The 72,089-nt window shown below is 44.5% G+C and overlaps 2 protein-coding genes across 4 annotated transcripts; one reads left to right on the forward strand and one right to left on the reverse strand.

Moving 5' to 3' along the window:
* The first annotated feature begins 21,870 nt into the window (after positions 1-21,870).
* LOC109737134 (uncharacterized) lies at positions 21,871-25,485 on the forward strand. 3 transcript variants are annotated; one of them, XM_073498370.1, is made up of 6 exons: positions 21,916-22,164; positions 22,288-22,412; positions 22,502-22,619; positions 24,039-24,154; positions 24,753-24,853; positions 25,342-25,485. In XM_073498370.1, the coding sequence occupies exons 1-4, from the start codon at positions 22,017-22,019 to the stop codon at positions 24,050-24,052; spliced, it is 405 nt and encodes a 134-aa protein (XP_073354471.1). In that variant the 5' UTR covers positions 21,916-22,016; the 3' UTR covers positions 24,053-24,154; positions 24,753-24,853; positions 25,342-25,485. The 3 variants fall into 3 exon arrangements, with proteins under 3 accessions (XP_073354470.1, XP_073354471.1, XP_073354472.1); XM_073498371.1 differs by having other exon boundaries at positions 24,039-24,117; XM_073498369.1 differs by having other exon boundaries at positions 21,871-22,164; positions 24,039-24,853.
* Positions 25,486-38,090: 12,605 nt separating this feature from the next.
* Positions 38,091-41,266, reverse strand: LOC109737135 (indole-2-monooxygenase). The gene is made up of 3 exons (XM_020296350.4): positions 40,609-41,266; positions 38,968-39,396; positions 38,091-38,898 (listed from the first exon to the last, which is right to left on the reverse strand). The coding sequence occupies exons 1-3, from the start codon at positions 41,119-41,121 to the stop codon at positions 38,275-38,277; spliced, it is 1,566 nt and encodes a 521-aa protein (XP_020151939.1). The 5' UTR covers positions 41,122-41,266; the 3' UTR covers positions 38,091-38,274.
* Between the last annotated feature and the right edge of the window lie 30,823 nt (positions 41,267-72,089).

Below are 72,089 nucleotides of genomic sequence, written 5' to 3' on the forward strand. Positions count from 1 at the left end.
TCTGCGGGCCTGAATCCTGGCCCATGGATGGGTTTCTAATCATATTCAGGCCGTGGTGGCCCAGTAGGTGGCATAATTTTTAATTTTTGGCCTGTTATTTTTCATGCATTTACTAATTATTTTGAGCTATAAGACCCTAAAATTGAAAAGCATTTCAAATGAACTCTCAAAAGGTTGAAAGTTGGCATGGTATCATCATTTCATCCACATAGCATGTGCAAGAAAGTTGAGAGGGTTACGGCAAAAACTAGATGCACTTCGTGTACAAAACGGACAATGGTATCATACTCGTCTGTTACAAAGTTGGCATGGTATCATCATAATAGTTGCGGGAGAAAGTCTTCACTTTTTCTTCGCTTGTGTCATTTGCTTATTGCGCCGTAAGCATGGATAATCTTCATCGTTTATCAGGATGCTTGGGTCAGCCTTGACTTTGAAGGGAGGAATTTCATGAAACTTTTCATAATCTTCACACATGTCTATCTTGCCCTCCACTCCCACAATGTCCCTTTTTCCTGAAAGAACTATGTGGCGCTTTGGCTCATCGTATGATGTATTCGCTTCCTTATCTTTTCTTTTTCTCGATCTGGTAGACATGTCCTTCACATAGATAACCTGTGCCACATCATTGGCTAGGACGAACGATTCGTCAGTGTACCCAAGATTGTTCAGATCCACTGTTGTCATTCCGTACTGTGGGTCTACCTGTACCCCGCCTCCTGACAGATTGACCCATTTGCACTTAAACAAAGGGACCTTAAAATCATGTCCGTAGTCAAGTTCCCATATGTCCATTATGTAACCATAATATGTGTCCTTTCCCCTCTCGGTTGCTGCATCAAAGCGGACACCGCTGTTTTGGTTGGTGCTCTTTTGATCTTGGGCGATCGTGTAAAATGTATTCCCATTTATCTCGTATCCTTTGTAAGTCAATACAGTCGAAGATGGTCCCCTGGACAACGAGTACAACTCATCACAAACAGTGGTGTCACCTCTGAGACGTGTTTCCAACCAACTGCTGAAAGTCCTGATGTGTTCACATGTAATCCAGTCGTCACACTGCTCCGGGTGTTTGGAGCGCAGACTGTTCTTGTGTTCATCGACATACGGGGTCACCAAGGTAGAGTTCTGTAGAACTGTGTAGTGTGCTTGAGACCAAGAATATCCGTCCCTGCATATTATTGAGTCCCCTCCAAGCGTGCCTTTCCAGTCAGTCTCCCCTCATACCGCGATTTAGGGAGACCTATCTTCTTAAGGCCAGGAATGAAGTCAACACAAAACCCAATGACATCCTCTGTTTGATGGCCCATGGAGATGCTTCCTTCTGGCCTAGCGCGGTTACAGACATATTTCTTTAGGACTCCCATGAACCTCTCAAAGGGGAACATATTGTGTAGAAATACGGGCCCCAGAATGACAATCTCGTCGACTAGATGAACTAGGACGTGTGTCATGATATTGAAGAAGGATGGTGGGAACACCAGCTCGAAACTGACAAGACATTGCGCCACATCACTCCTTAGCCTTGGTATGATTTCTGGATCGATCACCTTCTGAGAGATTGCATTGAGGAATGCACATAGCTTCACAATGGCTAATCGGACGTTTTCCGGTAGAAGCCCCCTCAATGCAACCGGAAGCAGTTGCGTCATAATCACGTGGCATTCATGAGACTTTAGGTTCTGGAACTTTTTCTCTGGCATATTTATTATTCCCTTTATATTCGACGAGAAGCCAATCGGGACATTCATACTGAGCAGGCATTCAAAGAAGATTTCTTTCTCTTCTTTCGTAAGAGCATAGCTGGCAGGACCTTCATACTGCTTCGGAGGCATGCCGTCTTTTTCGTGCAAACATTGCAGGTCCTCCCGTGCCTCAGGTGTATCTTTTGTCTTCCCATACACGCCCAAGAAGCCTAGCAGGTTCACACAAAGGTTCTTTGTCACGTGCATCACGTCGATTGAAGAGCGGACCTCTAGCTCTTTCCAGTAGGGCAGGTCCCAAAATATAGATTTCTTCTTCCACATGGGTGCGTGTCCCTCAGCGTCATTCGGAACAGCTAGTCCGCCGGGACCCTTTCCAAAGATTACGTGTAAATCATTGACCATAGCAAGTACGTGATCACCGGTACGCATGGCGGGCTTCTTCCGGTGATCTGCCTCGCCTTTGAAATGCTTGCCTTTCTTTCGACACTGATGGTTGGTCGGAAGAAATCGACGATGGCCCAGGTACACATTCTTCCTGCATTTGTCCAGGTATATACTTTCAGTGTCATCTAAACAGTGCGTGCATGCGTGGTATCCCTTGTTTGTCTGTCCTGAAAGGTTACTGAGAGCGGGCCAATCATTAATGGTTACAAACAGCAATGCGTGCAGGTTAAATTCCTCCTGTTTGTGCTCATCCCACGTACGTACACCGTTTCCATTCCAGAGCTGTAAAAGTTCTTCAACTAATGGCCTTAGGTACACATCAATGTCGTTTCCGGGTTGCTTAGGGCCTTGGATGAGAACTGGCATCATAATGAACTTCCGCTTCATGCACATCCAAGGAGGAAGGTTATACATACATAGAGTCACGGGCCAGGTGCTGTGATTGCTGCTCTGCTCCCCGAAAGGATTAATGCCATCCGCGCTTAAACCAAACCATACGTTCCTTGGGTCAGCTGCAAACTCAGCCCAGTACTTTCTCTCGATTTTTCTCCACTGCGACCAGTCAGCGGGTGCTCTCAACTTCCCGTCTTTCTTACGGTCCTCACTGTGCCATCGCATCAACTTGGCATGCTCTTCGTTTCTGAACAGACGTTTCAACCGTGGTATTATAGGAGCATACCACATCACCTTCGCAGGAACCCTCTTCCTGGGGGGCTGGCCGTCAACATCACCAGGGTCATCTCGTCTGATCTTATACCGCAATGCACCGCATACCGGGCATGCGTTCAGATCCTTGTACGCACCGCGGTAGAGGATGCAGTCATTAGGGCATGCATGTATCTTCTGCACCTCCAATCCGAGAGGGCATACGACCTTCTTTGCTGCGTATGTACTGTCGGGCAATTCGTTATCCTTTGGAAGCTTCTTCTTCAATATTTTCAATAGCTTCTCAAATCCTTTGTCAGGCACAGCATTCTCTGCCTTCCACTGCAGCAATTCCAGTACGGTACCGAGCTTTGTGTTGCCATCTTCGCAATTGGGGTACAACCCTTTTTTGTGATCCTCTAACATGCGATCGAACTTCAGCTTCTCCTTTTGACCTTCGCATTGCGTCCTTGCATCGACAATGACCCGGCGGAGATCATCATCATCGGGCACTGGTTCCTCTTGATCTTTAGCAGCTTCCCCCTTGCAGCATCATTGGGCACATCGTCTGGTTCCTCTTGATCTTCAGCAGCTTCCCCCGTTTGCAGCATCACCGTATTCAGGGGGCACATAGTTGTCATCGTCCTCTTCTTCTTCGCCGTCTTCCATCATAACCCCTATTTCTCCGTGCCTCGTCCAAACATTATAGTGTGGCATGAAACCCTTGTAAAGTAGGTGGGTGTGAAGGATTTTCTGGTCAGAGTAAGACTTCGTATTCCCACATATAGGGCATGGACAACACATAAAACCATTCTGCTTGTTTGCCTCAGCCACTTCGAGAAAATCATGCATGCCCTTAATGTACTCGGAGGTGTGTCTGTCACCGTACATCCATTGCCGGTTCATCTGCGTGCATTATATATAATTAAGTGTGTCAAAAACCATTACAGAACATCATGAGTAGATAATTAAGTGACCAAATTAATAGAAGTTCATCATCACATTAAAACCAAAGTACATACATAGTTCTCATCTAACAACATATATATAGCTCTCCAGAGCATCTAATTAATTAAACCATACATTGAAACTATGTAAAACATTTCAATGCGAAAACAAATGCGATCATAATCGCAACCAAGGTAACAATTGATCCAACGGCATAATGATACCAAGCCTCGGTATGAATGGCATATTTTCTAATCTTTCTAATCTTCAAGCGCATTGCATCCATCTTGATCTTGTGATCATCGACGACATCCTCAACATGCAACTCCAATATCATCTTCTCCTCCTCAATTTTTTTTATTTTTTCCTTCAAGTAATTGTTTTCTTCTTCAACTAAATTTAACCTCTCGACAATAGGGTCGGTTAGAATTTCCGGTTCAACCACCTCCTAGATAAATAAAATCTATGTCACGTTGGTCGGCATATTTTTCATAAACAATAAATGAACCAAATAGTTATAAAAAGATAATATATACCACATCCGAATCATAGACAGGACGAGGGCCGACGGGGGCGGATACCAAAACCATCGCACTATGTAATAAGAAGGAATAATAAAAGTAACAAAATTAGACTAGTATCTATCTAAAGTAAGAATTTTTTTCCTTTCAGAAAGAAGATAAGAACAAGAGGCTCACCACGGTGGTGTTGGCGACGAGATCGGCGCGGGCGATCGACGGCGGTGAGGACGGGGACGGGACGTGACGGACCGCTAAACCTAGACAAATCTCGGGGAAAATGGAGCTCGGAGGTCGAGTTTCGAGAGGAGAAAGATTAACTAGTGTGGCTCAGACATTTCATCGAACACCTCATGTGCATAGGAGGTGAGCTAGAGCACCCAAATGCCCTCCCCTCGCCGGCCAGAAAAACAGAGCACTGTGGAGTGCTCTGCTGTGGCCACGGGGTATATATAGGGAACTCATTGGTCCCGGTTCGTGGCACCAACCGGGACTAAAGGCCTTTGGTCCCGGTTTGTGGCACCAACCGGGACCAATGCCCCCCGTTTAGTCCCGGTTGGTGGCACCAACCGGGACCAAAGGCCTTGTGCTGCCCCGCGTCAAAAGTTTAGTCCCACCTCGCTAGTTGAGAGGGCTCGAGAGTGGTTTATAAGCGTTGTTGCGCCCACCCTCTCGAGCTCCTCTCAACTGCAGGCTTTCGGGCCTAACCGGTCTCTTTGCCTGTGGGGCCTACTGGGCCTTCTGCGGGCCTGAATCCTGGCCCATGGATGGGTTTCAAGTCGTATTCATGCCGTGGTGGCTAAGTATGTGGCATAATTTTTTTCTCTGTTTTTTGTTTTCTCTTTTGCTTTATTTGTTTTGTTTTGTTTCTACTTACAACAAAAAACTTATTTATTTTATTTCTAATTACTTATGTATTTTACTTTAATTATTTTATTTTTATTTATTTTACTGCTGCTATTTTTATCTATTTTACTGCTGCTATTTTTATTTAGTTTATTAAGGTTTATTTATTTTAGTTACTATAGTTTATTTTATTTTATTTTATTAAGGTTTATTTATTTTTATTTATTTTATTAAGGTTTATTTATTTTATTTACTATAAAAAATGAACATAGATGCGCCTATAGAGAAAATTCAACCTAAATTCATAATAAATTTCTACGAAATTCAAAGAAATTTACTATGAATTTAGGTCAAATTCCCTGTATAAGGGCATCTATTTTCACTGTGAGAGGAGCTCAACAAGGCAGAGAGGGACGGGCTTATAAACTGGTGTGAGCGCCCTTCGGTTGGCGAGGTGGGACTAAACACTGGCCGCAAGTAGGACCAGCCCTTTAGTCCCGGTTTGTGGTATGAACCGGGACTAAAGGGTGGTGGGCCAGGAGCGTGGCCCATTGTGTTGGGGAACGTAGTAATTTCAAAAAAATTCCTACGCACACGCAAGATCATGGTGATGCATAGCAACGAGAGGGGAGATTGTTGTCCACGTACCCTCGTAGACCGAAAGCGGAAGCGTTAACACAACGCGGTTGATGTAGTCGTACGTCTTCACAATCCGACCGATCAAGTACCGAACGCACGACACCTCCGAGTTCAGCACACGTTCAGCTTGATGACATCCCTCGAACTCCGATCCAGTCGAGTGTTGAGGGAGAGTTTCGTCAGCACGACGGCGTGGTGACGATGATGATGTTCTACCGACGCAGGGCTTCGCCTAAGCACCGCTACGATATTATCGAGGTGTAATATGGTGGAGGGGGGCACCGCACACGGCTAAAAGATCGTTGATCAATTGTGTGTCGAGAGGTGCCCCCCTGCCCCCGTATATAAAGGAGCAAGGGGGAGGCCGCCGGCCAAGGGAGGAGAGGCGCGCCAGGAGGAGTCCTACTCCTACCGGGAGTAGGACTCCCCCCCTTTTTCCATGTTGGACTAGGAGAGGAAGGGGGAAAAGGTGGAGGGGAGGAAGGAAGGGAGGCACCGCCCCCCTCTCCTTGTCCTATTCGGACTGGGGGGGAGGGGGGCGCGGCCCTGCCCTGGCCTCCTCTCCTCTCTTCCACCTAGGCCCACTAAGGCCCATTAAGTTACCAGGGGGTTCCGGTAACCTCCCGGTACTTCGGAAAAATCCCGATTTCACCCGGAACACTTCCGATGTCCAAACATAGGGTTCCCATATATCAATCTATATGTCTCGACCATTTCGAGACTCCTCGTCTTGTCCGTGATCACATCCGGGACTCCGAACAACCTTCAGTACATCAAAACATATAAACTCATAATATAACTGTCACCGTAACGTTAAGCGTGCGGACCCTACGGGTTTGAGAACTATGTAGACATGACCGAGACACCTCTGTCAATAACCAATAGTGGAACCTGGATGCTCATATTGGTTCCCACATATTCTACGAAGATCTTTATCGGTCAGACCGCATAACAACATGCGTTGTTCCCTTTGTCATCGGTATGTTACTTGCCCAAGATTCGATCGTCGGTATCTCGATACCTAGTTCAATCTCGTTACCGGCAAGTCTCTTTACTCGTTCCGTAATACATCATCCCGCAACTAACTCATTAGTCACAATGCTTGCAAGGCTTATAGTGATGTGTATTACTGAGTGGGCCCAGGGATACCTCTCCGACAATCGGAGTGACAAATCCTAATCTCGAAATACGCCAACCCAAGAAGTACGTTTGGAGACACCTGTAGAGCACCTTTATAATCACCTAGTTACGTTGTGACGTTTGATAGCACACAAGGTGTTCCTCCGGTAAACGGGAGTTGCATAATCTCATAGTCATAGGAACATGTATAAGTCATGAAGAAAGCAATAGCAACATACTAAACGATCGAGTGCTAAGCTAACGGAATGGGTCAAGTCAATCACATCATTCTCCTAATGATGTGATCCCGTTAATCAAATGACAACTCATGTTTATGGCTAGGAAACATAACCATCTTTGATCAACGAGCTAGTCAAGTAGAGGCATACTAGTGACACTCTGTTTGTCTATGTATTCACACATGTATTATGTTTCCGGTTAATACAATTCTAGCATGAATAATAAACATTTATCATGATATAAGGAAATAAATAATAACTTTATTATTGCCTCTAGGGCATATTTCCTTCAGTCTCCCACTTGCACTAGAGTCAATAATCTAGATTACACAGTAATGATTCTTACACCCATGGAGTCTTGGTGCTGATCTTGTTTTGCTCGTGGAAGAGGCTTAGTCAATGGGTCTGCAACATTCAGATCCGTATGTATCTTGCAAATTTCTATGTCTCCCACATGGACTAAATCCCGGATGGAATTGAAGCGTCTTTTGATGTGCTTGGTTCTCTTGTGAAATCTGGATTCCTTTGCTAAGGCAATTGCACCAGTATTGTCACAAAATATTTTCATTGGTCCCGATGCACTAGGTATGACACCTAGATCGGATATGAACTCCTTCATCCAGACTCCTTCATTTGCTGCTTCTGAAGCAGCTATGTACTCCGCTTCACACGTAGATCCCGCCACGACACTTTGCTTAGAACTGCACCAACTGACAGCTCCACCGTTCAATGTAAACACGTATCTGGTTTGCGATTTAGAATCGTCCGGATCAGTGTCAAAGCTTGCATCAACGTAACCATTTACGATGAGCTCTTTGTCACCTCCATAAACGAGAAACATATCCTTAGTCCTTTTCAGGTATTTTAGGATGTTCTTGACCGCTGTCTAGTGATCCACTCCTGGATTACTTTGGTACCTCTCTGCTAAACTTATAGCAAGGCACACATCAGGTCTGGTACACAGCATTGCATACATGATAGAGCCTATGGCTGAATCATAGGGAACATATTTCATCTTCTCTCTATCTTCTGTAGTGGTTGGGCATTGAGTCTTACTCAATCTCACACCTTGTAGTACAGGCAAGAACCCTTTCTTTGCTTGATCCATTTTGAACTTCTTCAAAACTTTGTCAAGGTATGTGTTTTGTGAAAGTCCAATTAAGCGTCTTGATCTATCTCTATAGATCTTGATGCCCAATATATATGCAGCTTCACCGAGGTCTTTCATTGAAAAACTCTTATTCAAGTATCCCTTTATGCTATCCAGAAATTCTATATCATTTCCAATTAGCAATATGTCCTCCACATATAATATCAGAAATGCTACTGAGCTCCCACTCACTTTCTTGTAAATACAGGCTTCTCCAAAAGTCTGTATAAAACCAAATGCTTTGATCACACTATCAAAGCGTTTATTCCAACTCCGAGATGCTTGCACCAGTCCATAAATGGATCGCTGGAGCATGCACACTTTGTTAGCTCCCTTTGGATCGACAAAACCTTCCGGTTGCATCATATACAACTGTTCTTCCAGAAATCCATTCAGGAATGCAGTTTTGACATCCATTTGCCAAATTTCATAATCATAAAATGCGGCAATTGCTAACATGATTCGGACAGACTTAAGCATCGCTACGGGTGAGAAGGTCTCATCGTAGTCAATCCCTTGAACTTGTCGAAAACCTTTCGCAACAAGTCGAGCTTTATAGACAGTAATATTACCATCAGCGTCAGTCTTCTTCTTGAAGATCCATTTATTTTCAATGGCTTGCCGATCATCGGGCAAGTCAACCAAAGTCCATACTTTGTTCTCATACATGGATCCCATCTCGGATTTCATGGCCTCAAGCCATTTTGTGGAATCTGGGCTCACCATCGCTTCTTCATAGTTCGTAGGTTCATCATGGTCTAGCAACATAACCTCCAGAACAGGATTACCGTACCACTCTGGTGCGGATCTTAATCTGGTTGACCTACGAGGTTCAGTAATAACTTGATCTGAAGTTTCATGATCATTATCATTAACTTCCTCACTAATTGGTGTAGGTTTCGCAGAAACTGGTTTCTGTGATGATCTACTTTCCAATAAGGGAGCAGGTACAGTTACCTCATCAAGTTCTACTTTCCTCCCACTCACTTCTTTCGAGAGAAACTCCTTCTCTAGAAAGGATCCATTCTTAGCAACGAATGTCTTGCCTTCGGATCTGTGATAGAAGGTGTACCCAACAGTCTCCTTTGGGTATCCTATGAAGACACATTTCTCTGATTTAGGTTCGAGCTTATCAGGTTGAAGTTTCTTCACATAAGCATCGCAACCCCAAATTTTAAGAAACGACAACTTTGGTTTCTTGCCAAACCATAGTTCATAAGGCGTCGTCTCAACGGATTTCGATGGTGCCCTATTTAGAGTGAATGCAGCCGTCTCTAAAGCATAACCCCAAAACTATAGCGGTAAATCAGTAAGAGACATCATAGATCGCACCATATCTAGTAAAGTACGATTATGATGTTCGGACACACCATTACGCTGTGGTGCTCCGGGTGGCGTGAGTTGCGAAACTATTCCGCATTGTTTCAAATGTAGGCCAAACTCGTAACTCAAATATTCTCCTCCACGATGATCGTAGAAACTTTATTTTCTTGTTACGATGATTTTCAACTTCGCTCTGAAATTCTTTGAACTTTTCAAATGTTTCAGACTTATGTTTCATTAAGTAGATATACCCATATCTGCTCAAATCATCTGTGAAGGTGAGAAAATAACGATATCCGCCACGAGCCTCAATATTCATCGGACCACATACATCTGTATGTATGATTTCCAACAAATCAGTTGCTCTCTCCATAGTTCCGGAGAACGGTGTTTTAGTCATCTTGCCCATGAGACACGGTTCGCAAGTACCAAGTGATTCATAATCAAGTGATTCCAAAAGTCCATCATTATGGAGTTTCTTCATGCGCTTTACACCGATATGACCTAAACGGCAGTGCCACAAATAAGTTGCACTATCATTATCAACTCTGCATCTTTTGGCTTTAATATTATGAATATGTGTATCACTACTATCGAGATTTAATAAAAATAGACCACTCTTCAAGGGTGCATGACCATAAAAGATATTATTCATATAAATAGAACAACCATTATTCTCTGATTTAAATGAATAACCGTCTCGCATCAAACAAGATCCAGATATAATGTTCATGCTTAACGCTGGCACCAAATAACAATTATTTAGGTCTAAAACTAATCCCGAAGGTAGATGTAGAGGTAGCGTGCCGACCGCGATCACATCGACTTTGGAACCATTTCCCACGCGCATCGTCACCTCGTCCTTAGCCAATCTTCGCTTAATCCGTAGCCCCTGTTTCGAGTTGCAAATATTAGCAACAGAACCAGTATCAAATACCCAGGTGCTACTGCGAGCATTAGTAAGGTACACATCAATAACATGTATATCACATATACCTTTGTTAACCGTGCCATCCTTCTTATCCGCCAAATACTTGGGGCAGTTCCGCTTCCAGTGACCAGTCTGCTTGCAGTAGAAGCACTCAGTTTTAGGCTTAGGTCCAGACTTGGGTTTCTTCTCCTGAACAGCAACTTGCTTGCTGTTCTTCTTGAAGTTCCCCTTCTTCTTCCCTTTGCCCTTTTCTTGAAACTAGTGGTCTTATTGACCATCAACACTTGATGCTCCTTTTTGATTTCTACCTCCGCTGCCTTTAGCATTGCGAAGAGCTCGGGAATTGTCTTATTCATCCCTTGCATGTTATAGTTCATCACGAAGCTCTTGTAGCTTGGTGGCAGTGATTGAAGAATTCTATCAATGACGCTATCATCTGGAAGATTAACTCCCAGTTGAATCAAGTGATTATTATACCTAGACATTTTGAGTATATGCTCACTGACAGAACTATTCTCTTCCATCTTGCGGCTGTAGAACTTATTGGAGACTTCATATCTCTCAATCCGGGCATTTGCTTGAAATATTAACTTCAACTCCTGGAACATCTCATATGCTCCATGACATTCAAAACGTCGTTGAAGACCCGGTTCTAAGCCGTAAAGCATGGCACACTGAACTATCGAGTAGTCATCAGCTTTGCTCTGCCAGACGTTCATAACTTCTGGTGTTGCCCTTGCAGGAGGCCTGGCACCCAGCGGTGCTTCCAGGACGTAATTCTTCTGTGCAGCAATGAGGATAATCCTCAAGTTACGGACCCAGTCCATGTAATTGTACCATCATCTTTCAACTTTGCTTTCTCAAGGAACGCATTAAAATTCAACGGAACAACAGCACGGGCCATCTATCTACAATTAACATAGACAAGCAAGATACTATCAGGTACTAAGTTCATGATAAATTTAAGTTCTATTAATCAAATTACTTAAGAACTCCCACTTAGATAGACATCCGTCTAATCATCTAAGTGATTACGTGATCCAAATCAACTAAACCATGTCCGATCATCACGTGAGATGGAGTAGTTTCAATGGCGAACATCACTATGTTGATCATATCTACTATATGATTCACGCTCGACCTTTCGGTCTTCGTGTTCCGAGGCCATATCTGCATATGCTAGGCTCGTCAAGTTTAACCTGAGTATTCCGCGTGTGCAACTGTTTTGCACCCGTTGTATTTGAACGTAGAGCCTATCACACCCGATCATCACGTGGTGTCTTAGCACGAAGAACTTTCGCAAAGGTGCATACTCAGGGAGAACACTTTTATCTTGAAATTTTAGTGAGAGATCATCTTATAATGCTACCGTCAATCAAAGCAAGATAAGATGCATAAAAGATAAACATCACATGCAATCAATATAAGTGATATGATATGGCCATCATCATCTTGTGCTTGTGATCTCCATCTCCGAAGCACCGTCATGATCACCATCGTCACCGGCGCGACACCTTGATCTCCATCGTAGCATCGTTGTCGTCTCGCCAACTATTGCTTTTACGACTATTGCTACCGCTTAGTGATAAAGTAAAACAATTACATGGCGATTGCATTTCATACAATAAAGCGACAACCATATGGCTCCTGCCAGTTGCCGATAACTCGGTTACAAAACATGATCATCTCATACAATAAAATATAGCATCATGTCTTGATCATATCACATCACAACATGCCCTGCAAAAATAAGTTAGACGTCCTCTACTTTGTTGTTGCAAGTTTTACGTGGCTGCTACGAGCTTAGCAAGAACCGTTCTTACCTACGCATCAAAACTACAACGATAGTTTGTCAAGTTTGTGCTGTTTTAACCTTCGCAAGGACCAGGCGTAGCCACACTCGGTTCAACTAAAGTGAGAGAGACAGACACCCGCCAGTCACCTTTAAGCAACGAGTGCTCGCAACGGTGAAACCAGTCTCGCGTAAGCGTACGCGTAATGTCGGTCCGGGCCGCTTCATCTCACAATACCGCTGAACTAAAGTATGACATGCTGGTAAGCAGTATGACTTATATCGCCCACAACTCACTTGTGTTCTACTCGTGCATAACATCAACGCATAAAACCAGGCTCGGATGCCACTGTTGGGGAACGTAGTAATTTCAAAAAAATTCCTACGCACACGCAAGATCATGGTGATGCATAGCAACGAGAGGGGAGAGTGTTGTCCACGTACCCTCGTAGACCGAAAGCGGAAGCGTTAACACAACGCGGTTGATGTAGTCGTACGTCTTCATGATCCGACCGATCAAGTACCGAACGCACGGCACCTCCGAGTTCAGCACACGTTCAGCTCGATGACGTCCCTTGAACTCCGATCCAGCCAAGTGTTGAGGGAGAGTTTCGTCAGCACGACGGCGTGGTGACGATGATGATGTTCTACCGACGCAGGGCTTCGCCTAAGCACCGCTACGATATTATCGAGGTGTAATATGGTGGAGGGGGCACCGCACACGGCTAAAAGATCGTTGATCAATTGTGTGTCGAGAGGTGCCCCTGCCCCCGTATATAAAGGAGCAAGGGGGAGGCCGCCGGCCAAGGGAGGAGAGGCGCGCCAGGAGGAGTCCTACTCCTACCGGGAGTAGGACTCCCCCCCTTTTTCCATGTTGGACTAGGAGAGGAAGGGGGAAAAGGTGGAGGGGAGGAAGGAAGGGGGGCGCCGCCCCCCTCTCCTTGTCCTATTCGGACTGGGGGGAGGGGCGCGCGGCCCTGCCCTGGCCTCCTCTCCTCTCTTCCACCTAGGCCCACTAAGGCCCATTAAGTTACCAGGGGGGTTCCGGTAACCTCCCGGTACTCCGGAAAAATCCCGATTTCACCCGGAACACTTCCGATGTCCAAACATAGGCTTCCAATATATCAATCTTTATGTCTCGACCATTTCGAGACTCCTCGTCATGTCCGTGATCACATCCGGGACTCCGAACAACCTTCGGTACATCAAAACATATAAACTCATAATATAACTGTCATCGTAACGTTAAGCGTGCGGACCCTACGGGTTCGAGAACTATGTAGACATGACCGAGACACCTCTCCGGTCAATAACCAATAGCGGAACCTGGATGCTCATATTGGTTCCCACATATTCTACGAAGATCTTTATCGGTCAGACCGCATAACAACATACGTTGTTCCCTTTGTCATCGGTATGTTACTTGCCCGAGATTCGATCGTCGGTATCTCGATACCTAGTTCAATCTCGTTACCGGCAAGTCTCTTTACTCGTTCCGTAATACATCATCCCGCAACTAACTCATTAGTCACAATGCTTGCAAGGCTTATAGTGATGTGTATTACTGAGTGGGCCCAGAGATACCTCTCCGACAATCGGAGTGACAAATCCTAATCTCGAAATACGCCAACCCAACAAGTACCTTTGGAGACACCTGTAGAGCACCTTTATAATCACCCAGTTACGTTGTGACGTTTGGTAGCACACAAGGTGTTCCTCCGGTAAATGGGAGTTGCATAATCTCATAGTCATAGGAACATGTATAAGTCATGAAGAAAGCAATAGCAACATACTAAACGATCGAGTGCTAAGCTAACGGAATGGGTCAAGTCAATCACATCATTCTCCTAATGATGTGATCCCGTTAATCAAATGACTACTCATGTCTATGGCTAGGAAACATAACCATCTTTGATCAACGAGCTAGTCAAGTAGAGGCATACTAGTGACACTCTGTTTGTCTATGTATTCACACATGTATTATGTTTCCGGTTAATACAACTCTAGCATGAATAATAAACATTTATCATGATATAAGGAAATAAATAATAACTTTATTATTGCCTCTAGGGCATATTTCCTTCACATTGGTCCCGGTTTGTCCCACCAACCGGGACCAAAGGGGCCGGACGAACCGGGACCAATGCCCCCACGAGGCCCGGCAGGCCCCTGGCCGCACGAACCCGGACCAATGCTCGCATTAGTCCCGGTTCGTGACTGAACCGGGACTAATGTGGATATTGCCCTGTGACCAAAGCCCAGTTTTCTACTAGTGGTAACATCAATATCTTCTATCTTAGCGGGTGCAATATCATGCATAATTTCTTTGTATAAGTCATGAGGTATAGCACTAGCACTGGCACCCATATCACATAAGCCATGATACAAATGATCTCCTATTTTAACAGAAATAACAGGCATGCCTACCACAGGTCTATGTTTATCTTTAGCACAAGGTTTAGCAATTCTAGCAGTTTCATTATAGAAATGAATAACATGCCCATCAATATTATCAGCCAAGAGATCTTTAACAATAGCAATATTAGGTTCAACTTTAACTTGCTCAGGAGGTGTATAATTTCTAATATTGCTTTTACGAACCATAGTTGAAGCTTTAGCATGATCTTTTATTCTAAGAGGGAAAGGTGGTTTCTCAACATAAGTAGTAGGAACAATAGGATCATTATAAGTGATAGTTTTTTCTTCAACTTTAATATGTGTAGCTACTTTTACTTCTATGGGAGGATGATATTTAAACCACTTCTCCTTAGGGAGATCAACATGAGTAGCAAAAGATTCACAGAAAGAAGCTACTATCTCAGAGTCAAGTCCATATTTAGTGCTAAATTTACGGAAAAGATCAGTATCCATAAAAGATTTAACACAATCAAACTTAAGTGTCATACCTGACTCCTTACCTTCGTCGAGGTCCCAATCTTCAGAGTTGCGTTTAATTCTTTCCAATAAATCCCATTTGAATTCAATAGTCTTCATCATAAAAGAACCAACACAAGAAGTATCGAGCATGGTGCGATTGTTATCAGAAAGCCGAGCATAAAAATATTGAATAATTATTTCTCTTGGGAGCTCATGATTGGGGCATGAATATAACATTGATTTAAGCCTCCCCAAGCTTGAGCGATGCTCTCTCCTTCGTGAGGCCAGAAATTATATATATAATTGCGATCACGATGAACAAGATGCATAGGATAAAACTTCTGATGAAATTCCAATTTCAATCGTTTGTAGTTCCATGATCCCATATCATCACATAGCCTATACCATGTCAATGCATCTCCCTTCAAAGATAAAGGGAAGACCTTCTTCTTAATAACATCATTGGGCACACCTGCAAGCTTAAATAATCCACAAACTTCATCGACATATATTAGGTGCTCATCAGGATGCATTGTTCCGTCTCCTGCAAAAGGATTAGCTAGCAGTTTTTCTATCATACCCGAAGGAATCTCAACGTAGACATTTTCATTTTCAGTAGGTTCAGTAGATTGAGGAGCAACTCTTTGCTCTACTGGTCGGGGTGAAGATACCCCGAACAAGCCCCTCAGAGGATTACTTTCCATAGTAACAAGTGACAGTAAATTTCAGCACACTATATAAATTTTTTCCTTACCAAATTCCACCTACCAAAGGTGTTTCACTCCCCGGCAACGGCGCCAGAAAAGATTCTTGATGACCCACAAGTATAGGGGATCTATCGTAGTCCTTTCGATAAGTAAGAGTGTCAAACCCAACGAGGAGCAGAAGGAAATGATAAGCGGTTTTCAGCAAGGTATTCTCTGCAAGCACTGAAATTATAGGTAACAGATAGTTTTGTGATAAGATAATTTGTAGTGAGCAACAAGTAACAAAAGTAAATAAAGTGCAGCAAGGTGGCCCAATCCTTTTTGTAGCAAAGGTCAAGCCTAGACAAACTCTTATATAGAGAAAAGCGCTCCCGAGGACACATGGGAATTATCGTCGAGCTAGTTTTCATCACGTTCATATGATTCGCGTTCGGTACTTTGATAATTTTATATGTGGGTGGACCGGTGCTTGGGTGTTGTTCTTACTTGAACAAGCATCCCACTTATGATTAACCCCTATTGCAAGCATCCGCAACTACAAAAGAAGTATTAAGGTAAACCTAACCATAGCATGAAACATGTGGATCCAAATCAGCCCCTTACAAAGCAAGGCATAAACTAGGGTTTAAGCTTCTCTCACTCTAGCAACCCATCATCTACTTATTACTTGCCAATGCCTTCCTCTAGGCCCAAATAATGGTGAAGTGTCATGTAGTCGATGTTCACATAACACCACTAGAGGAAAGACAACATACATCTCATCAAAATATCGAACGAATACCAAATTCACATGACTACTAATAGCAAGACTTCTCCCATGTCCTCAGGAACAAATGTAACTACTCACAAAGCATATTCATGTTCATAATCAGAGGAGTATTAATATGCATATAGGATCTGAACATATGATCTTCCACCAAATAAACCAACTAGCATCAACTACAAGGAGTAATCAACACTACTAGCAACCTACAGGTACCAATCCCAGACTTAGAGACAAGAATTGGATACAAGAGATGAACTAGGGTTTGAGAGGAGATGGTGCTGGTGAAGATGTTGATGGAGATTGCCCTCTCCCGATGAGAGGAGCGTTGGTGATGACGATGGCGATGATTTCCCCCTCCAGGAGGGAAGTGTCCCCGGCAGAACAGCTCTGCCGGAGCCCTAGATTGGTTCCGCCAAGGTTCCACCTCATGGCGGCGGAGTCTCGTCCCGAAAGCTTGCTTCTGATTTTTTCTCGGACGAAAGACTTCATATAGCAGAAGATGGGCACCGGAGGGCCAACAGGGGGCCCACGAGGCAGGGGGGCGCGCCCCCCACCCTCGTGGCCAGGATGTGGGCCCCCTCTGGTATTTCTTCCGCTCAATATTTTTTATTATTTCCAAAAATAACTTTCGTGGAGTTTCAGGACTTTTGGAGTTGTGCAGAATAGGTCTCTAATATTTGCTCCTTTTCCAGCCTAGAATTCCAGCTGCCGGCATTCTCCCTCCTTACGTAAACCTTGTAAAATAAGAGAGAATAGGCATAAGTATTGTGACATAATGTGTAATAACAACCCATAATGCAATAAAAGTCGATATAAAAGCATGATGCAAAATGGACGTATCACTTTGCTGTATCAGTTTTGGATGAGCACTGGTGATCAACAGGGAGCTGATTGGGTCAAATGGAGTTGTCTGTGGTGTTTAGATAAGGAAAGACTACGATCCTGGAAAGTTTGGAGGGATTTGGACCACTAATTAATATAGTTGCTTTACAACTAAGTAATCTAGTCCATAATTAAGATCATGATGGTGCACTCACATGGAGTAGCCAATTGATCTCAAATTTGGCAAGGCATTATGATTTGGACATATAGAGATTCTGTGAAAATTTCATACCAATTGGATTCACCAAAATGGTACTTCCTTCACAACTATTCTCTCTGTCCAGAAACCTGCAAAACTTCTAGAGGAAAATTGGCTAGATGGAATATGCCCAAATTGGGTGGAGATAGGTTATATTGATAAGAGAAGGCCTAGGAAAATTTTCAGACATAATGGAGCAAGATAAAATATACTTGCTTCACTAATTGAAAATTTGGGCAGCAACAAAGATTTGAAGCTGTGCTCACATGGATGATTGGATAGGTCTGAAACTTGGAGTAGGGCAATTATATGAGCACATGAAGGAGTGTGCAAAATTTCAACTTATTTGGATAACCCTAGCTAGCACTTCCTTCACAAAGGCTTCCCTCAGACAGGAACTTTGAAAAATCACTGAGGAAGCTTGGCTATGCAAATAAATTTGAATTTTGGCACAGGCCAATTATTTGGACATTAAAAGGTGTCCAAGAAGTTTGAGGTCAATTGGGTAAAGGAAAATAGCACTTGCTTCACAATGTGCCATTTAGGGCAGAATAGGAAATGAATTATTTGAGCATGATGATAAACATGGAAAATGAAATAATTTGCCATATTTGAGGAAGATATGACCCAAACAATTTATGGGAATTATTTGGGAATTTTAGGAGTGATGGAAATATAGGTTGCTTCACAACCTAGGGCAATTAGGGTTATTCCTTTAATAGAAAAGGAATATCCCCAATAAAAATAATATTGGGATTTGGGCTAGGATGAAAATGGGAAGGTCTAGGGAAGGATTTGAGGTTGACAAGCCACTCTGGAAGCAAAGAAGAGGTCATCTTCTTCAGTTTCCAAACCACAAAGCCACGGAGAACGAAAACTCAAGCAAAAATCTCCAAAAAATAAATGAAAAAGAAAGGGCCAAAAATCAGGCTGTGACACCTCGCAACCGCCGTGAGCTCCTCCCCCTAACACCCCTCTCCATTCCTTTTGTTGCATGCCGTAGCCGCCGCAACACCTGCGTCCGAACCTGCCGTCGCATGCGCTCGCCACCGACGACGCTTCGGTCACCATTTGGTCCCGGGCGCGTGTCCACCGAGCTTGCCGCCCCGCACTGAGCCTCTCTAGCGCCTCCCCTTGCCCGCTTGCACCCTGCAGCGCCTCCCACGCACATCACCGAGCCCCACCGCCGCCTAAGCTCGTTGCCGCCGTCGCTACCGACCAACCCAGCACCGCCTGAGGCCACCAAACGATGCGCCTTGTTGCGCCGGTTCTAACGCGCCTAGCCGCGCATCCATCCATGGCCGGAAACGGCTGGCCGGCGATCGCCGCCGCGCCGGATTAGTGCCGCCGATAATTCGCCGGTTAACCCAACTATTAACACTAGCTAACCCCCTCACACACGCTGACAGCAGGCCCCATGATGGGTCAAAGCGGAGTCAACGCGGGGTTAAACTGGATTTGTCACTATCTCAATGACATGTGGGTCCCACGCGTCAGGTTTTGACCGTGGCTGACCGTCCTGACTTGCTTATGTCATAGTGACACATTGCTGACGCAGCTCACAATTTTATGGATTTTAAAATAATCCAGGAAATTTCAGAAAACAGTTAAAACTTCTAAAAAATCATAGAAATTCAATCGTAACACAGATTGAAATAATTTATATATGAAAAATTATTAAAAAATCCAATCTATCCATTGGTCCTGGTTTCATGCATGTTCAAGCAACTTATACCTATTGTATAAGTGAAATCAAATAAATGACATTTAACTAACCACTTATGGAGTTTGATTTTGAACCTTGAGTTCAAACCAACTTCATTTAACTCGTTGCTAGTTGCATTAGGTCAATCAACAGCATATTGCCATGTCATGATCATGCATCATATTGTTGCGTTGCATTGATTGTGTTTCCTCTCTGTTGTCAGTGCTTGTCCCCTCTCAGTAGATGTGGTTTCGACGATGAGTTCGATGACACCGATGAAGAGCTATACTATCTTCAGAAGTGCCAAGCAAGCAAAAACCCCTTGTTCATTCCGATACAATCCCACTCTCGCTTCTGCTCTCTTTTACTGCATTAGGACTACAACGATTCAACTGTTACATGCTGCGGTAGTTGAACCCCTTTCCTCTGCATGACCAGTCATTTCCATAGTAAATAGATGAAACCCACTAGCATGAGTAGGAGTTGTTTGAGTCCTGATGTGCCTACTCATTCATGCTTGCTGTCATGCCTGCTACTGCTTAGAGTTGAGTCAGGTCTGATTCATCGAGGATGAATTGGAATGTGTGAACAGGTCCTACTATTGAGAGCGAAGTGTGTGAACACGATTTGGTAAAGGTAGCAGTGAGAGGCCATGTACGAGTACATGGTGGGTTGTCTCATTGAAACCGTCCTCAGGAACTGAGTTCTGTTCTGTGATCCAAGATAGTTACTACCACACATTGGGTTCCGGTAACTCGACCCCTCTCGGCTTATTAATCGCCTCGATCTCTGTCCAGGAGTTGCAACTAGTTTCTGGTGTTTGTAAGATATGTGTTGGGGGCGTGCGTAGCGCTGACCCTAGGGCTCGGCTATGATGAGGTAGAGACATGAGGCACGGTGTACCGAGACGCCCGTTTGGTGCCTCGGGAACCCTGCTCTCATCGTTTGGGGCAGTGAGCGAAACCTCGGTCGGATCTCCTTGCGGATGGAACCCGAATAGGCGATAAACCTGGACTAGAGACTTGTATGGTTAGTCAAGTCGTCGCCGACACCCTCGCCAGGCTTCCGCTTGAAGGTTGCCGAGATACATGACGTGTACATGGCGGTAAGTGGCGAGAGCATGTGTGAAGAAGTACACCCCTGCAGGGTTAACATGATCTATTCGAATAGCCGCGTCCGCGGTAAAGGACTACTGGGTTGCTTGTGCAGTTCATAGACAAGTGAAAGTGGATACTCTAAAATAAGCAAGATAAGCGTGAGTGCTATGGATGGCCTTCTCGTAGGGAGACAGGAGCGGATCCATAGTGGTGTATTGATATGGTGAATATGTGGAGTCGTGTGCGCCACCTCAAAGAGTTACCAACAGTCGTAGTACATGATAACCACTGAGTCAAAGCTGGCTTACTGCAGTTAAACTCCACCACCCCTTTGTTGATACTGATGCATATGTAGATAGTTCTGATATAAGTCTTGCTAGGTACATTTGTACTCACGTTTGCTTAATTTATGTTTTTGCAGAGAGACTTCAGTCTCACTAGTAGTTCCGCGTGGACTTCGACGTTTAGTTTGTTACCTCAGCTACGATCTTGTACCCTTGGGAGGGTCTTGTAGATAGTCAGGCTTCTCAGCCTTTTTCATTTGTAGTTGTCTGTACTCAGACATGTTATGCTTCTGTTGCTTGTATGCTCTGTATCTTGGGTCATGTGACCCCTGTTTGTAATAAATGCTATGTGGCTCTTCAGGGACTTTATCTATTTGAGTTGTTGAGTTATGTTGTGATGCCATGTTGTACAGCACATACTTGCATGTTATGCATATGTGTAACGTGTATTGCTATGTGTGGGATCCGACAAACTTGTTGTTCATTCTTGGTAGCCTCTCTTATGGGGGAAATGTCTCCTAGTGCTTCCACTGAGCCATGGTAGCTTGCTACTGCTCCGGAACACTTAGGCTGGCCGACATGTGTCCTTCTTCGTTCCTGTGTCTCTCCCTTCGTGGAAATGTCATGCGTTATTCCTTTAAGTCCTTGTAGCTTGCTACGACTTGGGTTCATACGTTGATGATCGACACGTTCGTTGCTGGGTCATGTATGCCTGTTCATATAAGTTAGTGCCACTTTGGCTCTACGACTAGTCATGTCGGCCCGGTTTCTCTGTCATATGGATGCTAGCGACACTATCATATACGTGAGCCAAAAAGCGCGTGAGGCCGCAAAGCACTACTAAAAAACGACTATAGCTAATATGAACATTAATGGCGCACCATGTATGTGGTGCGTCATTAGTGGCCATATTACTAATAGCGCACCTGGTGTGTGGTGCGCCATTACTAGTTTTGTCCTAGCCCCACATCCCTCCCCAGACTTAGCAGTGGCGCACCAGGGAAAGTGCGCCATTACTAGTTTTTAACTAGTAATGGCGCACCAGTAATAGATGCGCCATTGCTATCTGTACGTATGGCGCACCCCCTACCAGTGCGATTGCTATCACCCCTTATCCCCTTCCTCCTGACACACCCCACCCACCTCCCTCGACTTGGATCTAGATCGGGAAGCCCCGGCCGCATATTCCCCCGCCGCCGATGCCTCAACCCCCTCTCGTCGCCGCCGCCAGCCTCCGCTGCCGCCTACTCCTCTCCTCGCCGCTCGCCTCCTCCCGCACCCGCCGCTTCCTCCCCCGCGCCATGGAGTCGTCCTCCTCCACCGCCGCCGCCGCTGCGGAGCACGCAGGTGAGCGACGCGACCCGATCGGGGCTTGCTAGCTTCGTGGAGTGACACTAGTGGTGCGTGTTGGGCTGGGTACTGTACTGATGGCTGCCGCGTTCGTGCGGCGGGGTGGGGATTGATGTGCAGGTGGCGCGGCGGTGGGGGAGTACGAGGAGGTGCTGGCCCGGCTCTCCTCGCTCATCACGCAGAAGGTGCGCGCGGACACCGGCAACCGCGGCAACCAGTGGGACCTCATGGGCCGCTACCTCCAGGTACTCCGTCCCCTCCTTCATCCTCCTCCTCAACCGCGATGTGGGTGGGGATGTGTTGTCTGATCTAGAGGGCGGATTTGGTTCTTCAGATTCTGGAGCTGGAGGAGCCCATGGCGCGGATGAAGGTCATCCATGTCGCCGGCACCAAAGGTCATCCATGTCGCGCGGCCCGATCGGGAAGCTCCGATTCGTCTGCCCACCAGTCAGGTACGCCCTCTCCGCTCCGCCCCGATTCACCCCTTGCATCAGTACGACGATGCCCTAGGAGCAAGGTAGCTCAAGGCAGAACCAGGGCTCTTGCCCGTGGATCCTTCCGCACCCTAGTCCCGATCCTGTGTGGCGTAGAAATCCCTCTGCCCGTCTGCCGTAGCCGAGCTCCACGGTTGGTCGCTTGGTATTTTTGAAGGGGGGGATGAAGGTTTCAGTTGATAGATGATTTATTTCTGGTCTTATGATCCAATTGCAACAAGTGCCGTAGACAGTTAATTGATGATCCTCATCCTGTGTAGCTTGCACTCCATAGCAGGGAAGGGGGAAGTAAATTCAACTGAGTCCAGCACCTGAAATCGTGTATCTACCACTACCAGGTTTCATTTTGGCAGATGTGAATAATATAAAATCCATGAAATTCAGTCCAAGAATCTGGTCCTGTTCTGCACAGAGTGCAGACACTAAGCAGCCACGGAAGAATTCCATGTGCTATTATGACTATATATACACCAAATCTTGTAACCTCTGGATAGTGCAGCTTAGTTTTAGTACGTCGGCTGCATCAGACTTCCAGTAAGCACTGCCACGATAAATGAATTGCGTTGTGTGTCTTTGAAGTACTTGTGCAGAGCGATGCATATAGGTTTTTCCGTTTCAAGCTACATGTGTTGCATTGAAAGGGAGCTCTCTTTCCTGCACGCAGCTCAGGCAAAACAAATAAACAACGGAGTTAAGCAGGGTCTACACTGTTGCGTTTGTTTCTTAAAAAAATTACCTGAGATATCTCACACATATCTGTAGAGAATAGTTTTGCAACAGCAGTCTTCTTGTTTCCAACGGTTTTAGCTTGAATGGATCTCCCTCTGTCTCTGTTTCTGGGATCAGTACATCATTGTCACTCCCTGGCAAGTCCCAGCACCAGGTAGACATGCCTTCTGAGAGAGACAGAAGTGATTGTTCAGGCCGATGTTCTAGTGCTTGCTAGAGTGCTTTGTATGGCCAAAGGATGCCTCAGTAGGCCGTCTTGTGATGTACAGGCAGTATCTGGTTCAGATGGGGAAGCTACTCCCGGTAACCCCTATTTTTCCTTCTTGCTGTGGCAGAAATCATCAATAGCCGCAAAGCTACTGAATGCCAGACTGTATAAGCACCAGAGGGGACTCAGATTGTGGTATAACACAAATCTCTACATCTTCAAACTGTCCCCGTAATGCCCAGTTCGAAATCGTACACACTGTATTTTCAAGTGGTGCCCACATGTAGTAACATTATTTTCACATCTGTGCCCTGCGTTGAATTTGATACCGGCAATGAACCAGTCACTTGTCTCTCGAGTTGTCAGAGGACCGTTTTTCATGTTCCGCATCTTGGATTGGTAACTACATGTATAACATTTTCCACATTTTTTTCCTGCAGCAGCAGCAACCTAGTCGTCGTCGTCGATGGCAGGGTTGTAACCTCACTGTCACGCTAATGGACGCAAAAAAGAAGAGTGGTAGTACTATCAATGGTTCAGTCAGCGCCTCAACAGCGTCTGCACTACTTCTGATATTGTTTTTCAGTAGCTTTTTTCTGCACCTTTTTCTTTCAGTTCTTAGTGCTGCTGCCCCATGAACACATTTTTTTAATTTGACTGTACAGTCAAATGAAGCCTTTGTTAAGTATACACTCCAAAATTCAGTTAACAGTAGCCTAACTGAATTTTTTGTTTCTGAATTTATAAACTCACTTTATATTCAGTTTATAAATTAACAGTAGCTTCAAAATTAAGTATCATTCGCATGGATCAACTGTTATTTTATTTTGTGGAGGATAAAGTTCAGATCATGAATAATGGCATTACAAGTCAACTTGGCACAATTACACATGTCCTGAATCTCATAGAATCTGACACTAGCAAGTCTTCATTGGCATGCAAGTACTATTACATTGTCATGACAGGAACAATTAATTATTTGACATGTATCATTGGTACTGCTAAAACATTTCGTTCATGTTTCAACAAATTTGGTGAAGACCACTTCATATGTATTTTGCATATATGAATTATCTCCTGTTGCTTTCTAAGATGCTATTTCTTTCAGTTCTAGCCCTCCTATCTTTAATTCCTGGCTGCTGGACTACCTGCAGGACAACGAGTTCATCTGCGGCAGCTATCGCTGTGAGCAGTCCGTCCGCGACGCGCTCCGCAGCGTCTTCGTCGGGCACAACGAGATCCTCAACGTCTGGAAGTAAGTCGCCGGCCATCTGTTTCCTGATGAATTTTCTTTCTAGCTCAATGTGATCGGATATGACTAGTACGTTCAGATTTGCTCTTGTTTTCTTTTCAAATAGTACTAGTAGTCTATATTCCAGCTGTGCGACTACCTGTAGCCACTTGAACCGATGAGAATTCTTCAAGCCTACCTATAGCCACTTGAACAGATGTCTATCTCAGATCTGCTCATCTAAAAAATCTAAGTGGAGTAGTATACTGATAGTATGGTATAATAATATTATCAAAAGGTAAATGCCCTGATTATTTAGCTCTGTCAGATAAATACTCGTCGAAAGTGGGCTCCTATCAAAATTCATTTCCATTATAATCTTACTCATACAATATTCACACCATGTAATTCTGGAAATATATGCTCATATCTAGTTATGCATAAAAAATGACAGTATTGACATGTTATAAATAGTTTGTTTGTCTTTCTGTTTATTTTGTTACATTTTGCAGGGATAAAGTGAAGAAAAAGAAGAAAAGATTATTAGAAGATTAGTTTTAGGATTTTCTTTTATTTCCTTGCAATTTTCCTTTTATTGGATACTTGTAAAGACATTGTAATATTCTTACTATAATAAAAATTATGATTCTATTTCATTTTTTGTTTTTAAATTATTTTTCCTTACAGGTTGTTTTCTGTAAATTTGGATTTTTTTTGTTTTCCAAATACATTACTAGTGGCACATTTAAGCCCTTATTAGTGGTGCACCTTCCTTTATTACTAGTGGCGCAGCTATAAGGCTATTAGTGGCGCACCTGGAGGGAATGCCAGTGGAGCATCTAAGGGTTAGTAGTGGCGCACCATGTGGTGCGCCACTGGTATTTGGATTACCAATGGCGCATCAAAGTTGCCATTACTAACAGTTACTAGTGGCGTGTTAATAGTGGCGCACCTATAGTGCGCCGTTAATAGCAAAAATTGGTGCGCCACTAACAGCCTTTTTTCTAGTAGTGAAGTGATATGACGCGTTACATGCTAGATCAGTGTGACTTAGATCGGGGTCCTGACAGGGATTGAAATCAAGTCTGCAATGCAAACGCTCTCCACCTACAGATTCATGCTCAGAATATGATCCTAACAATGATTCTGAGCTAGAGGGAGACCTAAGTCAATGTAGCTACCTAGTCGAGCAGTCAGAGGCAGATGCCCTATCTTATTCACCCATCAAGGTGCTTGCTCTAACTTTCCAATGTTATATTTGTCGCACATATGTTGCAACTGATGCTTTGCATTGCTTCTACTTTGTTGCACTGCCATTAGCTTAGTTTACACATCGAGTATGTGAATACGCCCTGCCTATCCATTTTTAGTACATATTCCATCTGTCATCATACCATCTTTATCCATTCAAATGATATTCTTGTGTATCAGACGTTCAAAAGGAAGAGGGCGATTCCTGATCACGGAGGGGGACGAACAAAGTATTTGGAAAAGGTAGTGACACCTGATAAATCAAATAGCCCATTAGGTATAGTTGCAATATCACCAGACCCAGAAAACACGACCACAACTCTAGTAGACTCTAGCCCTACTACACTGGCCATCTCTGATGCCCCAACTCAGCAGACCCCAACTGCAGCAAACAGTATAATGATGCCAGTTGACATAGCACCAGCTCTACGACACAAAACCCCCATTCAAGCAAAGAGTACACCAAATCCAGTTGCCAAATCCCTTTTCGAACGAAAGAGAGCCCCAATTGCAGCAAATAGGACTCCTGTATCACTTCTTCCCAGTTTAAAAGACGAAGCTTATATTGTTGTCAGGAACTTTGTGCGCATCTTTCCTTCATGGGAAGATTATACCATAAACAAAGAACAATTTTCAATCTTCCTCCGCAACTTACACATAAGTAATGTACTAATGTTATTCATGGTAATTACTGCATATGTTTCTGCTGATAAAAGACACAAGATTTCATTCTTTTAAATAGGCGAGGACCAAACTGGATAGTCAAGACGAGCAAGGGTTGGTTGCGCTTTTCAAGCACTCGTTGATGAAGTATCGTTTCTACCTGAGGCAAGTGCACGTCGATGGCAAGCCTCTAAACGGAATTGCTGTAAAGTCTCCCGTTCTACATTTATCAGACAGTGACTGGAATAATCTTCGTACACATTAGTCTCGTCTGCATCGTATGGTACTATCTATGATATCACATCACATTTGAACTGCATTTCTGCATGTGCCTTAACATCTCACTTATATGAAAACTGTTTGCAGAAGAACATTCATTCTCAAGGGACCACAAAATCTCGCAACAATACTACACACTGCATTGCTCTTGTGAGTACCTCTTGCCCTGTATGACCATAGTTACTTTCATAGATGGTTGATCATGTAGCATCATTGCACATGTTAGCCTCGTTATCCTCCATTTGGTGGACATTATAAGATCTGTATCCACTCTTACATAAATTAAGAATCCGCACAATGCTTTTGAAGAGATTTAACTCGGCAGTCTTCTTGTAAGGACTGAACGTCATCTATCACTGTACTTACATTAATAGCTACTCCCTCCGCCACATAATATAAGAGCATTTTGTATAGTACACCAGTGTTCAAAACACTCTTTATTATGGGAAGAGGGATTGGTTCATTGTGTAGCATTCTGCATCTTATCTACCCCGCCCACCATTTACTAAAAAATATCAGATCTATATTTAATCTTACCAAGAAGTTGAATACACACACAATGCCTTTGCAGAAGTGTAGCCCATTGCTCTTGTCAGTACATTTTGTCCTGTAACGCTTGTACTTCTAGGGATTGGTAGTTGATTATGTAGCATCAATCTGCATCTTATCTTCATTATCCTCTATCCCTTCTAGTATTATCATATCTATGAATACTCTCTATAAAATGTAGAGTACAGGTAATGCTTATGAAGAAGATTATGTGCTGAAATTCTTGAGTTATCCTTCCCTTGACGTGGAGAAGGGCATTATAAAGCCGGTGTTAACTGTTAATGTAATTCAGTCCTTCTAAAGCCTTTATCCTCAATAGTTGTTTAATTTGCTCATACTGCCTATCGTCAACTGCTGTTTAGTTTGCTGTTTCAATCAAAATGCATGTTCGCAACAACTGTAAGTTCCAAGTTTTACTTGTAAAACGAAATTCATTATTAGTACCATGCACATTACTCAACACTCCCTATATGCATGCTTGTTTTTGTGGATCTATAATCTAGTGTGCGGTGAAGCAGCCCACGTTTGCACCTTGTCATCTCCTGTTTTATCTTACTGATGTGGCTGATGATATAAACAACATGCCATGTACATTAACCAAAATAGATACAATGATTGTCTTTGCCCTTCATCTATGCTTATTTTGTTGACATGGTAATCCAGTAGTGTTGTGAAGCTCCCTGCGTTATGAACAATGCCAAATTATGCTATTGATGTTTTGAACTTACTCGTTATTTTCTAATATGAAATTGGATGGATTTGACAGCACAGTTACCATCTTTGTTTATACATGTGCAAAACCTGTCATATCTCTGCTTGTTTTAGGGTGATATGCCTGATGGAATGCACAAGTCTACTGAAGGCTGTGAGACAAACCCAACATATATTGCAGCAAAGAAGGCAAAACATCTTGAATATAGCGAGACAACCCCAAAGTCTTCTCTTGATGCAGTGTTCAAGTTACTTGAGACTAGCAGTCAGACAAGCTCAAAGAATTCGCTGTCTGAATCAATTCGACTTCTTCAGTCCCAAGTTCTAGCAGAAAGGAATTCTCCAACTCAACTTCGACTTGAAATCCTATCTCTAAGAAAGATTGTGGAGAACGCCAATGAGAACCCCATTGGTAAACAGCTACACCTGGAAGCTATGACCGACATGCTAGGCCGGTCTCACAGCCTTGCTTAGCACCTTGCGCAGTAGTTCCCGCACAAGGCTAACCTTTCTTGAACTGTCTTGGAAGTGGTATTGGTTCAGTAGTTTTTTGTTACTCTGCAATTGCGCCCAGATTTTGTAATATGCTTCTTCGTTGCGCATTATGATCACTGGTGGCGAACTTTGATGCCCAGTGGATGTAATATACCATAAATCCTTTATTGTATAGTGTAGGTTTATTCTAAGTTACTATGCCGTAATTTCTTTATTGTATAGAGTAGGTTTGTTCTTAATTCCTACTAGTTACCGTATATAGCATCATTCGCTATCTCAAAAAAATGGCGAAAATATGATGTAGTCGACCGGGCCGAAACATTCGCCTCTAACAGGCCTGCATTTTAGCGGGCCACAATTGGGCCGGCCTGCAACTATCTTGGGCCTGAAAGGCTACTGGAGCCTTCACACTTTGTGCCAGGCCCACAACTTACACGCGTCTATATTCGGCCCAAAGTTTAGTTGGACCTTTAGTGGACCCAGCGCTTAGTTGGGCCCATGTAGCTTCGGGCCATTAATGACTGAATATTCTGCTAGCCTGTTACGGCCCAGAAGAAACCATGGGCCTTTAGCAGGCTGAAATGCATGTTGGACCTCAATTTTCACTAGTCGTCGACGGGCCTTCAGCAGGCTGAAATGTAGACCGGGCCATTATTGGCCTAGTTATATGACGGGCCATTACCAGGCCGAAACATATCTCGGGCCTTAGTTGGCCCACTAATATCATGGGCCTTTAAGAGGCCAAAAGCTTAGTAGAGGCATCAACGGGCCGAATTATATGACATGCCTTTAACAAGCCCAAAGTCAAGTTGGGCTGAACTGTTGCCACCTTAATCACAGGTTGTTAGTGAGCCGGTGTAACACCCCGGATGTAACTTGCCATATTTGTAACTCCAACTCTTGCCATTTTCGGCTTTGTGTTATGATATTTTCCTTCGTGTTCGGGTTTTGTCTTTCGTTTTGCATTTTGTTTTTGTCATGCATCTCATATCATGTCATCACGTGCATTGTATTTGCATACATGTTCGTCTCATGCATCCGAGCATTTTCCCCGTTGTCCGTTTTGCAATCCGGCACTCCCACCTCCTCCGGCGCACTCCTCTTGTTTCTTTTCATGAGCGGGTGTTGAACATTCTCGGAATGGACCGAGGCTTGCCAAGTGGCCTTGGTATAACACCGGTAGACCACCGGTCAAGTTTCGTTCCATTTGGAGGTCGTTTGGTACTCCAACGGTTAACCGGGTAACCGCAAAGTCCATTTGTGTGTTGCAGCAAAACCCCTCTCTAAACAGCCCAAAACCCCTCCAAGTCTCTTCCATGCTCTAGATCGTTCGATCACGATCGTGTGGGCGAAAACCGCACCTCATCTGGAGCCTCCTAGCTTCCTCTACCTATATATTTGCATCCCTCCCGAAATACATTCGCAGTCCAAACCCTAAAAAAACTCCTCCCGTCGCCGCCGGACGTGTCCACCGCCGCCGGACGAATCGCGCCGCCGCCCCGCAGCCACTCCGCGCCCGCCATGTGGCAGCGCCGCCGCCTCCACCGCGCCGGCCCGCGAAGCCCATCGCGAGCCCGCCGGGCCCGTGCCTCCCCGCGCCCGAGCCCGTGCCGCCGCCGGATCCCGTCGCCCTCCCCGCGCCGCCGCCTCCGCTCCTTCGCCGGTCGCCGCCGTCGCCGTCTTCGCCGGCCGCCGCCACCAACGCCGCCGCCGACGTCGCCAGCCGCCGCCCGGGGCGGCGCCTCCCGAGGACCCGTCGCCGTCGCCGTCCTCCTTCCTCCTCTCCCCCCGAGCCCCGGCGCCCTTCTCCTCCCGCTCCGGCCAAGTTCCGGCGAGCCCGAGCTCCTCTCGCCCCGATCCGATCTGTGAACCTCGAGGTTGACTTTTCTCCTGTCCCCGAAATCTCTAAGTCCCAATATTCTCACAGTATATTGCTATGTTCATCGCATCATAACTCGCTGCATATAGCTCTGTTTCACGCGTGTAATATATCGAAATGTTCGTCTCGAGATGCTCTTCATTTTGTTCCATTGCACCATGTTCATTTGAGTCCATCTTGATGCCCAAATGTCTGGTGCAAGAGTGCTAGTTGCTGTTATCTGCTGTTACTTATCAGAACTTGAGGATTTGTTATTTTTGTATCATTTAATCTGTGCATCTTATGGGTATGAGCTCTACATGTGTTTTGTTGTATGCCATGCCATCTTTTCAGGGGTGTATGCCATGTATTTTTGTGATATCTGTGGTGACTAGCACAAGCATGCAAACTAGGCTCCGTAATGTTTCTGATTTCAGAGACATGGTGTTTTCTCTAAGTCTTTGTCTGCTGTTATTTTGTTGCTATGTATCCATGTGGCTACAGAGAGATCTATGCTCCTTTTGGAGATGTTCAGTAAGGATGTTTTGTAGATATTATTGTAATTGATTCATTCCTGCCCTTGTTTGTAATTATGGAGTGCCATAGCATGACTCAATCTTGCTCTACTTTTGCTATAAAATATTTCTGGCAGATTGTTTACGTGTTATTCAATTTTGCCAAGCTTGTTGTAGTTGATCCATACATGCTATGTACTTACTCTTGCCATGGATAGCTTCATAAACATGCCATCTTGCTGTAGGTATGCTTGTTTTGTCATGCATTGCTTTGTGATGAGTGCATCAAGCTCACAAATATGCCTTCATATTATTGTTTCTGCCATGATCTGTTTTCTGCCAAGTCTGAAACCTGATAACGAAACTTGCTATGTTTACATGGTTTCCATCATATTGTTCTGGTCCTTTTGGCTTATGGTCAGTAAGGTACTTTTGTTATATGCATTTAGTAGAATACTGCCATGCCTTGTTTTGCCATGTTAAGTTCCTGTAGCATGTTGATTTCGTGCTCTGAACATTGCTACCTGATGCTGTTTCAGCCATGTCCAGTAATTTCACTGTCTGTGAACCTGTTATCTTCTGCACTTTTGCCATGCTTGTTTGAACCTGCTGTGGTGTGATCTAGCCGTAGCTCATTGTTCATCTTTTGTCAAGCATCTCCTGTAGATTACTGCCATATGCTTTGTTGCTATGTTGGAGTGCTGTAGCATTGTTACTTGTTGCATTCTAAGTGCTATCATGCTGTTAATCTCAGATTCGTGTCATTCTTGTTTTGCTCGCCATTTACAAACCGTGCATCCGTTTCCGGTGATCTTTATATCGATTTCGAGCGAAATCATCTCATCTTTCCAGTGGCATGATTGGTTTGCTAAGTTACTGCCTTGTTCATCTTTTTCCTTCCGGAGCACGCATATGCATCGCATATCATATCTTGCATATCATTCATGTTTTGCATCATGTTGCTTGTGCATTTCCCGTGATTGATTGTGGTTCCATTGCTTGTGTTTTTGTTTTGGGTAGAGCCGGGAGACGAGTTCGTGAACGAGGAACCTGTTGAGTACGCTTACGAGGATCAAGCTTTCGACAACTCTGAGAACCTTGCAGGCAAGATGACCATACCCTCGAAATCACTTCTATCTTTGCTTTGCTAATTGTTCGTTCTATTGCCATGCTGCGCTACCTACCACTTGCTATATCATGCCTTCCCATATTGCCATGTCAGCCCCTAACCATCCTTTCCTAGCAAACCGTTGTTTGGCTAAGTTACCGCTTTTGCTCAGCCCTTCTTATAGCGTTGCTAGTTGCAGGTGAAGATGAAGTTAGTTCCATGTTGGAACATGGATATGTTGGGATATCACAATATCTCTTATTTAATTAATGCATCTATATATTTAGTAAAGGGTGGAAGGCTCGACCTTATGCCTGGTGTTTTGTTCCACTCTTGCCGCCCTAGTTTCCGTCATACCGGTATTATGTTCCTTGAGTTTGCGTTCCTTACACGGTTGGGTGATTTATGGGACCCCCTTGACAGTTCGCCTTGAATAAAACTCCTCCAGCAAGGCCCAACCTTGGTTTTACCATTTGCCACCTAAGCCTTTTCCCCCGGGTTTTCGCGAGCCCGAGGGTCATCTTTATTTAAACCCCCAGGCCAGTGTTCCTCTGAGTGCTGGTCCAAACTAGAGCCACTTGCAGCGCCACCTTGGGGAAACTCGAGGATTGGTTTTCGTTGTACGTAGTGTTCATCCGGTGTGCCCTGAGAACGAGATATGTGCAGCTCCTATCGGGATTTGTCGGCACATTCGGGCGGCTTTGCTGGTCTTGTTTTACCATTGTCGACATGTCTTGTAAAGCGGGATTCCGAGACTGATCGGGTCTTTCCGGGAGAAGGTTTATCCTTCGTTGACCGTGAGAGCTTATGATGGGCTAAGTTGGGACACCCCTGCAGGGTATTATCTTTCGAAAGCCGTGCCCGCGGCTATGAGGCAGATGGGAATTTGTTAATGTCCGGTTGTAGAGAACTTGCCACTTGACTTAATTAAAATACATCAACCGTGTGTGTAGCCGTGATGGTCTCTTCTCGGCGGAGTCCGGGAAGTGAACACGGTTTGAGTTTTGAATGACGTAAGTAGGAGTTCAGGATCACTTCTTGGTCATTACTAGATGACGACCGTTCCGTTGTTTCTCTTCTCGCTCTCTTTTGCGTATGTTAGCCACTATATATACTTAGTGCCTGCTGCAGCTCCACCCCATTTCACTATCCTTTCCTATAAGCTTAAATAGTCTTGATCTCGCGGGTGTGAGATTGCTGAGTCCTCGTGACTCACAGATTCTACCAAAACAGTTGCAGGTGCCGACGATGCCATTGCAGATGATGGGATCGACCTCAAGTGGGAGTTCGATGAGGAACGTGGTCGTTACTATGTGTCTTTTCCTGATGATCAGTAGTGGAGCCCAGTTGGGACGATCGGGGATCTAGCATTTGGGGTTATCTTATTTTCATTTGGATCTTGACCGTAGTCGGTCTATGTGTGTATTTTGGATGATGTATGAATTATATTTATGTATTGTGTGAAGTGGTGATTGTAAGCCAACTCTCTTTATCCCATTCTTGTTCATTACATGGGATTGTGTGAAGATGACCCTTCTTGCGACAAAACCACAATGCGGTTATGCCTCTAAGTCGTGCCTCGACACGTGGGAGATATAGCCGCATCGTGGGCGTTACAGCCGGATGTCGCGTCGGACCATATATGGCCCATGGGTACCACGGGCCATTCCCAGGCTGCAAGACACACCGGGCTGAAATGGGGCCATGTCTACACCGGGCCTCTAACAGGCCGAAATGTCAATGGGCCGTAATTGGGCCCAAATATTTGGCAAACAACTAACGGGCCAGATCTGGCTTCGGGCCGTAAATGTTCCATGTTTAAACAAGCTGTTAGTGTGCTGGCCCACCAGTACCTGTGTAAATACTACGGTCCTTTGACTGGGCCGGCCTTTTTAACCTACATGGGCCTCTGTTAGGCCCTTCCACATGTCGACGTATCATAGGAATGTCTCCTCCATTGTACAGACGACATGTGGCCCACCGAGGAGCCGACACGTGTTTCCTCCAGCCAATGATGATTTTAGACGTGGAAAATCACCATTGGTCCGGGCTGTTAACGGGTTATCCGATCCAAACCGGAACATGGTAGCTTAACGGTGACCCGTTATGGCAGATGCCACGTGTCGGTTACCCTTGACGAAAGCACTTCCATGCCGCGCCATTTATCGTCATGGAAGTGTACACTTTCGTGATGATAATTTTGGTATTGTCATGGAACACTTCTACGACAGCACAGGTATGACTATCTTGATACTGTCATAAAATCATCATGGATGTACATGCATGATAAAAAACGTGATCTACTGTGACAAACACGTATCATCACAGAAGTGTATTTTTTTTGTAGTGCTTGCCTTTGTTTCTTTTGTTGCCAAACCAGGAAGTGATATGGACAAAAAGGCACACACACAAAATATACAAGCACACATCATACATCATATATTTGCACAAGCACTTTACTTTTCATAACAGAGAATCATACATTTGAAGTTCATAGCCAATATGTACATTAATTGAACACACTTATTAGCAAGCATATTGAACATACATGTAATACCTACAAATATAACTTTCTTGTGATATGCACATCCTGAGTAATTAACCCGTCTCTCCTGTAGTTCAAGCACATGGTGGAGGACGTGGGACTTGGTCTTTTTGTGCAGTTCCACTAAAATATTTTCTATCCAAAACAAATTAACAAGGAAGTTATGATTTGTAATAATAATGCATTAGCACGGTTGAACTGAATGAAGATTTCTAGGAATGATTATACCTGCTTCTAGATAAGAACTTGATAGGCCGAAGCAAGAAGGCTGAAAGCCTGAAGTCAAACTTAATCATCTGGAGTAGCAAGTGCTTTCTCCTAAACCTTCCGCTTCTCTTCAGAACTTTTTGTGTAGTGCATCTCAAACATAATGTCATCACGGCCTTGACATTTCGGTGACACTACATAAAACAAAATTGACTTGTCGTTACAAAAAGTGAGATATCTATTCCACTATATAATGTAAAAATAACTTCAAATATTAATAGTTGGATATGCCCCATCCAACGGTTGAGAGATGACACATCCGAGCATTATCATCTGTAGGATAAAGTTTTCAACTCATAGGTTTATGCCACAATTCATTCTTGAACCCCATTCTTATATGATTCTGTAATTCAAAAAATATATAAATAATAAGTTGGATCCTAGCACTAGTAGAAAACAGGGATTTGGTTCTAGCCGGATGGAAGAAATAGTCCCAGACGCATTATGAACCGGGACTAATGTGAGCATCAGTCCCGGTTCGAGTGGCTAGGACGCCGGACGGGGCTCTGCAGGCACCAGTCCCAGTTTGAATGGAACCTTTAGTCCCGGCTGGAGACACCAACCGCTTCTAAAGGGGTTGCGCCAGGAGCGACACCCTTTAGTCCCGGTTGGTGTGTCTGATGGCTCGTGTCAGCGTCAGTATTTCCCCGAAGAGGAAGGGATGATGAAGCACAACTTCAGTAAGTATTTCCCTCATTTATGAAACCAAGGTTATCGAACCAGCAGGAGAACCAAGCAACATTATGTAAATTGTACCTGCACACGAAGAACAAATACTTGCAACCCGACGCGTAGAGGGGTTGTCAATCCCTCTGAGGTAAAAGATTGGTAAAGAGACAGATTGGTAGATGCAAATAAAATAATGGCAAATAAAATTCAGCGAGGTGTTTTTGGGTTTTTGGAAATATAGATCTGAATATAAAAGGTGCAAATAAAGAAAAGGAAAATAATAATATAGATCTGAAAATATATGATGCAAAAATAGACCCGGGGGCCGTAGATTTCACTAGTGGCTTCTCTCGAGAAAATAGCGTACTGTGGGTAAAGAAATTATTGTTGGGAAATTGATAGAACATCAAATAATTATGACGATATACAGGCAATGATTATTATATAGGCGTCACGTCCAAGATTAGTTGACCGACTCCTGCCGGCATCTACTACTATTACTCCACACATCGACCGCTATCCAGCATGCATCTAGTGTATTAAGTTCATGGAGAAACGGAGTAATGCAATAAGAACGATGACATGATGTAGATGAGATCTATTCATGTAGTAATAGCCCCCATCTTGTTATCCTTAATAGCAATGATACATATGTTTCTTGCTACCCCTTCTGTCACTGGGAAAGAACACCATACGATCGAACCGATCACAAAACACCTCTTCCCATGGCAAGAAAAATCGATCTAGTCGGCCTAACTAAACCAAAGATTCAAAGAAGAAATACGAGACTATAAGTAATCATGCAGCTAAGAGATCAAAGAAACTAAAATAACTTTCATGGATATATAGATCTGATCATAAACTCAAAGTTCATCGGATCCCAACAAACACACCGCAAAAAAGAGTTACATCAAATAGATCTCCAAGAGACCATTGTATTGAGAATCAAAAAGAGAGAAGAAGCCATCTAGCTACTGACTACGGACCCGTAGGTATACAATGAACTACTCACGCATCACCGGAGAGGCACCAATGAGGATGATGAACCCCTCCATGACGGTGTCTTCATTGGATCTCGTGGTTCTGTAACTTGCGGCGGCTGGAATTGTGTTTCATCGCCTCCCCTAGGGTTTTTGGATTTTTCGGGTATTTATGGAGCAATGAGGCAGTACGGGAGGCCACCGAGGTGGGCACAACCCACCGGGCCCCTAGGCGCGCCCTGGTGGGTTGTGCTCCCCTCGGAGCCCCCCTCTGGTACTTCTTTGGCCCAACATGTGTCTTCTGGTCCAGAAAAATTCTCCAAAAAGTTTCTCTGCGTTTGGACTATGTTTTTGTATTGATTTTCTGTGAAGTAAAAAACAAGCAAAAAACAACAACTCACACTGGGTACTATGTTAGTAGGTTAGTCCCAAAAAATGATATAAAGTTGCTGTAAAATGACTTTAAAACATCTAATAATGATAATATAACAGCATGGAACAATCAAAAATTATGGATACGTTGGAGACGTATCAGTCTCCAACCGGGACTAAAGGTCTGTCTTCAGTCCCGGTTTTAGACACCAACCGGGAGTACAAAATTGTCTATATGTACCCCCTCCCTTGCCCGCACTATCCTATGTTTTTTCCTCACAAAAGGTGGGAGGTGTGTGCTAGTTTGTTCTCCCTTCCAATGGACATGAGGTGTTCGCTGAAATGCCTAAGAGCATGATGCCAATTGAGTTCACACAAAGCAAACATGATATGAGGTGCCCGAGTCACACTTAAGTTTTCTCCTCTTTCTTCTCCTCTGTTCTTCCTCCAAGCCTGTCCCCGTCCCCGTCCTCACCGCCGTCAATCGCCTGCGTCGATCTCATCACCAGCACCACCTTGGTGATCCTCTTGCTTTTATCGTCGCCGTCAATCCCAAATCAGACTTTTACAACAACTTGAAGTACGTAAACACTTGGCCCTCAGAGCTGTGGTAGAAGGAATACCCAACTGTATCCTTGGGATAACATACAACGTAGTACTTGTCTAATTTGGGATCTAGTTTGTTTGGCTGTAAACATTTTACATAAGCATCACAAGCCCAAATTTTAAGAAGCAATAAGTTGTATTTTTTCCATGCGATATCTCATATGGCATCGTCTCAACAAACTTTGATACTAAGCATGTGAGTTTTTAGTTTATATTGTCTCGACGGATTTTATAATGTAAGTTCTCATATGAGAAACTAAAATCATGAAAGTAATAACGACTAAGATGCTGCACGTGCATTTGTGTGTGGTACCATGCTAGTATTTACTTCAAAAATACTTTGACAATAGGCATTTCTAGTTTATTTCATATGTATGTAACAACCAACAATAGTAGTCAAACTAGTGTCTTGAATATCGTATCAGTGTTCATAAGAACAATATTTGTAGCTAAACATTTGCAACATTTATTTAAAACAAGGGAGAACTGACATTATTTGGTAGCAACTGTATACCGGTAACACCTTTTTGCAAAGAAAAACATTATACCAATAATAGCTTAGGTTTTATTCTTGTGTCTACATCCAGGATTTTGGAATTAACAATAGTTTCTCCTTCCGGCGCATGGTTAGCCCAAACACCGCTGTCATATCAATGTCTTCTCTCTCAACTCCAAGCGGAAGTTCCCAGTCAAAATGGTACATGAGGTTTGCCAACATAAGCTCAACATTAGCGATTCCGAGGTTCATACCGGGGCACATCCTTCGTCCTGCCCCGAATGGCAAGAACTGGAAATCATTCCCCTTGAAATTGACATGCATAGCGCTGCCTTCATCTGTAAATCTTTCAGGTATGAACTCTTCTGCGTCCTCCCACAAGCTCGAGTCCCTAGCAATGGCCCATGCATTGACCATGACACGCGTCCCAGCAGGAACCATATATCCATCAATATTGCAGTCATCCATGGCAAGGTGTGGAGCAAGGAGAGGCGCAATAGGATACAGTCGAAGCGACTCCTTTATGACTGCTCTTAGGTATGCCATATTGTTCACGTTGATTTCACTGACAATTTCTTGTCCCTGGGGTACGTTACTCCTCACCTCAGCTTGTAGCTTCCCCATCACACGTGGCTTCCTCATGAGCTCGGCCAAGGTGAATTCGAGGGCGTTAGCTGATGTGTCTGTTGCACCGGCAAATACATCCTGTGGGTATGAATTAATTAGGATTATATATATAACATATATAGTTTGAAATGTATTATTTTTACTTACTATCAGGATAGCTTTCATGTGCTCTCTTGTGAGATCATACTCGTGCTGAAAAGTCAACAGAATATCTACAAAATCACCATCCTCGTGATCAAACGTTGACTTATCCTTGCTCACATGATCGTCGATCACCTTGTCTAGCAGATCAGCCCATCTATTCCTCACTCTCTCGGCTTGGGCACAAACTGCCCTCTTAAACACTCCTACCCTTGCCAATCCTGGGAAGTACTCCTCCACGTTGAACCCTCCTAACAGCCGTGAGGTATCGTTGGTGAGGTCCCGGAACAACTTGCTCTGTCCATCTTTTAGGAAGAACTTTCCCGATACGATGCGGCACCCCATGTCATTCGCGAATAAGCTGAGAAGCTCTCTCATGTCCACCGTACCATCGGTTGTGGCCACCTCATTAATCTTGGCCATCACCAAGCTCACCTATGATCGCATGTATCTTAGTGTGAGATAGCTAACATTCATTTGTGAAACAATTAGCAGAGGAAAAAATGGAAGTCCCTTTTCTTTATTTCCTTTTTTGACATAGTGTAATCCAAATCATTATGTCAATAACAGTAAGTTTGTGATAACAAAACTACCAACAAGGCCGAGAGTAGAAAGTAATTCAAAAAAAGGGAGATATATATAAATAATGATTAACAAAATATTAGAAACTTAGAATATCCTGAATAGTGGATGTTCTATGTTCATCACTTGTTTTAATATCGCAATAGAAAGATATTAATATACAACACATGTATAAGGTTCGGACCATGTTCCCACAATTATTCTGGAATCTTTCATTTAACTCTAAATGCATCTGTTATGAAAATCAGTTTCTTAAAATATCAGACACTCTCTCGTAGCTCATCAGAGACGTGTCTTCATGGCATGGAAGGAAATAACACATTTTTACCTCACCAATCCAAGCACCGCACTACCATATTTCTCTCAACATGTAAACATATCAAATCAACATGCAACTATGCATGGAAAAAGACACACATCAAAGTCCAACCGTGCACAGGGAAAACTCATTTATTATGCTATTTATATTCAATAAATATTGTACAACTATGTATAATGATCAAATATAATAAATCATATGTATTTTAGTTTCAGTTAACATATTATTAATTGGAAAATATTCATGACCCATAAAGCCAAATCTCGTTGAAATGTATTGCAACTAATCTCGTTGAAATATATGGCAACTAATTTCCGTAGCTACCTGCGGGATAATATTTAGTATAGAGAAGATGAACCCAAATCCCCTCAACCCCTATCCATACCCATACCCTTGTGCTGCTTAGCATAGATAATTGATGAACCCAAACGGCCAAATCCCCTCAACCCCTATCTATACCGACTACCCATACGCGTGTGCTGCTTCTCCCACCTATCGGCCACAGTACTGCCGCTCCGTTATCAACTGATTTAACGGAAAGTACTACTAGTTAATTCAGTTCTGCACACTAGGGACGGCTAGCAATAAAATTAAACTGCCTATTCACGGATCAACATACTTCTATCATAAAATCCGCATACAACCTACGATAAAAAAAAATTACACTCACGTTTTGCAATTATAGTTTTTGATGTACAGGTTGAACTTAAGTAAGGAAATGCTGTCAGCGGATAATTAAGAATTACCTCCTCCATGGCAGCGCTGCGGAAAGACTGCACCTTCTTAACGCTCAACATGTGGGTGGTGACCAGCTTCCTCACCTGCCGCCAGTACTCGCCGTATGGCGCGAAGGCCATATCAGACGAGCCGTACGTGAGGATGTCGGAGACTACGGAGCTGGGCCGCGACGCCAAGATGTGGTCGTGGGTGCGCAGCACTGCCTCTGCGCCACGCAGCGACGACACCACGAGGGTCCGCGCGGCGCCCAGGCGCAGAAGCATCATGTCGGGACCATACTTCCTGGCAAGGCTGCGGAGAGAGACGTGCGGGAGGGAGCCGACGAGGTGCAGGTGACCAATGATGGGCAGTGCCGGCGGCGAAGGCGGGAGCGGGAGGTGGTTGTTTTCTCGCTGCTGATGCTGCATTTTTCTTGTCTTTCCAGTGAACCAGCTTACAAACAAGAGGAAGAGGAAGAATAGGAACAGAAACAATGCCCGCGGAGGTGTCTCTGGCATGGGTTTCTTCACGAGATCTTCCATCGTAAACTATTGTCTCGGCCCGGTAGTACTTTGTGGAGCTCTGATCAGAGAAATTGTTCTTGTGAACCAGCTTAGTGTACGCTATCTGGAAATGGAGTGTTAGTTTCAAATAGAGATTGTGTGGGTGTGAAGTGTACTCATAATAAGAAGCTCTTCGTACTAATATAAGCTAGCCACGCAGAACGAAAAACGACAAAAGAATATACTTCCAGTTTAGTCTTCCACATGAGCTCTTCCTACATGGAGAAATTAGTGCTGTTGTGTCCACGTTTAGTCTTCGAGATCCATCGCGAAAAATAAAACGAAAAACTTTAGTCGTCAATATGAGCTCTTCCAGATGCAGATGCCCGGACTTTTCTCCGTTTCGTCAAGTAGGCGTGTCCAACTATACCACGGCTCAGAAAATTTCAACAATCTAACTGGGAAATTAACGAAACATGTTCCGCGGAGTGGGGCCGGCGGCTGCTGCGGGGGAGTAAGACTGGCCGTATCATAATTCAACTCAACCAATTTGTCTACGACAAAACTAACGCCCACACGTGTGGCATTTTGCACTTCACCCACGTGCCTTCATGACCACTCAGTTTGCCACGTATGAACGGATGACATCGGCAGGAATCTTTTTGGTTTTCGGCTTAAAAATGTTTTATTTTCTAATTTAAAAATCAAATTAAAAATTCGTTTTCACCATTAAATCCGTCTCAACGAGATCTTCAAAAGTAGACCCCATGTTGATATGTTTCGATGAAATTTGTTTTGCCCAAAAATTGCCATGATGTTTACACTATAGTTGTCATAGTGCTTAAACTAAAGTTGTCATGTGGCAATTTTAGTTTGTAGAGCATGGCAATTTTATTTTTTTATGATGGCAATTCCAGTATTTTGACCATGAAAATTATTTTTTGTATGGGAAATATTAAGTGCATGTATCATGGCAATTTTAGTTTATGGTTCATGGCAAGTCTAGTTTCTTAATTCCCCGTTTTATAATATGTCAAAATTTATTTTTAAATGTCAAATAAAATAGCTTGAAATATATTATGGCAACTTTAGTGTAAACATCATGGCAATTCATGTGCAATAGAGATGGCAACTTTTAACCCCAAAAAAATTTGTCGAAATATATTGATATGAGATCTAGTTTCGAAGATCTCGTCGCGAGGTATTTAATGGTGAAAACGGAACTTCAATCGGATTTTTCATTTAAGAAATAAACATTTTAAAAGCTGAAAATCCAAAAGAGTCCCACATGCACGCATACGGTGACGTGGCGCAGTCTGTGTTTTATAGGGCGTGTGGGCGGGTTTGACTCCCACCACACATATGGGCGTTAGCGTTGTCCTTTGTCTATGTGACAATGAGTTAATGAGAAGGGAGATAATTTGAGTAAATTAGCTAGGTACCCTAACATCACATATTTCGATATAATATAACTCTATAACCTAATAATAAAGCTTGGACCTCAATAAGTCCCGAACGTTCAGAATTTAAGCATGTGATCCCGAATGTTTTTTGATGGCAATTTCAGTTGTTGCGAGGTGGCAACTTTAGTTGTTAACACATGGCAACTTTGTTCCAGTTCGAATTTTTGTCAGAAAATTGCCATGTTTGTCAACAACGCCTTGACTAAAGTTGCCATGAAAAGAGTTCGGATTAGCATGCTTAAAAATCGAACGTTCGGGATTTATCTATTCCGTAAAGCTTTGTATAACAGTACACTTATATTACTACCCATCATGGAGGTAGTAACATAGTCTAGGGTCATGTGTACGTTGTCTTTGCTCTTGCTAGTCTAACTGCATTTCCATAGGAAGGTGATCTGGCGGCGGCGAGAGAACGCGTGTGATGGCGGCGATGGCACCGGCGGCAAAGCCGGGAGGAGCCGCCGATCCCCTAGAGTGGGCCTCATCGGGGGCCTCTTCAGCGCGAGAGATTGGGAGGAGATTCGAGCAAGATTGAGGCGGATACTACGCGGGGCAGCAGATCGAAGAAACTGCCTGGAGATTTCGAGGAGAAGAGCGTCCGAGTTTTTTGGTAAATTGGAAGGTGGGATCCCCTTTATTCCTTCCGGGGGAGGATTGACCCAGTCTGTTGGACCTTTTGTTGGTCCGGTTTCTGTGCATTTGGCTGGCTCTGTTTCCGAAAATTGTGTTGACTGGAATGGGGATTTGGAAACTGCGCTTGTTAATTTGGAAGGGCACTGAAGTGTGGTAGGATTCAGCGAGAGTTTTCAGCGTGGAGTAGTCATGCCTTGGTTCAATTCTTTGGAAAGTGATGGTTTCCTTATATTGCGGGGAAATAGAGTAATCTCCACTCTGGATTCTAAGGCAGTATCTGTAGAAATGAACGTTTTTTCATCCTGTCCAGATTACAGTAGAAGTCATCAGTGGGAGGTGATTGATGCCCCGATTGTAGATCTTGCCGTTGGCGATTATGATCCATATGAGGAAAAGGGAGCTATTTTCGTTGTAGTTATTAGGAAACTGATCATTTATGGCTTATTATTCATGGTTATTAGCATCAACTCTGTTTTTGAGAAGGGGTGGAAGGGGATCCTGGCATGCTATATTTGTGGTACAGAGAGAGAGAGGTCATTCCTCGCCATTGCTCTTGCCAGTGCAGTTTCATCTGCTTTCTATTCTTTCTACCACCTGTCGTGATCGAGGGGAGTGTGTCAGGGAGGGAGTATGAGCAATGTTTTGGGGAAAACACCTGCGAGTGGAGAGGGGTCGAGCGTGATGACGGATGCCACGCAGGGGCGGAGCCAGGAATTGAACATAAGGGGGGCGAGGCAAAAAAAGTAGTACCTACAAAAGTGTTGTCATACGATGTTCTTCTCGCTTTGAGATTACGGTTGAATTTCTACGACCGGTGACACAATATTATAATCAGGAGTTTGTATACCAAGTGAAATGAGGACAGAGATATCTCAATCTCCTCAAAATATCATAAAAAATAAGGTGATACTTTATTGTTCGTCTTCATCTTGAACAATAACGAACTTTAAAACTAAGTAAACTAGACTTCCAAATCAATCATTTGGATGTTGCCTAGTGTAATTGTACATTAGTATACAAGCCAGCAGGCTAACAATCCCTAGCTAGTACTCTGGATCAATCGAACTAGTATGTAATTCAGAAGTAGATCTAACAAAAAAAGTAATAACCTTTAAAATTTCGTAATGATATACCTTGATAACTCGCCTGAGCTTCGCCGCCATGTTCAAGGAGTCCACGTCGCACGACAAATGCACCATTGTGAAGACAGATGCTGCGACCCTCCACCAAGTGATCAAGCTCGAGGCCGCTAGCAGCCTTAGGATGACGGCAACAATGAAATCTAACCGGAAGTTTCTACTATATCTTGCCGACAGCAGCGGCAAAAACCCTAGCCGAAGTGCAGACACGCGTGTTAGAGTAGTCATTATGGTATACGACTTCTAGTCCAAGTCAGTTTTGTACCCCTACCACAAGTCGTTTTGTACCCTCTTATATACTCTTATATGCCGCACCAAATCATCAATAAGCAACAGTTTTATTCAGCTTTCATGGTATCAGATACCGGTCCCAGGGTTTAGGGTATGGCTCCGCCAACGCCACCGCCGCTGCTGCCGCCCGGCTACTTCGAGCGCCGGGCCGCGCTCATCGCCAAGGCTGCCAACGCCGCGGCCGCTTCTCTCTCGGCCCTCACCATCGCTCCACAAAACTACCCTGCACCCATCCTCGTCGCACCAATATCTCTTGCTGACATAATCTCCGACGTCAGCCCCTACATCCCCATAGTTCTTGATCTCGCCGCCCACAACTGCTACCATTGGAGACATCTCTTCGATCTCCACCTCGGCCGCTGCAACCTGCGCTCGCATGTCGCCGCCAACTGTCTTCCCCGCCCCGACGATCCGCAATGGTTGAAAGACGATCTCGCGATCGTCCAGTGGTTCTACACCCGCATCACCACGGAGATCTTCAACATGCTCGATCACGACGGCGCCACCGCTGCCAACATCTGGCACTCCCTCCGTCAGCTCTTCCAAAGCAACACCGACGCTCGGAAAAACGCTCTCCACACCGAGCTTCGCAATATGGTGCAAGGAGACGCCCCAGTGAACCTGTTCTGCCAGCGCGTTAAGACCATTGGTGATGAGCTCCGCGAACTTGGCGATACAGTTAGCGACTCACAGCTAATCAATATCGTCGTCGTCGGCCTCAGCGAAGACTTTGACAAGCAAGCCTCGTTCATACCGATGATACGGCCCCCTCCTACCTTCGCTGAAGTTCGTTCCTTGCTACAACTCGCGGCGGAAACACAAGTTCGCAAGGACTCTCGCCCCAAGGTCTTTCATGCTGCGGCTCGTCCTCCTCTGTCGTCTACACCAACGCCGCCTTCCAGGCCGGCTCCTGCCGCCGGGCCGTCCGCATCGTCATCTGTTCAACCGCCCCCAGGCTGGCGTCCTAGTCCGAACTACCGCGGCAAAAACCCTATCTACAGGCCGCTGTCGACATCACCAGCACCGAGTCCTGCACCACCCACCAGTGCTCCATCTGCGGTTGCATGGCGGCCTCCTCATGATCCTTGGACGGGGCTTGTTCAAGCATGGCCCATGCCCTGGTCCGCTCCGTCCACCCTCGGTGCTCCGCCGACATACTCAGGTGCCTGGCAACCCGGCCTTCGGCCGCCTACTGGTGCTCCCGGGGTTCTCAACCCCCGAAAGCCGGCCAATGCCTATCACGCCGCCCCGACGTATGCTCCTTATGGTCATTACAGCACCGACGGCGGTGCCTACTACACACCTCAGCCGGCCCTGCTCCCGACGCCACCCCCACCACAGCCGGCCAATGCCTACTACACTCCCCAGCCGGCCCTACTGCCTTCACCATCGTATCCGCCGGCACTGCTTCCGACGCCACCCTCACCTGCGACGCCGAGCTGGGATCAAGCTGCCTTTCTCCAGGCCATGAATATCTTTGCTGCACAAGGAAACTCAGGTACGGATTGGATCTTTGATTCAGGGGCCTCTAGTCATATGTCTGCATCTAGTAATTGGTTATCTTCTTGCACTAAATCTCCTTTCCCTTCCATTATCCTTGGAGATGGATCATCTATTCCTATATATTGTGTTGGTCAGGCTCAACTTCCCTCTTCCACCAAACCTCTTTTACTTCGCGATGTTCTAGTTGCACCCGCCCTCATTAAAAATCTTATCTCTGTTCGCCAATTTACTTGCGACAATCTAGTTTCGGCTGAATTTGACCCTTTTGGTTTATCTGTGAAGGATTACCTGACCAAGGCCGAGATCGCTCGCTTCAATAGCTCCGGTGATCTTTATTCTCTTAATGGAGTTCCTGCCGCCACCCCTCCAACATCCATGCTGGCCTCCATCGATCTCTGGCATCGTCGCTTGGGCCATCCCAACCCCGCCGTCTTAGCTTCTATGCTTAGTGAATTTACCATACATGTAATAGGGACTCTCATAATTCTGTGTTTTGCGAGTCTTGTCAATTAGGCAAACATGTGCGTCTTCCCTTTAGTTCCTCTAGTTCTTGTAGCACTTATCCCTTTGAATTAATACATTGTGATTTATGGACCTCTCCCATTGCAAGTGTTTCGGGTTTTAAATACTACCTTGTTATCCTAGATGATTTCACCCGCTTTGTCTGGTCTTTTCCTCTACGCAACAAATCCGAGGTCCATTCTATTTTCCTTAATTTTCAACGCTATGTGTCTGTTCACTTCTTCCTCCCAATTCGCTTTATCCAATGTGACAATGGTCGCGAGTTTGATAACATTAAAAATCGTACTTTCTTCTTACAACATGGCATCCTGCTTAGGTTCTCATGTCCCTACACCTCCCCTCAAAATGGTAAAGCAGAACGCTCTCTTCGCACCCTCAATGATATAGTTCGCACTCTCCTCATTCAATCATCTATGCCTCCCAAGTTTTGGGCTGAAGCCCTACACATGGCCACCTTCCTTCTAAATATTCGACCTTCTAAAACTAAACCCAACACTACTCCCTACTATTCCCTCTTTCTTTCCCACCCCGACTACTCCGCGGTTCGTGTTTTCGGCTGTCTCTGTTTTCCCAATGCCTACGCCACTTCTGCAAATAAATTGTCACCACGCTCTATCCCATGTGCTTTTCTCGGCTTCTCTGACGAGCACAAAGGCTATCGCTGTCTCGACCTTCACACCGGACACGTTCATGTCTCTCGTCATGTCACGTTTGCTGAGCACATTTTTCCTTTCTCACAACGCACTACTACACCATCCAACACCCCCTCTACCCGTCCTTTCCAACTATATACTCCCCTACCTGCCGAACACAACTTATCACCACCACCAATAACACCCACCATAGCCAATCCCAACCATACACTCACCCCACCCGAGACGTCCCCAACACCCCCGACCCCTGCTCCCTCCCCAACACCCCCGCCCCCTACTCCCACTCCACCACCCAGCCCTGCTCCCACTCCACCACCCAGCCCTACTCCTTCGTCCGACTCTTCCGCTGCGCCGGACTCACCAGTACCCACCTTACCCCCTCGTGCTATTCCTACAGCAGCCCCGATTAATGATCATCGCATGCGTACTAGGGCCAAATCAGGATTTCATCAACCCCAAGACCGCCTAAACCTTCATACGTCCGTATCTGTCACTTCTCTTCCAAAGAATTACAAAACTGCTCTACTTGATCCCAATTGGGCCGCTGCCATGCAAGAAGAATATAATGCTTTACTTCAAAACAACACCTGGCAACTTGTTCCTCGTCCTCCCAATACAAATATTGTTTCTGGCAAATGGATTTTTCGCCAAAAGTTCCACTCCGATGGGAGCCTCTCACGATATAAAGCCAGGTGGGTTTGTCGTGGCTTTCCTCAGCAACAAGGAATTGATTACGAAGAAACCTTCTCTCCTGTTGTTAAACCTAGCACCATTCGCACCCTTCTTAGTGTTGCTGTCTCCTCTTCATGGCCCATTCACCAACTTGATGTTAAAAATGCTTTCCTCCATGGTTCCCTTCAAGAAACGGTGTACTGCCAGCAACCTCTAGGTTTTGAAAATCCATCCTTTCCAACTCATGTATGTCTTCTTCAGAAATCTCTCTACGGTCTTAAACAGGCCCCACGAGCTTGGTTTCAACGCTTCTCCCCCTTCATTCAAACAATAGGCTCCACTCCATCTCTCTCCGACACCTCTCTTTTTGTGTATCATCAAACTTCTGACACTGCCTATTTACTTCTCTATGTAGATGATATCATTCTTACCGCCTCCTCTCAAAAGTTCTTAGATCATATTGTCTCTCTTCTTAGATCTGAATTTTCTATGACTGACCTAGGACTCCTTCATCATTTCTTAGGCATTGCTGTTGTTCAAGATTCCTCCAGCCTTTTTCTTTCCCAACGCCAGTATATTCTTGATCTTCTTAATCGTGCTGGTATGCTTGACTGTCAATCATCTCGCACTCCTGTCGATACTAGTTTTAAACTTTTGGCTACCGGTGAACCCTTTTCCGATCCTATTCTCTATCGTAGCCTAACAGGTGCTCTCCAATATCTCACCATTACTCGTCCTGAAATCTCTTTTGCTGTTCAACAAGCATGTCTCTATATGCATGATCCCCGGGTTCCTCACTATAATCATGTTAAACGCATTCTTCGGTATTTAAAAGGAACTCTCAATCATGGTCTCCACCTCAATAATTCTTCTCCAAACTCGCTTACCGCATACTCTGATGCAGACTGGGCTGGTTGTCCTGACACTCGAAGGTCCACTTCCGGTTTTTGTGTTTTTCTTGGTAACAATTTGATTTCTTGGTCTTCGAAAAGACAGGTTACAGTCTCACGTTCGTCGGCCGAGGCTGAGTATCGCGCTGTGGCACATGCCGTTGCAGATACAATCTGGATTCGGCAGTTACTCTCTGAGCTACACAGGCCTATTGAGCAGGCCACTATTGTCTACTATGACAACATATCAGCAGTCTACATGACCAGCAATCCAGTTCAACACCGACGCACAAAGCATATTGAGATTGATATTCATTTTGTTCGTGAAAAGGTTGCTCTTGGTCAGGTTCGGGTACTTCATGTTCCCTCTACGGCTCATTTTGCTGACATTTTCACCAAGGCACTGCCTACTAAGCCGTTTCAAGATATCTGTTTCAGTCTCAACGTCGTCGAGCCTGCCGTTGATACTGCGGGGGGATGTTAGAGTAGTCATTATGGTATACGACTTCTAGTCCAAGTCAGTTTTGTACCCCTACCCCAAGTCAGTTTGTACCCTCTTATATACTCTTGTATGCCGCACCAAATCATCAATAAGCAACAGTTTTATTCAGCTTTCAATGCGCAGAAGCATGTTACGATCTGATTGATTCATCAGTCACAATAAGCCAGCCACGACTATAAATGGGCTATTGCCTACTAGGCTTTGGGATTTTCTAATTCAGTGTTGGTTCATCATTAACATATATGGGCTAATGAGTAATTAGTTGCGGCCAGCCGGCCATTAGCGTGTACATATGGTATATGGCCTGCTAAAATTTGTTGAGGGGGGCGAGCAATTGGCAGGGGTCTAGCCCCTGCTCGCCCCTCCCTGTCTCCACCCCTGATGCCACGGCTGCGGGATCCTATCTCCACCGGTTGGGGATGGAGTCGTCGGGGCGCATCCCGGAGGGTGGCCATCCTCTTGTCATTGACATGGAGGCTGCCCACAAGGCCGTCAGCGGCTTCCTGATGGTCGGACGCCTCCTGTCGCCTTTCTAGGCCAACCCGAGGGTCATAGTAGATGACCTCCGAAACACGGCTTGGAGGAACTAGGGAGTGGTCACCATCCAGGAGGTGGCCAGCGACGACGGGAGGTTCATCCTCAATTTTGCCGCTTAGAGTGACCGTCGGTTTGTGCTTAAGCCGCATCCATGGCACTTCAAGCGGGACAGCCTCATCTTCGCCGAGTTCGACAGCAAGGGCGACCCAGCAGTCCAGGTACGGGATCTCCCGTCAAGCTTAAGACGGAGAGTGTAGGGTGATCTGGAGGATCAATTGGGAGAGGTGCTGGAGGTTTCGCACCGTAACCATGTAATTGTTGAGAAATTTGTGTGTGTGTGTGCGTGTGAAGATCTTATTGCATGAGCCTCTGAAGTGCTCTATAGAGATTACCCCTTTAGGTAGTTCTAAGATCTTTAAATTTGATGTAAAGTATGAGAAACTACCTCTGTACTGTGAGTGTTGTGGGATAGTGGGTCATACATCAGAGAGGTTTTGTAAAATTCCAAGAGAGGAGAGAGTAGTTTGCTTTCCAAGAAACCTTAGTGTTGAGCCCTACTGGAAGAGCCAAGATGCTAGCAGGAGGGGTCTCATCTTCGAGAACTATGCTCGCGGCGGAAACAACCCCTCTACAGGCATCGTCAACAACAACTTCGCCAAGGCCACGGACGTCATCAAGATGGCCACTGCCGTGAGTGGTCTCATGGTCTCCGATAATGGGGCCGCTATCGCCGTCAGACGACCACCGGCCAGGAGGGCCGGACTCAGGGGGTCTTGCCGCCTACTCCGGCCGGTGCGCTGCCTCGTCAGGAGGACCATGCGGGCGCGCCGGCTACTCCTGTCGGGCGGGGCCAGGAGGTCCAGGGCCGCATGACTCTGCTGGAATCGCGCAAGGCTGTGGAGGTTGACCAGCAAAGTCAATTTTGTTATGCTGCGGTCACTACCACATGATGGTCTAAACGCGACAATCGAATCAGAGACCCTTCGACGAAACTGTGTGCCACTGCAAAAAAAAGACACATCCGTGACATTTTGGGCCGAACGAAATTTTTTCTGTCATGATTATGACACTTCTATGACGATAATTGGGACAAAACCCAGTATCATCATAGATGTGGTGGGCTCCTACTTCTATGACAAAAAATCATGATAGAAAATGGGCTTTTCGTCCTGGGAGGGCCGGAGACGCACCGGCATGACATTCTTTAGGCCGTCCATGACGTAAATAACCGTGGTAGAAGCGAGGGCGAGGAAAATATCGGGGAGTTCCCGGTTACGGTGGGTGGTCGGGGCCGAGGGATGCACGGAGGTTTGCACGTTTCTCTCGTACACGTACGCGCGTGTGTGCGAGGCGATGCGCTCTTACTGAACCCGAGCGAGGCGTTGGGTTCTAACTGAACCCCAACGATTGCACTAGCTACGTTACTGAATCCCGATCGATCCCTTGCTGCTAACTGAACCCGAGTGATTCCTTCGCAACTGCTGCTAACTGAAGCCGATCGATGCTGCCTCTTGATGAACAATGAGCGTTGTTGGGGGGGGGGGGGGTGGATGAACAGTTCCCGATGGGGGGGGGTGGATGAACAGGACCCCATGGTAGTAGAGGCCGTTGCCGTTGGATGAACAGGACCCCGATCGATCGAGCCGGTTGGGGCTGGATGAACAGGACCCCGTGGAGGGCTGGATGAACAGGACCCCGTGGAGGGCTTGTTGAACAATAGCCGGTGGAGGGCTAGATGAACAATAACCTGTGGAGGGGTGGTTGAACAGGGCCCCGTGGAGAGGGCTGGTAGAACAGTAGCCGATGGAGGAGCGGTGGAGGCTGGATGAACATGAGTCCGTGGATGAACAGTCGCAGGTGGAGGCTGGAGGAGGTCAACAGTGGATGAACAGTAGCCCGTGGAGGCTAGAGGAGGTCGGTGGAGATGAATAGTATCTAGTGGAGTCCCGTTTTGCGGTACGCCACATCCTTCCCGATGAACATGACCCCCTTTTCGACCGCAGCGCTCCAACACAAGTCTGTTTCCTCCATTTTGCGGTACGCCACACCCCTCCCAATCAACAGGACTCCTTTCGACCATAGGAGGTCCAAGAGAAGTCCATTTCCTCCGTTTTGAGGTACGCCAGACCCCTCCCGATGAACAGGATCCCATTTCGACCGTGACCGGTCGAACACAAGGCTGTTTCCTCCGTTCTGCGGTACGCCATGCCTCGTTTCGATTGGCTGTTCCGTCCAAGCCGGTTGGCTCCCGATGAACACGACGACGCAGTTTCTCCATTCCGACCCAGCCATGTACACAAGCCCTGGTCGTATGTATGCGCGAGTAGGCATTCGAGACCCCGCCTGTATGTACGTACGTGGCCGTATTTACTATCTTGCACCCTGGTTGTACGTACGTGTACATGCTACGTCCGCGCCTCTACTACGACATGTGGCCTTCCTTACTCGGCCACGGTTCATCCCTGCAGCCTGCGGACAGACCGATCGACCAGTATGTACGTACACGTTCGCGACCAGAATGACAACGCTATGTATGCTTCGACCAGGTGGGTCCCGACTGTCACGCACTTCCTTGTGTGCAAAGATGTAGCTAGTGGGTCCCAGCGGTCAGGGGGCGAATCATTTTTTTTGCCCGTAATATGGACGCACTTCCTTGCGTGCGAAGATGTAGCTGGTGGGTCCTAGCAGTCAGGGGAAAACGTTTTCTTCGTGAAATACGGTGGTCCGTCCGGTGGGTCCCTGCTGTCAGGTGGAGGAATCATAATTTTCCATGTAATAAGGATGCACTTCATTGCTGCGGCCGTGGACCCAGCTGTCAGCCTCTCCACGTATAGTACTCTTCCGATGGAAGTCGTTCGTTGACCACATTGACCATGCCATGCCGAGAGCACCAAGGCGGTGGACGACGGCGAGGCCTAGGAAGGGGACGACACGGAGCCGGGGAAGACGCGGCAGTGGATTGATACGTCCAGTTTGCATCATGTTTTCTTACTATTATTTATAATGTTTTTATCCATAATAATGTTTTTTGGAGTAATTCTAATACCTTTTCTCTCATAATTTGCATGGTACACACCAAGAGGGAGAATTCCGGCAGCTGGAAATCTGGACCTGGAAAAGCTATGTCAGGCCACCTATTCTGCACAACTCCAAACAAGCTGAAACTTCACGGGATTTTTTATGAATTATTTGAGAATTATTGGAGAAAATAACTAACAGAGGGGACCCACTAGGTGGGCACAACCCACCTGGGCGCGCCAGGGAGCCCAGGTGCGCCCTGGTGGGTTGTGCTCACCCAGGCCCACCTTCGGTGCCCATCTTCTGGTATATAAGTCATTTTGACCTAGAAAAAATAAGGAGAGGACTTTCGGGACGGAGTGCCGCCGTCTCGAGGCGGAACTTGGGCAGGAGCACTTTTGCCCTTCGGCGGAGCGATTCCGCCGGTGGAACTTTCCTCCCGGAGGGGGAAATCATCGTGACCATCATCACCAACAATTCTTCCATATTGGGGAGGGCAAATCTTCAACAACACCACCTCATCTCAAACCCTAGTTCATCTGTTGTCTTCAATCTTGTTACCAGAACTATAGATTGGTGCTTGTGGGTGACTAGTAGTGTTGATTACATATTGTACTTGAGTACTTTATGGTTTATTTGGTGAAAGATTATATGTTCAGATCCATTATGCTATTTAATACCCCTCTGATCTTGAGCATGATTATCATTTGTGAGTAGTTACTTTTGTTCTTGAGGTCACGAGAGAAATCATGTTGCAAGCAATTATGTTGTGATTGCCTTAGTGGTGTCATGTGAACGTCGACTACATGACACTTGACCATATTTGGGCCTAAGGGAATGCATTGTGGAGTAGCAATTAGATGATAGGTTACGAGAGTGATAGAAGCTTAAACCCCAGTTTATGCTATATTCCGTAAGGGACCGATTGGATCCAAAAGTTTAATGCTATGGTTAGAATTCATTCTTAATACTTTTCTCATAGTTGCGGATGCTTGCGGGAGGGTTAATCATAAGTAGGAATTTTGTTCAAGTAAGAACAACACCTAAGCACCGGTCCACCCACATATCAAATTATCAAAGTAGCGAACACAAATCGAACCAACATGATGAAAGTGACTAGATGAAATTCCTGTGTACCCTCAAGAACGCTTTGCTTATCATAAGAGACCGTTTTGGCATGTCCTTTGCCACAAAAGGATTGGGCTACCTTTCTGCACTTTTGTTACTACTTACGTTATTTGCTCATTACAAATTATCTTGCTATCAAACTACTCCGCTACTTACAATTTCAGCACTTGCAGACATTACCTTACTGAAACCTACTTGTCATTTCCTTCTGCTCCTCGTTGGGTTCGACACTCTTACTTATCGAAAAGAGCTACAATTGATCCCCTATACTTGTGGTTCATCAAGGCTATTTTCTGGCGCCGTTGCCGGGGAGTGAAGCGCCTTTGGTAAGTGTAATTGGGTAAGGAAACATTTATATAGTGTGCTGAAATTTATTGTCACTTGTTACTATGGAAAACAATCCTTTGAGGGGTTTGTTCGAGGTATCTTCACCTCGTCTGGAACTACAATTAGCTACCCCTCAACCTACTGCACCAACTGAAAATATTGAATATGAAATTCCTTCGGGTATGATAGAACAACTGCTAGCTAATCCTTATGAAGGAGATGGAACCGAACATACTGATATGCACTTGATATATGTCGAAAAAATTTGTGGATTGTTTAAGCTTGCAGGTATACCCAGGGATGAAGTGATGAAAAAGGTTTTCCTTTTATCTTTGAAGGGAAAAGCATTGGCATGGTATAGGCTATGCGATGATATTGGATCGTGGAATTGGAATCATTTGAAATTGGAGTTCCATCAAAAAATTTATCCTATGCATCTAGTTCATCGTGATCGGAATTACATATATGATTTTTGGCCTCGTGAAGGAGAAGTACCGCTCTAGCTTGGGGGAGGCTTAAGTCAATGTTATATTCATGCCCCAATTATGAGCTCTCAAGAGAAATTATTCTCCAGAGTTTTTATGTTCGGCTTTCTCGTAATGATCAAACCATGCTTGATACTTCTTGTGCTGGTTCTTTTATGAAGAAGACTATTGAATTCCGATGGGATCTTTTGGAAAGAATTAAATGCAACTCTGAAGATTGGGAACTTGACGAAGGTAAAGAGTTAGGTATTAAACTTAAGTATGATTGTGTTAAATCTTTTATGGATACCGATGCTTTTCAAAAGTTTAGCACTAAATATGGACTTGACTCGGAGATAGTAGCCTCCTTTTGTGAATCATTTGCTACTCATGTTGAACTCCCTAAAGAGAAGCGGTTTAAATATCACCCACCCATTAAAAGAAATTAAAGAATCGGTACCAGTTAAAGAAGAAACTATACTTTATAATTAATGTTGATCCAGTTGTCCCTTCTGCTTATATTGAGAAACCACCTTTTCCTATTAGGATAAAGGAACATGCTAAAGTTTCAACTATGGTTAACAAAAGCTATATTAGAACACCTAAACCTGATGAACAAATCAAAGTAGAACCTAGCATTGCTATGGTTAAAGATCTCTTGGAAGAAGATATGGATGGGCATGTTATTTACTTCTGTGAAGAAGCTGCTAGAATTGCTAAACCTGATAAAAGGGATAAACATAGACCTGTTGTGCGCATGACTGTCATCTCAGTTAAAATAGGAGATCACAGTTATCATGGCTTATGTGACATGGGTGCTAGTGTGAGTGCTATTCCTTACACCTTATATCAAGAAATTATGAAAGACATAGCACGTGCAGAGTTAGAGACACCATATCACCATTTGGGATCATTAGAGATGTAGAAGTCTTGTGTGGAAAAATAAAATACCCTACTGATTTTCTTGTTCTTGGCTCCCCACAAGATGACTTCTGTCCCATTATCTTTGGTAGACCTTTCTTGAACACAGCTAATGCTAAGATAGATTGTAAGAAACAAACTGTCGGTGTTAGCTTTTGTGATGAGTCTCATGAATTCAAATTTTCCAAGTTTACTAGAAATCTTCATGAAAAAGAATTGCCTAGCAAGGATGAATTAATTAGTCTTGCTTCTATTGTTGTGCCACCTACTGATCCTTTAGAACAATATTTGCTAGACCATGAAAATGATTTACATATGCATGAATGAAATGAAATAGATAAGATATTCTTTGAACCACGTCCTCTACTTAAACACAATTTGCCTATTGAAACTCTGGGAGGTCCTCCTCCATCTAAAGGTGATCCTATGTTTGAATTAAAACAATTGCCAAACACTTTGAAATATGCTTATCTTGATGAAAAGAAAAATATATCATGTTATTATTAGTGCTAACCTTTCAGAACATGAAGAAGAAATATTATTGAAAGTTCTAAGGAAGCACCAAGCTCCTATTGGATATACTCTTGATGATTTAAAGGGCATTAGTCCCACTCTATGTCAGCACAAAATTAATATGGAACCTTATGCTAAACCCGTTGTTGATCACCAACATCAGTTAAATCTGAAGATGAAAGAGGGGTAAGAACGGAAATATTAAAACTTCTGGAAGCAGGTATAATCTATTCTATACCTGATAGTAGATGGGTAAGTCTTGTTCATTGTGTCCCTAAGAAAGGAGGTATAACTGTTGTTGCTAATGATAAGAATGAACTAATTCCATAAAGAATTGTTACACACTATAAAATGGTAATTGATTTTATAAAATTAAATAAAGCAACTAGAAAAGATCATTACCCTTTGCCTTTTATTGATCAAATGCTTGAAAGATTATCTAAGCACACACACTTTTGCTTCCTTGATGGATATTCTGTTTTTTCACAAATACCGGTTTCTCAACCTGATCAAGAAAAGACCACTTTTACTTGTCCTTTTGGAACCTATGCTTATAGATGTATGCCTTTTGGTTTATGTAAGGCACCTCCTACCTTTCAAAGATGTATGACTGCTATATTCTCTGACTTTTGTGAAAAGATTGTTGAGGTATTCATGGATGACTTTTCTGTTTACGGGATGTCTTTTGATGATTGTTTAAGCAATCTTGAGCGAGTTTTGCAGAGATGTGAACAAACAAATCTTGTCTTGAATTGGGAGAAGTGCCACTTTATGGTAAATGAAGGCATTGTCTTGGGTCATAAAATTTCTGAAAAAGGTATTGAAGTCGACAAAGCTAAGGTTGATGCAATTGAGAAAATGCTATGTCCTAAAGATATAAAAGCTATTCGTAGTTTCCTAGGTCATGCTAGTTTCTATAGGAGATTTATCAAGGACTTCTCTAAAATTTCTAGGCCTCTCACTAATCTTTTGCAGAAGGATAATCCTTTTGTTTTTTATGATGCTTGTTTGGAAACCTTTGAAACACTCAAGAAAGCCTTAATTTCTGCACCTATTGTTCAACCACCTGATTGGAACTTGCCTTTTGAAATTATTTGTGATGCTAGTGATTATGCTGTTGGTGCTATTCTAGGACAAAGAGTTGATAAAAAATTGAATGCTATTCATTATGCTAGTAAAACTCTAGACAGTGCTCAAAGAAATTATGCGACTACTGAAAAAGAATTCTTAGCAGTGGTGTTTGCTTGTGATAAATCTAGACCTTATAATGTTGATTCCAAAGTAACTGTTCACATAGACCATGCTGCTATTAAATATCTTATGGAAAAGAATGATGCTAAACCTAGACTTATTCGTTGGGTTCTTTTGCTACAAGAATTTGATTTACATATCATTGATAGAAAAGGAGTTGAGAACCCAATAGCTGATAATTGGTCTAGGCTTGAAAATGTGCTTGATGACCCACTTCCTATTGATGATAGTTTACCTGATGAGCAGTTAGCTGCAATAAATGTTTCTCATAGTACTCCTTGGTATGCTGACTATGCTAATTACATTGTTGCTAAATATTTACCACCTAGCCACTACTAGAAAAGGCCTGCTAGTGGCGCACCTGTTTTGCCTGCTAGTGGCGCACCTGTTTTGCCTACTAATGGCGCACTACAGGTGCGCCACTAGCACCACGCCATTAGAATTTTTTACTAATGGCGCACCACAGGTGCGCCATTAGTATACCAGATACTAATGGCGCACCAGGCAGTGCGTCATTAGTATAGCCCACGGTGCGCCATTACTATCTGACTTAGTAATGGCGTACCACATAGAAGTGCGCCATTAGTAACAAATTTTTTTTCAAATTTTTTTTCAGAATTTTTTTTTCAATTTTTTTTCATTTTTTTCTTAATCTCGGGTCACTATGGCTTAATCTCAAGTCAAATCGCACTAAGTGGTCAAACTTCCCAGAAGGTCACCCATCCTCACACTACTCCAGCCCGAGCACGCTTAACTTCACAGTTCTATCCAACCCCAACACCACCTCACTTAACAGGCACTTGTTGATATATCTACCATATCAATCCTATTAAACCTTGTTGATGTCTAGGACTTTGTTCATGTTCATGAGTATGATGAAATTTTGAATAATATTTCAAACTTCCCGGTCATATTACGTATCATTATTTGAAAAAAAATTCCAAAAAAAAATTCAACACCAATTTTTTCTGTTACTAGTGGCGCACCTAGCAAACGGTGCGCCACTAGTAAGTTTGAAATTTTTTGAAATTTTTTGCCTCTAGACCTTGAAAGCCCCGTAACTTTTTTCTGTTAGGTTTTTGAGGATTTTGAAAATGTTTAACGGGGTTCCGCCTGTTAAATTCGGATGTAACTTTTCGAGTAGATGATTTTTCATATAAAAACTTTTTAATCCGAGTTCGTATGCAAAAGTTATGCCCATTTTACAAATTCCAGAGAGATTTTGCAAATAAAGTCGAAATTCATATTTGTAAATTTTCCCAACAACTAGACCACATATCAAATGGGAAACTTATTTTCTTTTATTTTTTTGACATTTCCATCATTTTCTTTTATTTTTTTTAAACTGAAAAGGCGGTCCACTAGGGGGGGGTGCATTCGGTGGAATTTTTTGGTCAAGTTAGTAATGGCGCACCGTGGGAGTGGTGCGCCATTACTAGTTCAACTAGTAATGGCGCACCACTGAACTAGTAATGGCGCACCACTCCCACGGTGCGCCATTACTAGTTTTGAAAAAAAAATAAAAAAATTTGAAAAAAAATTACTAGTGGCGCACCGTGGATGTGGTGCGCCATTACTAGTTTAACTAGTAATGGCGCACTACCCCTGGTGCGCCAATACTAGTTTTGAAAAAAAAATTGAAATTTTTTTACTAGTGGCGCACCGTGGATGTGGTGCACCATTACTAGTTTTGAAAAAAAATAAAAAAAATTTGTTACTAGTGGCGCACCGTGGATGTGGTGCGCCATTAGTATTTGGACACTAATGGCGCACCAACACATGGTGCGCCATTAGTATATAGTAGTGGCGCACCACATGTCTGGTGCGCCATTAGTGTGCATATCATCTATAGCCCTTTTCCTAGTAGTGAGCTTTACATACCAACAAAAGAAAAAAATCTTCTATGATTTAAGACATTACTCTTGGGATGACCCACATCTTTATAAGGAAGGAGTAGATGGTATTATTAGACGTTGTGTACCTGAGCATGAACAGGGCAAATCCTACGGAAATGTCACTCCGAAGCTTATGGAGGGCATCATGCTGGAGATAGAACTGCTCATAAGGTATTGCAATGTGGATTTTATTGGCCTACTCTCTTCAAGGATGCCCGTAAGTTTGTCTCATCTTGTGATGAATGCTAAAGAATAGGTAACATCGGTAAGCGTCAAGAAATGCCTATGAATTATTCACTTCCTCTAAGGGGTATACACATATTTTAGTTGCTATTGATTATGTTACTAAATGGGTATAAGCTATTCCAACCAGTAGTGCTGATCACAACACATCTATTAAAATGCTTAAGGAAGTTATTTTCCCAGGGTTTGGAGTCCCTAGATATTTAATGACTGATGGTGGTTCACACTTTATTCATGGTGCTTTTCATAAAATGCTTGCCAAGTATGATGTTAACCATAGAATTGCATCACCTTATCATCCTCAGTCTAGTGGTCAAGTTAAACTTAGCAATAGAGAAAAAAATTTAATTTTGCAAAAGACTATCAATAGGTCTAGGAAGAATTGGTCTAAGAAATTAGATAATGCACTTTGGGCTGATAGAACAGCATATAAAAATCCTATGCGTATGTCTCCTTATAAAATGGTTATGGATAAGCTTGTCATTTGCCTCTTGAGTTAGAACATAAAGCATATTGGGCAGTTAAAGAACTCAATTATGATTTCAAACTTGCTGGTGAAAAGAGGTTATTTGATATAAGCTCATTAGATGAATGGAGGACCCAAGCTTATGAGAATGCAAAATTATTCAAAGAAAAATTTAAAAGATTGCATGACTAAAGAATCCGAAAGCGTGAGTTTAAAGTTGGAGAATATGTTCTTTTGTACAACTCTCATTTCAGATTCTTTGTAGGAAAACTCCTCTCAAAATGGGAAGGCCCCTATGTTATCGAGGAGGTTTACCGGCCTGGAGCCATCAAAATAAATAATCCCGAAGGTACTAACCCGAAGGTTGTCAATGGGCAACGAATAAAACATTATATCTCAGGTACGCCCATTAATGTTGAAAGGAATATTATCCAAACTTTGACGCTGGAGGAACACATAAAAGAGTCCTTCCGGAACACTCCGGAATCGTGAAAATAAGGAGGTACGTGACACGGTAACTAAACGGACTCCAAGAAATCCGCAAAAATATTTTTTATTAGTTTTGGAATATTTAAGAATTTTGGAAATAAAGAAACTTCCAGGAAGTGTCCCCTAGTGGGCACAAGACATCAGGACGCGCCAGGATTGCCTGGCGCGCCCAGGTGGGTTGTGCCCACCTCGGACACCTTCCGAACTCCGTTTTCTTTCTGTATGCTTGTCCCCCAAGATAAAAATTATATATACACTTCCCGAACCTGTTAACCTCCGTATCACGGATAAATCCTCTGTTCTCTTTTTCCTTGTTGTTTTCTGTCAGATCCCATCTACCATGGCCTCTTCAAGCTCCTCCAAGGACAAGTTCTTCAAGACCGTCATCAACCCATATCTGTGGGATGTGGTGCAGCACCCGCAAACCATCCATATGCATGAGGGGGTGTTGTACATCCGCGATGAGCAAGGTCCCAAGGGCACGGGAACCGTGGAGGCCAGGCTTGAAGCCATGGAGCAGGAAGTCTTCCGGTGCAAGGGGATAGTGGAGCGTGGGCTCAATGCCAATCACCTCATGATCACGGACCTTTCCGTGATCTCAAGGTGGATGGAAAGCCCATGAAGGACATCATCTTCACCCTCAATGAGAAAATCAACATTCTCCAAAGCAAGATCTGTGATCTTCAAAACCAAGTCTTTGAATATGAGGCAAAGTTTAAAGGAATGAGTTTGGCTGCTAGTTGCAGGACCCGTGAGACTCACTCCTCCCCTTATGATGGTGGACCACTGCCATGGAAATCCGAGGACAAGATCTCTTCTTCATCACCACCACCATTTTCTTCACCACTGAAGTAGAAATCGGGTATGGGCACTCCCCTTGGCTTCCGCCAAGCTTGGGGAGGTGTCCCGGTAACGTATCATCCCACTATCTTTTTGCTTTTACTTACGTCAGTTCGATCTTTTTGCTTTAGATGAATAAAAGTTTAGTTCGATTCTTTCCTCTTTGAGAGTTTTTTTAGTGATCTATCCTTGTCACCGTGTGCAAGTTATATAATCAAATATAGTTTGAGTTTTCGCTTTCTCTACTTTCATGTTGCAATTAAAGAAAAGAAATAAGAAAGAAAGAAAAAGAGAAAGGAAATGAATACAAGAAAGGAAATAAATCAATAAGATCATATACTAATCCTATGATAGGTGATGGCACGACATAAGGAAAAGTATAAGTAGAAAATTTTATTAGAGATTGACAAACATAGCATTAGTCAAGGATGCAACTCATGAAAGAATTAATAAGGGAAGAGAAGATTCACATATAAATATACTATCCTAGAAATCTTTTGTGATTGTGAGCCCTCATCAAAATATTATATGCCAAAATTGTTGACGTTGGACAAGGAAGACAACTTAATGGTTTATGTTTGTTTATATTCACATAGAAGTCATATTGTCATAGATCCTTCAACATCTGGTGCTTGCTCCTATCTTTGCTAGCCAAAAATTCTGCACTAAGTAGAGATACTACTTGTGCATCCTAAAACCCTTAAAACCAAATCTTATTTTAAAGTTTGCACCATACCTACCTAGGGATTGCGCAAGATCCCTCAAGTAAGTTGTCATCCATGCAAAAAGGCAATAAAAATTGCTTCTAAAAGTGTGAGATCATTTAGTGTAAGAGAAAATTGAGCATTGTATGAACTTGGATGACAAAGAATAAAAGCGACAGACTGCATAATAAAGGTTGTCATCTTTAGGGGCAATACAACATAACGTTATTTTGCACTAAGGGATTGAGCATACAAACAAATAAGCGCATGGCAACCTCTGCTTCCCGCTGCGATGGGCCTATCTTTTACTTTTATGTATTTACTTTTATGCAAAGAGTCAAAGTTTTTCTTCTATTCCCTTTTATTTTTCTCCATTGGCAAGCATCATGTGGTGAGGAAAGATCTAGGCACATATGTCCAGTTGAATATAGATAGCATGAGTTATTATTGTTGACATCACCCTTGAGGTGAATATGTTGGGAGGCGAAACTATAGGCCCCTATCTTTCTATGTGTCTGGTTGAAACGTTTTGCTCATGTGTACACGGTGAGTGTTAGCAATCATAGAAGACTATATGATGGTTGAGTATGATGGTTGACATGTGACCCTTCCTGAAAAGATTATGAATTGTAGTTGCAAAGTGACTGAGAACATAGTTTGTTGGTTTCTAATAGAGTTTTTGCTTCATACCTCGATTATGTGATGAACTGTTACTTATTCATGAGAAGTATATGATATAAGTTCTATGATAAAAGTCTTATGTTTAAATTTGTTACTGTTATAATAATCAACATGATGCTTCTATGTCCGTATTTTATTTTTACCGACACCTGTCTCTCAAAGCATGTGGACATGTTTTTCCATTTCGGTTTTCGCTTGAGGACGAGCGAGGTCTAAGCTTGGGGGAGTTGATACGTCCATTTAGCATCATGTTTTCTTACTGTTATTTATAATGTTTTATCCATAATAATGCTTTTTGGAGTAATTCTAATGCCTTTTCTCTCATAATTTGCAAGGTACACACCAAGAGGGAGAATTCCGGCAGCTGGAAATCTGGACCTGGAAAAGCTACGTCAGGCCACCTATTCTGCACAACTCCAAACAAGTTGAAACTTCACGGAGATTTTTTATGGATTATTTAAGAATTATTATTGGAGCAAATAACTACCAGAGGGGCCCCACCAGGTGGGCACAACCCACCTGGGCGCGCCAGGGAGCCCAGGCGCGCCCTGGTGGGTTGTGCTCATCCAGGCCCACCTCCGGTGCCCATCTTCTGGTATATAAGTCATTTTGACCTAGAAACAATAAGGAGAGGAGATTCGGACGGAGCACCGCCGTGTCGAGGCGGAACTTGGGCAGGAGCACTTTTGCCCTCCGGCGGAGCGATTCTCCTGGGGGAACTTCCCTCCCGGAGGGGGAAATCATCGTCATCATCATCACCAACAACTCTCCCATCTTGGGGAGGGCAATCTCCATCAACATCTTCAACAACACCATCTCATCTCAAACCCTAGTTCATCTCTTGTGTTCAATATTGTTACTAGAACTATAGATTGGTGCTTGTGCGTGACTAGTAGTGTTGATTACATCTTGTACTTGATTACTTTATGGTTTAGTTGGTGGAAGATTTTTTGTTCAGATCCATTATGCTATTTAATACCCCTCTAATCTTGAGCATGACACTACTAGGGAAAACCTTATACACACACTACTAGGAAAAGGCTAATTAGTGGCGCACCTGTTTTGGCCATTAATGGCGCACTACAGGTGCGCCACTATCATCACGCCACTAGTAACTAGTACTAATGGCGCACCCCTGGTGCGCCATTAGTATACCAAACAATAGTGGCGCACCTGGGAGTGCGCCATTAGTATCTCAAATGGTGCGCCATTACTATGCCTCCCAGGGGGCCATATTTACCTTGTTCTCTGGGTTACTAATGGCGCACTTCTAGATAATGCGCCACTAGTGTGTTTATTGCAGTGCGCCACTAAAGTGCAGTGTGGTGCACCACTAGTATGAATATTATGAATTATTTTCTTTTCTTTTCTGATATTTGCACAGGTTACAAAATATATTACTGCACAAAATATAGACAGCACAACATATAAACAACAGATTTAGCGAATACAATAGAAGATTAGTCTCCGAATACAATTCATCATATTAGTCTCCGAATTCAAAAGACCGAACAAAGTTAGAACATTACAAGTCTCGAGACTGCGAGTAGCGAGTTTGTCTTCACATTACATGTCGATATCGATCATCTAAACTACCATCACATAGAAGAGATCTGCGGTCATCACGATGAGCATCATCGCGATGAAACTGGTCTTCATCCGGTTCCTCCTCCGCTCCCTCCTCTCTCCCGCTAGATAGTGCGCGTATCTAGCTTCCGACTCCGCCCTAGTGGTGTACCCTTTGTAACTGTTACCGCTGAAACGGTGAACTTGTCTCCGACACTCCTTCCACTTTTCGAGGAGCTTTCTTCCTCTTCTTGTATCAAGTGACGCCGCACACCGGACATATGGTAGACTCCGCATGCTCGTCCCGATAAATGATGCAATTGTTCATGCACACATGGTATTTCACGTGCGGTAAATCCAAAGGACACACGATTTTCTTCGCCTCCTCGAAACTGGTCGGGAACTTGTTCCCCTTGGGAAGACGTTCGTGCCAGAATGACATGTTCTCGTCGAAGCATGCGTCGGTCATTTTGTGTTTTACCTTCATCTCCAGAGCCATGAGCGTTACTTTCAGGCGGGTATCCTCGGGCCTGCATCCTTCATACAATGGAGTAACCGCGTCTATCTCCAGTTGATCCAGCTTGGCTTTCTCTCGGGCGGCAGCTCTTGTGTTATCCGTCTGCTTGAGAAGCAGCTCTTGAATATGAGGGTCCTGCACCCAGCCCATCGATGGTCCATCATCGTCTGCTCCGGCATCTACATCTTCATGATCATGCCCTTCGTCTGCTCCGGCATCTTCCTCATCATCATGTCCGGCATCTTCTATATGATGACTGTGTACTGCATCTACTTCATGATCATGTCCTGGAGATTCTTCGTCTTCTCGCCCGCCCTCGCCGCGGTTGTCTTGCTGCCCTTCCTCATTTCTTGCCCGACCCCCATGGACGACTTCATAATCATCTTCATTATCTTGCCACTGATAGCCATCCATGAAACCATGCAAGAGCAGGTGGTCCCGTACCTGTACAGAATCCAGGTCCATAAGGCTCCTCAGCTTGCATCTTCGACACAGACATCTTATCTCCGTCTCGTTCTTTTGAAGCATCTCGGCCTTCGCGGAGCTCAAAAACCTATTCACGATGCCTTCGGTCATCGTGCGGACCATGGTCACCTGCGGGGTAGAGAAAAACGATATTTTAGAACCAAAAAAATAAAATTTGGCACGACTTTGCCTAAAAATAGGACAAAAAAGAATGCATAGTGCCAAATTCTCGCCGAAACGGAAATGAATCAACATTCCGGCAAAATATTGGCAAGTATCGCATTTCAAATACCGGTACCTACAAACACAAACATATGCAACACCACAAACATATGCAACACCACAAACATACGTAGATCTAGGCCATAAAAAGTGCATGTGCACGTTGTTAGAGGGAGAAAAAAGTAGTTCTACAACATAAAGAAAGCTTTCCCCTTACTTACCTATCAAAAAAAGGCAATTTAACCACTTAATTTGGGTGAATCTATGGTGCAAATGAGGTGAGGAGGAGGAGGCAGCCGAGACAAGCTTGGAGGAGGAGGTGGATAGAATGAAGTGGGGAAAGGGAGTGTGGTAGGTGGCTGTCCAAAATATCTAGCTGCTCTCAGGTTACCAATGGTGCACCACCTAATAATGCGCCATTAGTAACCCCTGTTACTAATGGCGCACCTGTTACGTGGTGCGCCATTACTAGTTTTGCAAAAAAAATATTGTTAGTAGTGGCGCACCGTGGTTGTGGTGCACCATTACTAGTTTGAAATAGTAATGGCGCACTGTACCCTAGTGCGCCATTACTAGTTTTGAAAAAAAGAAAAAACAATTTGTTAGTAGTGGCGCACAGAGTGTGTGGTGCACCATTACTAGTTAAAACTAGTAATGGCGCACTGTGCCTTGGTGCGCCATTACTAGTTTTGGAAAAATAAAAAAAATGTTAGTAGTGGCGCACCATGTGTGTGGTGCGCCATTAGTAATGAGGACACTAATGGCGCACCTGTATCTGGTGCACCACTGCTATATAGCAGTGGCGCACCACATACATGGTGCACCATTAATGTTCATATTAGCTATAGCCCTTTTCCTAGTAGTGACAGAACTTTAGCAGTCGCACTTGTTAAAAAAGAGCGCTACTGCTAGATCGCAGTAGCGCGTGCAGGATAACCGCGCTACAGATACATGTGTAGCAGTAGCGCGTCTATCTATAAGAGCGCTACTACTAAAATTCCCACTACTAAGCCTATAGGCTACACATAGTAGTAGCGGTCTTATAGAAACAGCGCTACCGCTAATAGTGTTGTAGCAGCGCGTTTACGTAGAAAGGCGCTACTGCTAACAAAAATAAAATAAAATAAAAAACAAATAGAGAAGTAAATGAAAATGAAAGAAATAGAAAAAGGAGAAAGGAAAAAATAAAATGTAAAGAAAAATAAATGAAAAAGGAAAAAAAAAAGAAAGGCATAGCAGTAGCGCGTTTTGTGAAACATGCTATAGCTAACTTAGCTATAGCGTGTTTTCCGTAACTCGCTACCGCTATGTTTGACTTAACCAACGGTTTCCCTCCCCCCGGCCACCACTTCTCCCCAAATCCCTCGCCCCACTTCGCCGCTGTCTCCCCAATTCGCCGTTGCCCCACTTCGCCGCCGTCTCTTGCCGATGTCGACGCCCGCAACCTCACCGTCTCCCCCAGAGGCCTCCCTCAACCTCCCCTCCGCCGCCCGAGGCCGCCCTCAACCTCACCGCCGCCGCCCAAGGCCTCCCTCGACCTCACTGTCGCCGCCCTCGACCTCACCGCCCTTGCCCTCGACCTCACCGCCGCCCGAGCCCGCCTAGGACCGCCGCTGCCCGAGCCCGAGCTCGCCCTCCCCGCCCCTGCCTCCGTCGCCGAGCACCTCCTCGCCACCGTCTCTCCCCTCTTTGTAAGCCCCCACCCCTCCTCTCTCTCTCTTCATTTTCTTCCTGCCATGTTAATTAGCAGTAGTAGTAGATGTTAATTAGTAGTAGGGTTCATAGATAATGTTTTTTAGTAGTAGTAGTACTAGATGTTAATTAGTAGTAGTGGTGGTACTAGTTAACTAGGGCAGTAGGGTTAATAGTAGATGTTTTCTAGTTAGGGTAATAATAGATGTTAAGTAGTATATAATGTAAATGTTAATTAGTTCAGTAGGGTTCAGTTTTTGAATTCAGTTTGTTTAACAAGATGTTAATTAGGGCAGTAGGGTTTAGTTTAGAGTAAAATTTAGTTCAGTAGTTAACTAAATATAATCTATATTTGGTGTTTGAATTGAGTTTGAGAGAGCACGAGATTTGTGTAGATTTTCTTGTCAAACACTTGGAGATGCAAATTTGAAGTGGTCATGATATATGCAAATTCCTCAATTGTGTTTGCCCATGTTTACCTACTGTTGTAGTTTCTCATGTACATATTCTTAAGTGGTCTTGTTATACGCAACATAGAAGTGGTTCGATTGTGCCCAAGTGGCCTTTTGTCGATTCCAGGGAATGAAGCCGAGTGGCCTATGTTTTTCCAAAACGTTGATTCATTTCCGTTCTGGCAAATTTCAGGTGCTCGATTTGTCCACTTTTTAGCAAAGGTAATGCCGAAATTTTCCGTGAATTTCGGCACGACTTGTGCTACAAACTAGGACATATCGAGCGCCTGGGATTTGCCGCACCGGGAAGGAGTCATCATTCCTGCAAAACATAGGCCTTTTTATGTCATTATTCATTTGATTAGGTCTAGAATTAATTGACTATATTTAACCGTAGGAAACATGGCTAGCAACGATGAAGGGCAGGGTTCTGGTGATTACGACAACGTCTACCTGGCGGTAGACGAATTTTTGAGCCTTGCCGATGATCAACGGATGTTGTTGCTGGGCCCACCTGTCCATCGGAGACTGAGACCCACATCCAGACCAGCGCTGAGAATGAGACCGGCGCTGAGACTGAGACCGGCGCTGAGACTAGCAGAGCCGGTATAGAACCGAAAGCATAGAGGCAATGGCGCCCAAACCAGCTCATGACTACTGGACTGGTGGTCACGGAGATGGACGACGACATTTTTGAGCCAACAGCGCCCGAGGAAGCGCGATCGTGCTACGGCAATCAAATAGGCTGCATCGTATGGACAACTGCCACCATCAACGATGAGAAACTAAAGAAGATAGATAATATGAGGCCCTCCCTCCTAAAGAAGCTGCACTAGATATTCTTGTTCCCGGGCCGGAACGAAAAGGATTATAAATATCCAGATAAGGACCCGACAATGAAGAAGATAAACAAACACGCCATGACCAAGTTTAGCGACGCGTTGGCCGCCTGGAAAGCAAGGGTGAAACATCAGATTGTCAACAAAAGGAACCCTACTCCGAGATTGTAAATGATAATCCGACAATCACAGAAGAGCAGTTTCAAATATTCAAGGCGGCTTGCGAGGTCGAAGCTGCCAAAAAAAGTCGAAGTACATGAAGGGACTTCAACAGAGGAACATGGGGTGCCACCACCTCGGAAGCCGTGGTTACGGCGGGAAGAGGTCCATATGGGCCAATGAGGACGCGGAACGCGAAAGTCTGGGCATCCCAGACCCCTTGGCGGACTTCACCGTCCCGTAGGAGCATGACGTCCTCAGGGCACGACACCATTGGGACTCAATCAAGAAGGTTTTCGAGACAGACCCGGTCACGACGGAGTTCATGAGACTGCTGGTAATTTTAGTTTCTGATCAATTCGACTGCATGTTTACTCATATTTGTAAACGATCCTTGTTCCTTTTGCAGAGAGAGCAGCACATGATTGCGGCCGAAAGCGACTCCCTGTCTGAGGCGTTGGCAAGGCCCAAGTGGGACACTCCATTCAGCCGGGCGTTGAACATATTGAAGGACTCCCAGTGGACACTAAACCGTCGTATGGACGTGTGCACGGTGTCGGAGACGGCGCCATGTGGAAGAAGTACTAGCGTGAGACCACGGAGGAGAGAAAGGAAAGACGAAGGTTAAATGAAGAAAACATCAGCAAGAAGGTTGAGATTGTGGTTGAGAAGAAATCAGCTGAGACAGTCGCAACAACGGTAGCTGCCACAAAACAGGCGATTGCAGATTTGTCTGGTGGTTTGGTTCCGGCCTTTGTCAGTTGCAGCACGCAAAATCTAGAAAAAATGCAGCGGACTTTCCCCTTGCCGACTTCTTCGGGAGCAGCTGGACTAGCGTTGCACCAGCACCAACGCCTGCTCTTGCACCTGCTCCCACACCTGCTCCTGCATCGCCTCCCGCACCTGCTCATAGCAGCCCATCCACCATCTCGGACGTGCTCGGTGGTGCTTCATCTTTGGCTGAGCTTGACGCCCTCACGGTATTTGTCACACCGGCCCTCTTCAGTAAATGTATAATCTCCCGTTTCCGTTGCCTTTCGGATGTCTCACGTCACAGACATGTCTTTGCAGGCTGACATAACCCCGTGCACCATATTGTACACCATCAGCGACCAGAAGGTGGACGTGGGGAAGGCGACGATAATGAAGCTGAAGGAACCATTGCACCACACTCGGTCGATCCCCCATGACGTCTTCAAGGTTTCCGTGGTCAGTGTCAAACCGGGCCACGAGAAGTTGGCTCCTCCGGTACTAGGGGGGATGACGACGAGACCCCGCGGCGGCTTGGTGGTTGCAATGGGTGGGTCCTGTTGTGGCCAAAGAGTCTGCTTCGTCTGGAGGCGGCCGGGAGCACACCCACGAGCACGCAACCTCAGCAAGGTATGAACATCAACACACCACCTACCCAATTAGCGTCGGCTGTCATGCTGGGTGATAGCGGACGGGGTGACGAAGAGTCTCCATTAGTCGCTGATGACGTCGCCATAGATGAGGATGAGGATGATGATGACACTGAACAGTATCTCAATACTGGCGCCTATGACGATGAGTACTCAGGGTTTGAGCGTCATGAGTCTGTGCCTGAATTGCCGCCTCCGGAGGCTGAACGTATTATAGACGAACTTCCAGTAGGAAAGAAGCATAGGAAGAGATTGAGGAAAGGCAACAAAGCTGCTTCTATGATCCAGCCGCCTCAGCAGCCTCGGGTTCAAGACCGTATACCTATCCCCGGTGCGGCAAAATGGCATATCTCCGGTGCACCAATCCTACCTAAGGCAGCGTTAGAGGCCACACATGGCAATCTAAGGAGAATTCATGATGATGTGCTGCGGAGAGAGAAAAGCCTCATCGCCTCGGAAAATCTAGGAAACCCACTCTATGTGGTTAACGTGCCGCAGCAAAAGTCGTACGTCCACTCAGGCCCCGCGGACAAGTTCTTCCTTCGATTCGATTACATCTTGGACATGTTTCACATGAAGAAGCTGGATTTTATGTTTGTCCGCCTTTTTGCCTTGAACATGAACTACATCACCGGGATTGAGCAAATACCTTATATCTGTGTCGCTGACCCGTACTTCATGCACGAGGGCTTCTTTGCAGTCTGCGCAGATCACCGTGAATACGCGAGGGACTACATCATCGATTTCATGGTCGCTAATAAGGACAAGGAGGCGATTCTCATGCCTTATCATCCCATGCAAGTCATCCACGCGGATATCCTTCCTTTGATTTCAATCATTCATTTGCACGGTGGAGGCTAATTAATTTGAGGTGTAATTCTTTTGCGCAACGGCGGGCGCGCCGTCCTCATCATCATTTACCCCCAATACTCCCAAGCTCTTTACTTGGACTCGTCAAAGAACTAGAACAAAAAGGATTACACCCACATCAAGTCTGTTCTGTGCTATCTTTTACTATGACACACGGGGTGGAGAGAACAAGGACAAGAGCAAAAAGGACGACAGGCCCGCCTTCGGCCATAAGACCGACTTCTGCTGCATCCAGCAACCGAGTGATTCTCTTAGTGATGGATTGTATGTCCTACACCACATGCTTGAGTACAGACGGGATCATCAGGACCTTCGCATGTCACCTAATTCCGGCGATGCCCATATTCTGCTATGGGCAAAGAACGTAGGAGATACCCCGAATCATCGACTTCGAGCTGAGTTCTATCACATCCAGCATGAACTTGCCCAAGTTATCGTGAAGGAGGTGCTTGACAAAACAGGTCTGTTCTACGAGGAAGGGCAAATGTCGCGGGAAGACGTCCGACCAGGCTTAGCCGCTCAGCGTCTCGACCAGAAGCCTTTCACTAAGCTCGGGGACTATCTCCCTGACTTGGATGGATGGAACGACATGTTGGAGTGATTGTCGATATATGACAATGTGTCCGTTTCATCCATACTTTCTGAATGACGAAACTTTGAGTTATGAACGACGAAACTTTATTTGTGATGTAATTTAACCGTCCTCCTCAACTAGCGAAGAATCACTCTGGTTAGGGCATTTTGGGTACGATGAACTTTGTTATTTATGCTTGTGATATCTTGCTTCTATTTTTGCCAAGTCTGTCTCTTTTTGTTGCTCAACTATGTATGTTGCATATCATTGACTCATGTGACGATGCAGGTGCATAGATCATCGATGACGAAGAAGTGCAACACCTGGAGTATACAACGAGTGGTCAGAGTGTCAGGCCCAGGTGTACCGGTTTCCGAGCAACAACCAGTAGTTAGTGTAGGTTCACGCTAATTCGAGAGAGGGATACAAACTCATGTACTGCATAGTTTCGCTCTCACTCATAGTGATAGCTCTTCTCCCGTATATCATTGTATATATGGATGATG

Source organism: Aegilops tauschii, chromosome 5 (assembly GCF_002575655.3).
Source record: "Aegilops tauschii subsp. strangulata cultivar AL8/78 chromosome 5, Aet v6.0, whole genome shotgun sequence".
NCBI lineage: Eukaryota > Viridiplantae > Streptophyta > Magnoliopsida > Poales > Poaceae > Aegilops > Aegilops tauschii.

What these genes read in the sequence shown, in the direction of transcription:
- LOC109737134 (XM_073498369.1), top strand. Translation starts at nt 22,017, where the DNA reads ATGCCTCAACCCCCTCTCGTCGCCGCCGCCAGCCTCCGCTGCCGCCTA. An exon ending in CGCCGCTGCGGAGCACGCAG is followed by an intron (nt 22,165 to 22,287) that starts GTGAGCGACGCG and finishes ATTGATGTGCAG; the next exon opens with GTGGCGCGGCGGTGGGGGAG. An exon ending in TCATGGGCCGCTACCTCCAG is followed by an intron (nt 22,413 to 22,501) that starts GTACTCCGTCCC and finishes TTGGTTCTTCAG; the next exon opens with ATTCTGGAGCTGGAGGAGCC.
- LOC109737135 (XM_020296350.4), bottom strand. Translation starts at nt 41,121, where the DNA reads ATGGAAGATCTCGTGAAGAAACCCATGCCAGAGACACCTCCGCGGGCA. An exon ending in GCAGCGCTGCCATGGAGGAG is followed by an intron (nt 39,397 to 40,608) that starts GTAATTCTTAAT and finishes ATGCGATCATAG; the next exon opens with GTGAGCTTGGTGATGGCCAA. An exon ending in ACATGAAAGCTATCCTGATA is followed by an intron (nt 38,899 to 38,967) that starts GTAAGTAAAAAT and finishes TCATACCCACAG; the next exon opens with GATGTATTTGCCGGTGCAAC.